The 72,089-nt window shown below is 39.5% G+C and overlaps 1 protein-coding gene across 7 annotated transcripts; it reads left to right on the top strand.

Annotated features, from left to right (window-relative positions):
* Positions 1-21,136: 21,136 nt before the first annotated feature.
* TMEM200C (transmembrane protein 200C) lies at positions 21,137-42,996 on the top strand. 7 transcript variants are annotated; one of them, XR_014175273.1, is made up of 3 exons: positions 21,342-22,115; positions 27,319-30,530; positions 42,223-42,996. XR_014175273.1 is itself a non-coding variant. In XM_081951923.1 (2 exons), exon 2 carries the CDS (start codon positions 27,361-27,363, stop codon positions 29,038-29,040), a length of 1,680 nt encoding a protein of 559 aa, XP_081808049.1. In that variant the 5' UTR covers positions 21,137-21,234; positions 27,319-27,360; the 3' UTR covers positions 29,041-30,576. The 7 variants fall into 7 exon arrangements, 3 of the variants coding, with proteins under 3 accessions (XP_081808049.1, XP_081808048.1, XP_081808050.1); XR_014175274.1 differs by having other exon boundaries at positions 27,319-30,519; XR_014175275.1 differs by lacking the exon at positions 42,223-42,996 and having other exon boundaries at positions 27,319-29,213; positions 30,377-30,576.
* The last annotated feature ends 29,093 nt before the right edge of the window (positions 42,997-72,089 follow it).

Here is a 72,089-nt window from a genome sequence, read left to right on the forward strand (position 1 = left end):
CCAAATACACAATATATTTGTTATCCTACTTCTTATTTTATTATTTTAGTTTGAAAAATATGCAGATCACTATAATTTGTATTACAAACATTATACAGCTGAAAATGCCACCTTAAGGATATTGAGATAAATTCAAAGCTAAAAGATAGCTTTGGCTACAGTTCTCTCACCACATGTTTTTTACACATGCTAATGATTATTGTTGCAATATATGGATGAAATATTAGGTGTGAAGTATGTGCATATTAATTATTCTGTTTTGCAAAATTTGTAGAAAGAGAGTGACTAAGAAATTCTGACATAGATTGGAAGAGAAAGAAGAGGCAAGCAAAGCACTCAATTACAAAAATGATACCACTTTAACTCCAAGGTTCCATCTATTTAAGTTCAGCAGCTCAAAACATAGTTCATGCACAATAAATGTGGGTGGGTGAGGATATTTAAAATTGCAATTAAAAATCCATTCAATCTGCATAGCAGGAAAAATATTGAACGTGTTACAGGAAGACCAAGTAATTTAAAGCAGACAAATCTTATTATCTATAATGTGTGTATTTGTCAAGAGAGAAAATGAAAGTGGACAAGAAAGAATTGCACACTATCATGATTAAGTTAACTGGCAGATAGTAAAGAAGTTTCCTAGGAGATTGGTTATAAAGAAAAGGACATAATTCTTGGATGTGATAAAATGTTCTAGTGTAATAAAAGATCACTAAAAAATAACTTTAAAGTTCAAGGGAACATTTAAAAATGGAAACTTTTGAAAGCTACATACTATACACTATAAAAGCTCTCATTGTCATGACCATTCACGGGAAAAACAGTGCATTTTAGGCCAACAATTTTTGAATCGGAGTACCTAAAATGCGCTAACCTGCAGAATTTGTCCAAAATCCAGGCCATGTGACTCTGAAAGGCAGGGCAGGAATGGGATGGAATGGAAGGGAGACTTGTTTTTGATGCTCTTGCCAGGTTGTCACAAGGAAAAGGCAACCAGAAGTCACTCCCGTTGCTTTTTTGTCTATCCATGCTCATTTTGTTTAGATAACGAAACAGCTCTAAAACAATGATCCAATGCAGCATGGCTTGTCTAGTGTGGACCAAATTGAGAAATCCAATGCTTCCCAATATATTCAATAGTAATAAATGAAACACTTTAAACCACTACTAGAGCTAGATTATAAGAGAAGAAAACAGGCAAGTAAAAAGATTTTGAAGTTTGCCTTTTCCTTTGGTTCAAAGTATAGGTATACATGTACATATTTTTGTGCGTCTGTGTGTGTGCGTGCATGCATGTGCATGTGTGTGAACTTATTTCCTTGATGCTGTAGACTGATTTTTGCTGTATAGACATCTTGAGTCTATTATATCACATATTTCTCAAAGATTTGTGAAAATTGCCATTATTAATTTGTGTTATTTATTTAGCAACTTGGATTTTAACATTTGCATGATCGATTGGATTTTTTAACATTTGCATGATTGATTCCATTTAAATATTCATTCCATGTATGCTTTTAGTAAAAAAATGTATTTTATTGTGCTCATTTTTCACATAAGCAAGATGCCACTGGATCTACCAAAGGATGGGTGCCTTGGAAGGATGGAAATAGGACAATAGTTATCTACAATCATTGAGTCAAAAATGGCCTCCCTCATTCAACAACTGACACCATAGCACTGACCCAAAAACAGGTCACCTCCTTGGCCTGTTTTAAAATGAAGATTGGGCCTGAGTTCAATAAACAGGTGACCAAGCTGACAGCACAGATAAACTTGTTCACTTCTTCAGGAATCAGCAGTTGAAACTCATCACAGATCACATCACAACAAAGGGCTCAAGGCACCTTTTAAACATCTTACCTTATTCCTCTCATCAACACCATCTGACCAAAACGTCTTTGTTTTCCCATACTTCTTGACCCATTCAATGTAGACACAGTTTTATAAGCAGAATTAATGGTTTTTGGGGTAATGGATACTAATAAAAGAATCAGTAATATATTCTGAGAGTAAGAAGGGAATAAAAATGCATACATTTATCTTCCCAACTGACAATCTCTAATATGACCCAAATATCTCCTACATATTTATCTATAAATGTAAATTAGGTAAACATGGAAATATCATAAATTCTTATCATGTTCAATCCTGAATCATTCACTAAACATTTCATCTTACTCGTGTTTTTAAATTTCATTGTTTTTAATAAATAAGGGGAAAATACACACAAAATTCAAATAATAATAAATTATAATACATATAAAATAAAATAGTCATCTATAAACACAACACCAAACATGGAATAATATTCATGAGTGTTATCACCGCATCAATGAAGTGCCAGTTCTTTTAGCAGAAAACACACATAATCATCCACTACATTAACAAATTCATACATTAATAACTTCCATATAATAATAAAGGTATAGATGTTAAACAAAAACTAGACAAAAATAGCACATGCCCATCATCCATACTTATAAATGTCCTTCTATCATTTCATACTTTCAAAAACACGAAACAATGTCTATGTTTTCAGAAGAAAGAATTGATAGCCAATATTTTCTATGTGTTCTGAGATGTTCAGTAAGCATGAAAAAAATGTAATGAGTACGGATTTTCATGGCTGTTCTTATTGGTGTCAGTCCTCCCAGGTAAATCACACAGAAAAACCACGCAGAAAACATGCCTAAATGAACTAATTCTCTATTGTAAAACAACATTAACTGAGTCTTGCAAGTGTAAAAGTACATACTTCAAGAGCTCCTACTCTCTTGTCTGATTGTTTCTTAGGCAGCATCTCTTCCCTTCATTCTCCAAGGTCATTCACACATTCTATTGCATCTGGGGAAGTGACCTTCAGATAAAGATATGACAGTGAGATAACATGTCCAATATCAAATTAAACACAAAAGCTTGATGACATGTTTGATGAGTTCCGCAAGACATCTTGATAGGTGAAGAAATAATTCCATCTGTAACCATGGCTGGAGATCATAAATGTCATATTTTAAACCATTAATTACAAGGGAAAGACAAGGATTTTCATATTTGGGGAAATTTTGATCCAAAAGTTTTCACTGCACAATATCAAAGGGTTTTTTCCAGGGTTTGAATACTTCCTACATTGTTTTTCCTAAAGTACACATCCTTCTAAAACATTAATCAATTAATTCTCTGGATGATTAATCTGTTTTAATTATTTTTTCCATGCAATACTGTTATTTCTCCTTCTACAGTCATTCTATTGGATTCTTATTTCTCTCACTCCTTTATTATTCCTTTCATGTCTATTTTCCCCAAGGTCTATTGCTGACATAATCAAATAATAGTCTGTCCCAGATTCAGAAACTCTTTTTATATCCATCACACTCTTAATATTAAATAATAAGTTGTCAAATCAATTGTGTGTTCAAATGTATATTATTTCTTTTGCCATGGATAGATGAGTTTATACTGATAGCAGGTATTCAAAACTAATAGACCTTTTTCTAAGCTGATACTCCCCAGAGTCACTATTCTCATTCATTTCTCCAAATGGTTACTTATTCACACCCATTCATTCAGAATAATTTTTCTCCTGGGTTGCATTTATTTGTTTTTTCTTCAAAACTCATCCTAGTTTTTCTACTGTCACAATTTACTGGAGGATAATATCAGTCTATATATTCTAGCTTTCATACATGGCTACCAGTCCCATTGACCCTCATTGACACGTTTCATTCATATTTTTTTTACTTCCCAGATCTACTATTCCCTCTCCTTTCTATTTCATGGACACAGTATCTGTCTGTTGTCTCTCTGTCTGTCTGACTCTGGCTCCTACCTCTTTCTTCTATCTATCTATCATCTATCTATCTATCTATCTATCTATCTATCTATCTATCTATCTATCTATCTATCTATCTATCTATCATCTATCTATCTATCTATCATCTATCTATCTATCTATCTATCATCTATCTATCTATCTATCTATCATCTATCTATCTATCTATCATCTATCTATCTATCTATCATCTATCTATCATCTATCTATCTACCTATCTATCTATCTATCTATCTATCTATCTATCTATCATCATCTATCTAATCTATCATCTATCTAATCACATTCCTATTTCATTCTTAAGCTGTCCACCCCCTTCACAGAGGGTCTGAGCAGTGTAAATAAAAAGTTAATTTTTGTCTTGCTTTTCTTTCAGTAACTCATGTTATTTACCCTGAATCCAAAAACATCTATGAAATATTACAGAATATTATTTCTGCCTGTGTATCACCCTCTGGAATAACCTGCCCCCCAAAATTTAAACAACTTACTATACTTAAATTATCCAGATTCATCGCCATTATAATACAGAATCTCCAAGCCCTAGAGGACAATTTTTTAAAGAGTTGCCTAAATGTGTCAGCTCTAGTCGATGCTTAAAGCTCTTTTTGAAGATATCTGGTGTCATATTTGGATAATGACTCTTATTTTGTGTTGTTTCAACTGGACAAAGAAAAAAAATTCAGTACGATGTTTTAAAACTGATGCTTTGGGCCCTTTAAAAAGTATTATTGCTTTTGCAATTGAAAACGGTTTTTGAAGTAGAACCACTTAATTTTTTAATGGTAAGTATCTGATATGTTTACTTGCAAGTTTTGGGATGAGCCAGATGTCTCAGGGATGCATAGAAAATGGCTGCAAATGTGAATTTAGTATTCATTGTTACACTTCAGTTGTACATTCTAAAGATGAGTTCTATATATTTGTTTAACTTCAACAGGATATGAATTGTCTAGCATCTGGCACTCGTGCATGACTGTCATCTTCTCTCATTACAAAAAGATAAATTTATGAGTTGTTCAAACATCCACTTTAGCATAATGTTCCAAGTTCCTGATAAAGTATTGCGCAAGTCAGTGAAAAGTCAGAACTTAGAACCATAGTTAATTTTTATGAGATCTCAAATAAACCAAACAACCATTGCAAATTATAATTTTTAAAAAATAATTCAGTAAATAAAGTAGCAGAACAACATTAGTTTGGTTGTCAGTGGTTCTATTTTATTTTCCTAAAAAACTGTGTTAATGAAGAGCATTCGAATTGTAACCCTGCATGTACAATGTACATTGGGAATTTAAACAGCACTGTGACCTCTGCTGACAGGAGAAATTGGATGTTTTTTGCAAGACAAATGTTAGCTTCAAGCTAATCTTGCATTCATCCCTCTATAAAAATAAAGTCTGACAAAGTCCTCTTCTGAAAGTGACATATAAATAATGGCACTTACATTTTTATAAAGAACTATGTCATGATAGTCTTTATAGTTTAAAGTCTGCATTAATGAAATGTGTTTGTTAAAATATAAGATTTAATTGCATTTGTCTTTCAAACCACATGTAGTATAGGAGAAAATGTACACAAAGATCTTATAGATTAGGAATTATATAGCTACAAATTTGTGTACAATTCAAAAATAATCCATAGAGAAAATTGTGAGACCAGAATACTGTTGTTGTAATAATATGGAGAGAGAAAAAATAATTCCTAACGTTTACTTTTACTATAGATACATTTATCCATATAAACAAAAATAAGCCCTTTCAATGGGAAAAATCAAAATATTTGTAAATTATCATTGGGATGGAAATAAAAGTCTCCTGCTTTATGTATTATAAGCCTTGGTTCATCTCCATGGGGTACAAAGTATTCTGTAAATCACAGGAAAATACATTGCCAAGTCCTCTAGAGAGGCCTTGCAGAATATACAGGTACAGTCTTGTCCACACTATTTACTCAGATTCATTTTCACCATTTTGACTTTCAGCTGCTCTTCTCAGACTGAATGAGTAAATGTGGCTAGGACAAAAATGAAATGTGATTTAACATTAATTAAAAACTGAATCAAACTGAATTCAATTTTCAGTTAAATTAATGTTAATATAATTACTTCCTGGATAATTAATCATTTCCCCTTTTTGTTCCCATTAAGAATACAGCTTGGGGAACAAATTTTGGCTAAGCTCTTGGGGCTGGCAGTTGCGACTTTCAGGAGATGTACATAAGGTGTATTTTGTAATTTATGGTTTGTCGCTTTTATCAACTTGCTCAAAACCGCACAAAAGTGGAATATAAATGCTGTTCAGTGTATTATTTATACAGAAATGACTGAAGATACCTTGAAATGATCAAATGTAGTAATGTGACTTGGGGAAACGACTATTGTTTTTGTGTTTGTAATTCAGAATGTTAGAGAGCAGACCAGCTAATTCATGACTATGTAAATAAATGTCCACCCAGTAGTTTGAAAGCATGCAAACGCGAGTAGATTAGTAGGTACCACTTCGGTGGAAAGGTAACAGCATTACCAAAATAATACGCCTCTGACATATTAGGGATGCTGGCCACATGACCATGGAAAATGACGATGCTGACTCCCTCAGCCAAGAAACAGAGATAAGTCCTAGAGTTGAACATGACTGGACAAGGAAACGTTTATCTTAAATAACACATTTACAGAATACCAGAATTAGAAGGGACCTTGGAGTCTTTTAGTCCAATCCCCTGTGCCAGCAGAAGAGCCTAGACCAGTGATAGTTAACCTTTTCCGCACCGAGTGCTAAAACTGGAGCGTGCATGCCATATGATCTTTCAGGTTCTGTCACATGCATGCACACTGTCAAGCTGTCCACCGCGCATGCGCACCAGCCAGCTGCTCTTTTCTGGTTCTGGCATGTGCATGCGCGCCGGCCAGATGGTCTTCATGCATGCACATGCTGGAATCCGGAAGTGCAACTGGCGATGGCATGTGTGCCCACAGAGGGGGCCCACGCGTGCCATAGGTTTGCCATCACAGCCCTAGACCATTCCAGGAAAATGGCTGTCCAATCTCTTTTTTAAAACCTGCAGTGATGGACCACCCACAAGCTGTTCCATTGATTTAGAGTACTGAACGCCCACCTCCTTGCACAAACCACTTTTGTGAGAAGCTCCGCTCACCTCTCTGTTCCCTGCTGTGATTTATTTCTGAATTATTATTTTTTCATTGTGCTCCCTGCATAGTTGTTCTTGAGTGTTAGTCAGAGAAAGTAAGGGCTGCGTCTAGTCATGTCTGAACATTTTATTTACAAAAACATTCCTAGCATTTAATGAAATAGAACCTGTTTTGAAGCATCAAAAATAAAAAGCACTGTTTTTCCACAAAGTGTCATTATATAACATGACGTAAAATCGCCACAATGTTTTCTTTTCTTTAGGATGTGCAGCAAACCAAAATGAAGCAGTTGTTTTCTTCTACACTTGACTCCTGGCCAGATGATTACCTTTATATATCCTTCAGACTGTAAATTAAAGCCAAAAGAAACAGTTAACTTCCAGTGTATTTGATGTGGTCCACATTCATTTTCTAGCACTGAAAACAACAGGATGCTGTCAAAATGCTGCTAAGGATTACCAGAGGACAAGACTTCTTGCTCAAAGTCTGGAAAGAAGGCAGGCGTATATTTTGCTTCTAGCAATGCTCACAAGTATAAATCAATGCAAATACAGAGGTGACCAAGGCAATCGGGGAGCTAGTTCCTTTAATGAAAAAGAAATCTCATTCCCCCCAAACTATTCACTACCTGATAATGCCATTTTAGGATATTTTTCATGTTTGTATCACGGTAATACAAATTTGTATTTGTAATTTAGCCTCCCCAAACAAACATGCCATTTTGCCCCAGGAATCCATTAAAAATTTACACAAACCCATTAAAAATCTAGAGTCTCTTTATCTGAAATCTAGTATTGCTTGGTCATCTGAGTTGCTAAAATAATGAAAGGGCTCTTCAGGGTTCCTCAAACAACTTCAAGTTCAGTGAAATAATTATATTCACTATCTGAACATATTGGCATCATGTGCATCTGAAAAAGTTATGATAAGGGGTCAAAGTTTGATATAGATCACTGACATTAATAATTGGAGAAAAGGTTTACTTTATTTATATGTTTATTAGGGACTTGTATTCCACTCCAATCTAGCAGTTCTGTTTTATGTACCATCTTGCAAATGCACAGCTTAAAATTAAAAAAACCCAAAGAAATAAAATGGGGGGAAAAACTATAACTGCCCTCCAGGGTAGAGTCTATTCTGACCTCTGATGGTAAGACATTTTAAAGAAGTGGGCCTGCTACAAAGAAGACTCCACTCTTGGGCCTTGGAGATGATAATTCCTAAGTGAAGGATCACCCTTCTTGATCCAAATGGATGAAGAGAAGTGATTCAGTGCAGATGAGCTTGTAGATAACTGTTACCAACCAGGTTAGAAAATCAAAGATATAAATAAAGGAAAATATTTGTAGCTCATGGCTGAAATGAGGGGTCCTTGGTGCTCTCTGAGCTTGTTTTTCCTGCAGACATTTCATTACCCTATTTAGGTAACTTCATCAGTTCTAGTGAATAGAATAGAATAGAATAGAATAGAATAGAATAGAATAGAATAGAATAGAACAGAACAGAACAAAATTATTTATAGGCCAAGTGTGATGGGACACACAAGGAATTTGTCTTTGGTGCATATGCTCTCAGTGAACATAAAAAGATAATATACATTAGTCAAGAATCATAAGGTACAACACTTAATGATAGTCATAGAGTACAAATAAGCAGTCAGGAAACAATATCAATATAAATTGTAAGATACAGGCAACAAAGTTAGAGTCATGCAGGCATAAGTGGGAGGAGATGGGTGATAGGAACATTGAGAAGACTAATAGTAATAGTAATGCAGCCTTAGTGAATAGTTTGACAGTGGTGAGGGAATTATTTGTTTAGCAGAGTGATGGCGTTCTGAAAAAACTGTTATTGTGTCTAGTTGTCTTGGTGTGCAGTGCTCATTTTGAGGGTAGGAGTTGAAACAATTTATGTCCAGGACGCACTGATGATGTTACCTAGTTAGGATAATAAAACATCTGTAAGAAAACAAGCAAGCTCAGAGAGCACCAAGGACCCCTCAAAAGAAATAAAGCTCAACAATTCCCAAATGGCTTAAATAAATTCCTAATTGAAATCTAATCAATTAATATACTTAGTCACAGTGATGGAGTAGATTCAAAGAGTCAAAAGTTGGGTTCAACAGAAAGTCTACTAATTGAGAAGTAACCAGTATCTCGTAATATTGGTCCAATCATTAAAAGAGTTGGGGAAACAAAATGTGAACCCAAAATATGACAATTGCTTAAGTAATCAGGAGATTGTGACTTCAGTCTTTTTAAATCCCACCCAAAGTGGCCAAAGAATTATCTTATCAAAGCAGTTACCACTAAATAGGTTAATATCTACCAGGCATTCACATTAATTTTGGATCGATATTGCTGGAGACATAAGATATGTACATTTTCCTATGGGGTATTTAAATGTTATTATAGATCGTGCATACTGACCCTATTCATAGAATCTGCACTAGTGGTATTTCTATTTATAATCAGGTCTTTGGATATTCTCCAAATGTGTGGAATTCCCCAACCAGCATGGCCCTTGTTGAGGAGGCTATACTATTGAAGGACACCTAAGATGGTGAAGGATGAATAGAGTTTGTAGTGACACAGAGTTCCAATTGGTTTTACACAAACATAGGTATAAATAGGCCATTTGTGGACTCTTTTTCCATGCAGTGTGGTTGGATGGGTAGGGCGGGGCGTGCAGGATGTACATTTATAGCGCCTTTTCTCTGGTGCAGATTCAACTTTTGAAATAAGCCTGTTTGGCCTTTAAAATAAATAGTGAATTCCAAAAACAGTTTAGAATCATTAAATCATATCTTTAGAAAGTCTGAATGATATCTCGGAGAGGAAATACTTGTTTTTCTTACATTAGGTTACTATCATGTATTGAGGTACGCTAGCAGAGATTCATCAGTGTCCATAAGGACAGCTACAGACTGGCCAGGGCTTACATCATAATACAATGCTTCTCATTTTTTTAGTCTCTCCCTGTGGATGTCACTACCCAGATTATTTTCAATCATTAAATGCTTTTCAATGACTGCATTAAGTTCATGAATATGATCTCTTGAGCAATGGGAAAACTTTGAGATAAGTCTACTAATAAGTAATTCCCATTAAATTACTGTATTTTGGACAATAAGACGAACTCTCGTGCCCCCCCCCAAAAAAAAAGTTGGTGGAAATATCTGTGCATCTTATAGAGCGAATGTTACCAAAGCCGCGCCCACCCACTGACCCCTGCCCTTCAGCCTCTGCCTCCCAACAATTTGCCTCCTTGCAGCAAACAATCTGGTCAGCTTCAGCATAACCTCCCCATTTTCGGCTTCCACATGTCCCATTTTTATCCCATTCCAAGCAGTGGGAATTGGTGCTGCTGCCACATATCGCCACCGAATGGCGGTGGCGATTCCCACCACCTGGAATAGGCTGAAAACAGAACGAGGCGGCCAAAAATGGGGCACACGGAGACCGAAAATGGGGCGCACGAAGGTGATGATAGGCGGCAACAGCGATCCCCGCAGCCTGGAACAACTGATAGGTGGTATTCTGGGAATCCAATCCAACTGCCAATCAGCTGCTCGTGCTAAATCAGTTTGTGCTGAAGCTGACCAGACTGTTTGCTGCAAGGAGGCAAATTGCTGGGAGGCAGAGGCAGATTCTTTTTGTTTTCCTCCCCAAAAGCTAGGTTTTATAAACTGGAGCATTTTGTAATCCAAAAAATACGGGGGCTGCTCCCAAGTGAGTGAGTAGAAGGTTGCAGACTTACTACAGTTAAACACAATTTTATATTGGTAGTTTGTTAGGCTTAAGAAACAAGAATGACGCATGGAGTTATTTATCAACAGTTTCTTATTGTTAACCTACAGACAGAATCTTACCAGACTAAAGCAATTATCTGTATAACTATAGGTACACTGTACTGATAGGGAGGCTCATCTGAAAAAGATTTACAGCAGAACTTGCACCGTGACTTTGTGACATCCATATTTTGTTACCTGCTCCCAAACTCCCATGGTTATAATAGTAGACTTTGGAATTGTTAGATCAATTGCAGTAAGTTTTGACAGTTACATTATCTGATTTTTTTTTGGTAAGGAATGAAAAGAAGTGAATGTATTAAGTCTACAAGTTTGCCAAATACTGACAATTTAACCCTCAAAATGAAAAAAAAAACCCCAAACCCTGATACAAATATCAGTCCCACCTTTTCTGTAGACATCATACAACATTGATCTACATAGGAGAAAGCAAAGAGGATAAGTTGTGGGGAAAAAACATTCCCTGGCCTGAAGAAAACCATTTTCATGATTTTATCTATGACATTTCTAGGATAGTATACTTAGTTTTAAGGGATGTGGTGGCTCCGTGGCCAAGACGCAGAGCTTGTCGATCAGAAAGGTCAGCAGTTCAGCGGTTCAAATCCTGAGCACCGCCTAGCAAAGTGAGCTCCCATTACTTGTCCCAGCTTCTGCCAACCTAGCAGTTCGAAACCATGTAAAAATGCAAGTAGAAAAATAGAGACCACCTTTGATGGGAAGGTAACAGCGTTCCGTGCGCCTTTGGCCACATGACCATGGAGATATCTTCGGAAAGTGCTGGCTCTTCGGCTTTGAAAACGGAGATGAGCACCACCCCCTAGAGTCTGGAACGACTAGCACATATGTGCAAGGAGAACCTTTACCTTTAGCTATACTTATTTTTAGGTGATTATTGGGTGTACATCTAATCAAGCTGTAATATTTATAGGAAAACTAAGGAAAGTAGAAAAATACCAATAAAAAGAACATGATTTATTAATGTATGTAAGATAAATCAGAATTAATAAAGTTTTTAAAATTTAGGATGATTTTAGGTACCTTTTAAGGAACCAGGAAAATTAATCATGTGTTATATTTCAGACTTTTTAAACTTTCATATCGTATCTGCAATAGATTGTATATAAGAGCAATAAATGCTCTTCACACTGAGGTTAAAAGTAAGCAGTACTGGATTTAAACTGCTTTATTCATGCTCTCATATATGATGAAGTACAGGTAGTCCAGGTAGTCCTTGACTTACCACCTAGTACAGGTAGTCCTTGACTTACCACCATTCATTTAGTGACCAAAGTTTCAACAGCATTGAAAAAAGTGATTTCATCAACAGCATTGAAAAAAGTGATTTCTGGAGAAAATCTGGCGATGGACATGCTGTCCGCCGCTCGTCTCCTCGGTTGGCTCCGTAAGGAGCACAGGGGGCCTTGGAGGGGTCTTCTGCTGAAGTGCAGCTCGCTGAAACCCCCCGGAAGCGGCAGCAGCCTGTGGGGGTGTTTTCAGCCTCGCCCAGGAGCCGGGGAGCAGAGGGGACTTTGGGACAGCTTCGGGCTGTCCACCCTTTCGCCGAATGGACTCCGGGAGGAAGGAGTTTATCCAAGGAAGAGCGGCTGGATGCTGGTGGTGGGGGAGCCATCCTGATATCCTTAATCGTCATTAAAGGATAAGCAGCAGACTACTGTAAGTTCATGTTCAACTTAAGATTAGAGGGGGGTGAAGATTAGAGGGGGGTGTTTCTTTTCTTTACCTCCCCCCCTCGGATTAAGTGGCATTTGAACTATCTCTCTCTATATTGGAATGAAGAGAGAACAAAGGCTGACTCGTCACTTGAACTAACTATGTGAGAAAGATCGCTATCACAATTGCAAGAGATGATTGCTGAGCTGTCTTTCTTTAAAAAAAACTATGGAGATCTCCGTTCTTCTCCCTGTAAAAGGAGGAGCCAAGATGGCTCCCTTCCGTCTTTGTTTTTGCACTTACAAATGAAGTCTGCCTTTTGAAACTACCTTCGAAAAAAACCCCTCTGGTATTGTTTTATTACCCTCTCAGAGGGAGACCGGGACCCCCCCCCCCCCCGTTATGTGGTCTCTCTGGACTTTGATTGACTTTCCCCTTTCTGGTGTGCCTCGGTGCCTTGGAACTGTGAAGGAGAATTAACTCTTCGCTTTCAGATTTGCCTGCCTCCTTGGACCGGCACAGCTGCGCAATCCGCTGACGCCATTTTCTTTGTAAAAGACTTATATACATCTCTGAACTTAGACAAATGGAGCCTAAGAAACCACCCACGGGCAAGTCATTTTCGGCTCCTGTGTCTGCCACCTCCAGTCCAAGCATGCAGCAATGAAAATTACTTCATTGTTACAACAAGAAGGGTCTGGAGAGACCCCAAAAGAGCTATCTGTTACCCAAATGTTTCAAGAAATTATGAGGGGTCAAAATGAGTTGAAAAGAGGTGACAGATCTCAAAGATGAACTCAGAGATGTTAAACACCATATTTCAGAAAACAAACAGAGAATTGTGGTGTTGGAGGAGGGAGCAGCTGGGTTGGGGGAGGAGGTTAAGGTAATCCGGAAGGGAAATGTAGACCTGGAGAACTTTATGGCAAAAATAGAATTTGAAAGAATGTCCTTTTTCTCAGATTCCAGAACCTACCAGAGACAGAAAATGAAGATCTTAAGGATATTATGAGTACAATTTTAGCAGAATACATTAAGAGAGACAAAGAACAGCTGTGGTGGGATATGGATCTGGTTTACAGGATTAATTCAGCATATGCTAGAAGTCATAATGTTCCAAGGGAGGTACATGTTAAATTTCTCAGGAGGACCACAAGGGATGAGGTGCTTGAAGCCCAAAGGGAGGGACCACTAAAATATAAAGATGAAGAAATCACCATTCTTAAGCAAATTCCGAAAAAGATAAGAGAAAGGAGGAAATATTCCTCCTTATCAAAGAAATTATACAATAAAGGAGTTTGGTTTAGATGGTTATTGCCAGAGGGAATGTTGATCTTTTGGGAGGGAAATAGAATTAGAATTAATACAGTGCAGGAGGCTGAAGCCTTCATTAAAAAACATTTCTCTCTCCTAGAAGATGAACACAGGGAAAGTAGTGAAAAGGGTAGCAAGGTACAAGATATGAAGGAGTGGGGGCTGTGGCTTCACCTGGAGACAGGGAGGAAGGAGCAATATCGAAAAGGCTCAGGTCACAAAAATAAAAGTATTTGAAATATTTGTAATTGTTGATATTCTAGAAAGTGACAAAGGAAAAATGATTGAACACATGGTTGATACAATGTAGAATAAGTTTCTGTTTTTTGCTTATCTTTTATACGTTGTTTTTAATATTGTAAAAATTGTGAGATTTGGAGGGATTTCTACCACTAGCGTGTGAGCTGCCAAAATTTTCTATGTACCCCTTTACCTTTTCCCATAAATGTTTAAAAACCAATAAAATTCTTCTTAAAAGAAAAAAGTGATTTCTTTTATACTAATGACCATTGATCATTGCCTGGTCACATGAGCAAAATTTGGATGTTTGGCAACTGACATGTATTTATGACAGGTCCTTGGTTTATGTGATGACATTTGCAACCTTTTGACAAGCAAAGTCAAAGGACAAGCCAGATTGACTTAACAACCGTATTACTAGGTGCAGCGATTGACTTATCAACTGTGGCAAGAAAGATTGTAAAATGGGCAAAACTCATTTGACTGTCTTGCTTAACAACGAAAATTTTGGACTCAATTGTGGATGTAAGTCGAGGACTATCTGTAATTCCAACTTTCTTAAGTTAAGACATTGTCTTATATATGGAATCGTTGTATTTGTAAATCTGACACATAAATATACAGTATATAATTTTTTTTTTATATACTGTATATTTGTGTCAGATTTACAAATACGATTCCATATATAAGACAATGCCTTAACTTAAGAAAGTTGGAATTACAGATAGTCCTCGACTTACATCCACAATTGAGTCCAAAATTTTCGTTGTTAAGCAAGACAGTCAAATGAGTTTTGCCCATTTTACAATCTTTCTTGCCACAGTTGATAAGTCAATCGCTGCACCTAGTAATACGGTTGTTAAGTATATGTGTGTGTGTGTGTGTGTTGTATTTGTGCTGATAAATAAATAAAGGGAGACTAGTATAGATCTATTTCAAGCTATTTAGCTCTCATCAGCTAGCCATACCCTTACTGGGATTTGAACCTGGGCTGTGTTACATATTAGGCAGATTTGTTAGGCACTAAGCCACAGGCTCTCCTCCTTATCAGCCATCCTTATAGTATGGCTAGCTGATGAGAGCTAAATAGCTTGAAATAGATCTATACTATTCTCCCTTTATTTATTTATCAGCACAAATACAACACAAATATAAAAAGGCAACATTAAAAATAAAAATATGGTTTTCTGCCTGGATGGTCCTCTGTAATGAGCCAAAGGACAGAAAGGGGGAGTAGTGAGCTCCCTCCCATATTTGGGCATACCAGGGGTTGTAACACAAATACATACATACATACATACATACATGTATGTATGTATGTATGTATGAACTTATCCCAGCTTCTGCCAACTTGGTAGTTTGGAAGCACGTAAAAAATGCAAGTAGAAAAATTTCCACTTTGGTGGAAAGGCAACAGTGCTCCATGCGCCTTTGGCATTTAGTCATGCCAGCCACATGACCATTGAGATGTCTTCGGACAGCGCTGGCTCTTTGGCTTTGAAACGGAGATGAGCACCGCCCCCCATACATCAACCATGTATCACGCATATTTTGCTGCTTCGGGAAACCATGACAAATCAGGATATCAACGAGCAAATGTATCTTCAAAAGATAAAGCAAGTTTTACAAAAAGATACCACAGCATGAAGCTATACATTAACAATTTCAAAAACTTGCTATGAAAAATCAGATATGTAATTGCACCGTTTATGTCTTTATGAGTACAATCACAGCCTGCTGTGCTTATATTTCAAACATCTTACTTGTTGATGACATTTTCATTTTTACCACCACCTGGATTAAAATCATCCTAGATTTCATGTGATCGTGGCTATTTCCATATCAGTAAAATCAATATGTTATTATAGTTCTGAAAAAGAAAAACAGAAGCTGAATACCAAGATGTCTAAAAATCTGATTGAGAAACCTCAAGCTTAGCAGCCATTCAGATGTTTGTAATGCAGATATAATATGCCTAATAATTGAACCCTTTTTATTCTATATGTTGGATGGCTAAGTAAGTGCAGGTAGTCCTCGGCTTACCACCACAATTGAACTCAACATTTTGGTTAAATGAGACATTTGTTAAATGAGTCTTGTCCCATTTTATGACCTTTCTTGCCATAGTTGTTAAGTGAATCACTGCAATTGTTAAGTTAGTAACATTGTTATTAAGTGAATCTGGCTTCTCCATTGATTTTGCTTGTAAAATAATTGCAAAAAGTGATCACATGACTTTGGGACACAGCAACGGTCATAAGTATGAACCATTTGCCAAGCATCTGAATTTTGATCACTTGATCATGGGGACAAAGGTCGCAAGTGTGAAAAATGGTCATAAGTCACTTTTTTTCAGTGCCGCTGAATGATTATTGAATGAACTATTGTAAATCGAGGACTATCGGTAGTCCACAACATCTTTCTCCAAACTTAACACTCAATCTCAAATAAGGTACTTGATATCTTATTTGATAGTTGTCAAAACTGTAAATGCTCTCATTGGCAGCGGGGGGAGGCCTACAAGGCCAGCTTTTTCTGCCATAGTTCCCACCCTCAGAATATCCTCCTCCAGAGATCGGGTTGGCCCCAATCCTTCTGCTCTTTTGCAAAGTCCTAAAGATCCGCCCAGCCCTTGGGCCCTGAGTTTATGAAGAGCCAACACACCGGGTTGTGTTAGAGACCGCTGTATTTTTCTTAGCTGCTCTATATTTTAGTTCTTGCAGTTGTAATAACTTTAATTTTAAATATTGTTCATCACCCAGTCACCTGTTCAAGATGGACAAGAAGATGAATTGACTAAATAAATAAATCTCCAGTTATCTTTATAAAATATAAAACCACAGGTTTTAAAAGACAGAATGTTGGTTTTATTGACAATGAGTTGGTGGTAAAATTTAGGAAAAATACTCAGCTTAGCTAAAATCACTCATGACCTGCTGCTTGGGAAATGATGTCTAAAATTTTCCACAGCACTCTATAGTACTCTCAAATGATTGTGTTGTTCTTGAAATAGACCACTTATGTCCTTTTGTTGCTTATGATGATCTTCTTCTTTAACATTCTATATTTTAAGAATACTGGACAAAACTCTTCAAACTATGCTAGCAACCATCAGAAATGGACGAAGAGTATACCCACAAGTACCAGTAGATTCAACCAAAATAATCCAATTTACTTAGTTTGGCTGCAAATCAGGCTAAAGATTTGAGTATAACAATATGGTATTTCAGCTTTGTTTCTTTTTCACTCACTGTTGAATTTCACTGTTCAAGCACTGCCTTATCTATAGGCACCTGAAATTGAATGGTTGGTAAATCTGGAAAGAAACTTCACCAAGCGCCTAGTAGAGGTAGAAAAGAAATGCAGATTGGCTCAAGGTCAGAATTTTGTTCAGCTTTAATGGAGGCCACAGCTGCTTTTTAAAGTCAGATGCAGCCAGCCCTTGTTTTTTTTAAAAAAAACAAGATTAGGAATAACAGTATCGTTGTTATGTAGATAAGAAGGCAAAGGTTTGACCATTTGATTTAGGTCCTTAATCACTGATTTTTTTTAAGATGATATGATCCATCCTATGCAAAAGACCCAACCCCAATCTACCCTGGTTTGCAACAAAGTAATTCTAGGGCAGTGTTGGCGAACCTTTTGGGCACTGAGTGCCAAAACGAGAGCACATGCATGCAAGCGGGGAAGAGCCAGAAACTGGAAGAGCAGCTCGCTGGTGTGCATGCATGCGCCGGGAAGCTGAGCTTCCGGTTTCCACCGTGTGCATGCATGCTGGTCACCTGGTCTTCCAGTTTCCAGTGCTCCTGTGCGCATGAAGATCTACCGGAACCCGGAAGACCAACAACCGATAGCTGGCGTGCCCAGAGATATGGTTCTGTGTACCACTTCCAGCACATGTGAAATAGATTTGCCATCACGGTTCTAGGATGTTTGGGGTGAAGGCGGGGGTAAGGTTGAAGAACTAAATGCATTTTATTTCATATTTGCCTTAGAATGCTCAAAAGGAATTTTTTTTAAAAAGGCTGCTGTATTCTTTCTCAGGACAACCTACAGCATTGCATAAATAATTAAATCTGTCTACATATTACTGATTACTATATTATTCAATAGGCTTGTAGCTAATTGGTAATAATTAATAAGGATGGAGGAAAGAGAGTACTCTACTTCCATAAAAATAAGGCAGTTCCATTGGATTTCTTAGCCTAACATTCTCCCAGGTATCTATTTCGCCAATGTAAATACATTATAATTACAATAATTATAATAGCTACAATAAATATAAATTACATAATTGAAATCGAATGACTTATGTAAATCAGATGAGCCTGTATCTTCAATGGCAAGCCACAATCCTAAATGTAGTTCAAGACAGCATGTAGTTTATTCCCTGAATGTTTACAAATTTCAAATAAAACAGCTCTGGACTAAAGAATTGGATGGATGGATGGATGGATGAGAAGATCTTCTGATAGACATTTGCAGACCAAAGACAACTCTGATCTTGGCATTTGTATGTCTTCTGCCAAACACCATAGTTTTGGGCCTCATAGCCAAGATTTTACAAATCCTTTCAGCAGCTGGGTTTTTTTTTTCATTCTACCCCCTGGATTTTCATTAGCTACTGGGCACTATTTTAAAAAAAACAGACATCCCTGTATCCAACATTCAACGGAATCTCTCCTTTGCAAAAACACACACATTCCTCCTCTCTCTGCTTTGCATCTTATAATACAGTAACAGCAGCACAAGCCCTTACACCAACGTTCTCTGTAGCAGGTGCAGCTCAAAAGCCCTTTGCCTCTCTTCTGAGTAGCTTGCTATGTGTGATAATGACTGCTTACAGGCCAAGAAACTGAGAGTGCTCTTTGAAAAGCTCTGAAAAGCTGGAAAAAGGCAGGATTTATTTGCATCAGGTTACTGTGTACTGTAATTCTCAATCTGTAACACATTACTCATCTGTCCATCAGAACTGAAGAGGGTAAAAACAGAACCTATCGTGAGGCTAATCTGGTCATTTAGTCTTAGAGGGTTACATTTACAGGCTGAAATGTTAGGAAAGGTTAAGGAAATTCAGAAACTTCACAAAATTTTGATTGATTTCAAAAAGCCCAAAGAAACATCTTAGAAACTAAAAGAGCCTTCTTTAGTTGTGCATAAACTATTATGTTGAGGAGAAAGAAAGAAAATAGTACTTTATGTCAGATTTATCTGATGTAAAGAGATTTATGTCAGATAAAACTCTTTTTCTAGAATAGGTAGGTCGTAAACTAAGACCTATGCAGCACTGGTTGAAATATCAAAACGTATTCAGAACTGCAGCCTAAATTAAGAGGGATAGCCAGGAAAGTCTCCGAGATTTGGTATAGTTTAAGAGTCCACTTCATTTCATACACCTTATCATTAAATTTACATGCTGTCTGATTTCCGATGGGTAGTTTACAAATGAAGTAAAACATGAAACATGAAAATAAAAGCAGTATGAAATTTGAAAGAAGGTAGAGATGGCAAAATAATGAACAGCATGGAAACAGAAGAAAACAAACCTGTTTAAAGAGGCTTCAGTCACCTCCACAAAAGGCCAAGAAAAGAAGGAGGTCTTTGAAACACCAGCAAGATGTGAAGTCTTGAGACCTGGGGAAATCTACATCATTCTGATGGTTTGGATTACTCCACAAAATTGTCATAATAACTGTATTAGTCTTATGTAGCATAGAATTATAAACTTTGGAAGATGTGCAGATTTTCACTTAAAACTGTACCATATGTACAGTACAAACTAAAGCATAGCAGGAAATAATGTTTTGGAAGAAAATAAAAACCAATGGTTTCTTCAGAAAAGTCTGTTCACGTACAATAAAACCATCCATGTATTCAATTATTTAGGAGTTCTACTAAATCACCCACAGGATTCAGAGAATTAATTTTCACAATTATTTACTCAAGCCAGTTGAAAGCAAGGGCAATCTAATCAATTGCAATTGGAATGTTAAGTGCCAAACTGGGACGCAGGACAATACACAGATCAAGTTAAGAATTATTGGGTGTGTTTTTTTTTAAAAGAACCCGACTAATCAGTTTTGAAAAGGAATCCCTCAAGCAGGCGGAGTGCAAAATCCAAACGAAGAGTGAAAAGAAAGGAAAAAAAATATGCAGATCACAGCATACTCACTTTGGAGCTGAGCCACTTGCCTTCAATGAAAACTAGTGCAGAGCGTGCGTTAAGTTTGCCTGAATTTTGCAGGCTAAGCAGCTGCGGGGGAGGTAGCACAAAGCAAAGGGAAGCGAAGGAATATGTCAAGAAAGCGGTAGCCCCCCGTCCCCCGGCCCGCATTGACAATTTGGCTTCCTCCCAGCCCATCCACCGACGCCAGAGCAATCTCTAAAAATAACGGGGGGGGGGGGGAGGTTCTCGTTTGTTCAAAGGACCGGCCGTCGGACTGTATGGAAGCGAGCGTGCCAAAGGGCTTTGCTCGCTGCAAGAGTTTGTTCCCGCGGCTTGCTTGCTCCGGAGAAGGACGAGCCCGCCACTTCGCTCGCAGGTGGCCTGGGAGAAGGGGAGGTGGTAGCAACAGCGGGGAGAGGTGGGAGCGAGGCTCTGGTCCCTCCTAAAGGAGGCGGGGGGGGGGAGACACGAGAGTTTGGAAGGTATAATGATTGCCATCCTGCAGCAATTTCCCTGTGTCATGGCTCCGGTATCCTAGCAACTGCAACGAGTCGGCCCGGCAGCAGCAACAGCAGCCGCTTTCACACGGAGCCATTCAGGAGCAAGAATCGCAACAGCCTGGAAGCAGCAGCAGCAGCAGCTTCGCGGGGCAGGAGACGCCGTCCGCGTCGAGCGGCGGCCGCCGCAACCGCAACCCCTCACAAAAGCCTCCGCGGAGGGGGAGGGGAGGAGCGCAGCTTGGAGCGGAGGGGCGACCCCGAAATCCGGAGCGCCAGGCAGGATGCGGGCTGAAGCGGCGGGCGACGCACTTTGCAGAAACTCCTGCTCGCCGCGCCCGGCGGCCGCGGATACGGCGAGGCTGAGGCGAGCGAGAGCCTCGCTGCTCTGACGGGGATGGCTCCGAGTCGACGGGGGGCGGGCTGGAGGGGCCGCGGGGTCTTCGGCGCCCACCTGCCCGGCTGCAAAGTTTCTCCCGGATTTCTCTCTGGGCTCCGAGGAACTTGCCTGCAGTTCTGACCTCACCCCCCACCACCCCCCGATTTTCCCCGGTAAGAGACCAGACGGAGCTTCTGCGTCTGCTAAATGCTGCCATTTTGAACCAGAAACTCACCCGGGGATTCTGCAGCTTCCCCCCCACCCACTCCCCACCCCTCGCCTCCCGGTCCGTCACACAAGCGGGGCTTGGGAGTCCATCCCGCCTGGGCCACCATGGCGGCTTCTCTCTCCTTTGGGGGCACCAAAAGGGGGAAATGGCACCGTAGAGAAATCGTCTCCGGGAGCTTCTAAATTGAGGGACTGACGAGTTGAGACGATCTCCGGTTAATGGGCGCCTGGCAGATGGAAAAGTGCCTGTAAATGGATGTCTCTCTTCGGCGGGAAGTTTTGTTCTGGGAACTCGGGACGAGACGCCGGTATCCCTTTTAACGACCCCACGGCGAAAGCGGAAACCGGTCTTCCGCACGGCCACCTTTTAGCTCCCCCAGGCTGTCCGTCATGCCGGGAATCCTCTTAGCTCCATCTTTCGCGGATTGCCCTCCAGAGGCACAGACCACTTGGCTAATTACATTATGTAGGACAGCGGAGCAGCAGGTATGACAGCCATAATGTTTTATTAGGCTCTGTCCCTGCAGGCACGTTTCGACTTGCATCAGCCAGGAAACTCTATCCCAAGTACAAGCTGCTCTTTTGGGAAGGCTGCATTAAATTATATCCAGACGGACTTGGAAGGTGGCTTCGCACCCCCCCACCCCCCTCCGACCCCCCCCCCCGGGTTTAGTTTTGTTTTCATCCATTGGGAAAGGCAAAAGTAGCCAGGAGTGGGCTTCTAGCATGCATGTACTCTGGTAGACCTTTTAGACTTGAAACGCTGCTGAAATCCTAGAAAAAGGCAAGAAACAACCATCTGGAATTGCTGTGGTTATGTAGCAGGGTAATGGTATACCGATTCGTTGATGTAGCTTACTTTGATATATCTCTGTGCATGTTCCCCAAGACCCGGGTCCATCTAGAATCAAGAGTATTTCGTCACATGATATTAATGAATCCTTTGAGGAATTCTATCTCTGACTCTTTTACTTTCCATATTAGTTAACACTGATCCTGTCAATATGTATCCTAGAGTGGTGCCCCCATATTAAAAGCTGAATCTTTGGCTTCTGTGTGTGTGAAATCAAATCTTATTTTAAAATGCAATAAAAGAGGAAGCAAGAGATCATATTGATTGAATTACTTGAGGTATATTGTCAGAATCAATATTTTTTGTGGGGGGGGCGTAGCATTTAATTTAACATTGTTGAATCTGGGGGTTTTCAGGAAATGTGGCGATTTAGCTGATGAAGGAAATAAGCTTACCTAGGATGCAGATTTCTTTTTTGTTTTCAAGGCAAAAGATTTAACTTTATGCGACATGTTGAAATGTTCATTCTTCTAATGTATTTCATTCACTGGGAAAAGCAAGGATATGACCCTTAATTAATATTTTCAGGCAACTCTGAACAGTTTCTGAAGAACTGCAGAATTCAGTTGTCTGAATAACTGATTATAAAACATCATGCAGTGATATAAAAAAAATCTTGCATATTATTTCAAACTGCTTTTCAACAGAGAGCTTTTTGTTCCCCGGGTTATTCAAAATAGTGTCTTTTCTTTAAAAAAAACAAGGTTTAGCATTGTGCATCTCTATTGCCACTGCATTCTTTCATCGACAGGCTGCAAATTCACTGATGTTACATAACCAGTTACCTTGAACATCGTACGTGATTCCAAATCAGGCATATGTCCAGAGAATATAATCATCCCCTAAACTTAAAAAAAATCTGTTATAAAGAAAATAAAGATTAATATGACTTGCTTAAAACAAACTTTTGATATTAAAATCCCACTATTTCTTTAGTATAATAACAGTAATATAGAAAGCCTAACTTAAATAAAGCCCCTAGTTTGTTCAAGACAGTATATAATATACATAATGCTAATGACCCAATACACACCAGCTTCATTTCCAACGTTTTATAATTTAATTCCTTTTTCTTTGCAAGAGAGATGACCATTATTAAGCTTCTTGTGCAATCTAATCTTTTGGCCTCATTCAAAAACAATAGCCTGAAACCAGGAAACAGCTTATTAGTTGATCTAATCTCCATAAAAAGGTACATATTCATAGCAAAAGAACAGGAAATATTAAATGCAGGCAGGAACACAAGGTGTGGTGAAGGCTTCATCAAGCTTTTTTTATCCTTTTAAGACAATGCCAAATGTTTAAATATTGGTTATTTTGATATAGAAAAAAAGCCAAAACTGCAACATAAAAGAACTTTAAAGGGATGATATAAACTGAAATTGGCAGATATAAAGTTGATTTTGACATATTTTTATAGAGTAGTTGAAATTAATCTTTAATTGGTTGGCCTTCCCACAGATCTTTCATCTTTTACCCTCAGTTGCTAATTCAAAAGTATCATGCTCTTTTCCATCCAACTCACATTTATGCATGAAGGAATGTTAAATTATACTTCATGATTCTCTAATGTGAGCAGTTAATGAAAAGAAGGGTAGAAGAAATCACTATGTTATTCTGTTTTCACTCCTGATGTCCATGCATACAAATATAGCTTGCTGATGAATCAATCAAAAGCCCATCTAAACCAACATTCTGTTCTAACAGGGTGAGTTATCTCTGGAAATTATGCAAGTAAAATATGAACACAAATGCATCTCCAAGTTTGTGTGCTGTGCCAGTTGGTATTTGGGGGCATACTTTTTCTAGTACTGAATATTAGTATGACTTCCATAAATATATTTGATACCCTTTCATTTACACACATTGCTGACAATTTTTTACCTTGTGATAAATAATTCAAATAGACCAGTTACTCCACAGTATTGAGATACTTTAGGTGGTAATAGATTATAGTATTATAAAAAGAGAAAAGGTTTTTTTTTCCCTTATGCACTACTTTTCAACAGACATAATTTTGTCTACCTGGTTTTCCTTAGTTAGTTTATTTTATGAAACTAAAAGCTCCTTGTTTTGTTGTATTTTTATGACTTTCTAGTTTTATCTCTCTTATGATGTGCTGGGATAACAGTTCCACATAATATTGCAGTGGAGATTTGAATACATGCATTGCAACATTGTTTGTGTCTTAATCCTTTCATAGTTATCAGGTCAGGAAATATTTAACTTGGCAGATTTCCTTTAATGTTCAAACAGAGAATGACAATCATTTAAACAAACTAAATATTTTCCCTCCTTTTGCCTACATCAGGCTGGACCACGATTTTTATTCCTCGTGGGATCTTTGGCAGAACAGAAGTAAAATGGTGTCTGTAGCAAAAAATAAAACCAACACAACGCAACCCAATAAAATTTGGGGTCAAAAGATGATATCTCATGATTCTTTGTTCTCAATAAATGCTACCATAGCCTTTTTTTAAAAACGAGAAACCCTAGGAAGTGGAAACATGGTCTCCAGACCAGTTTGTAACATACATCCAGTTGTGAAGATTTGAGACAGAGTTAAGTACCCATAGTGAACCAGAAAGATTGAGCAGAAGTCAGTCTAGAGATTCTATGAAACAGATAGACATATATTTACAGTAGAGGACCCTTAAGGGATTTGAATGTTCCAGTTTCACTTAGGAAAGATATACAAAGGAAAATTTGTATGCAGCATGGAAAAAATATGAGCTACAGTTTAGAATAAAGCTGTGAAATTAACATACCTCTATAACCATCCATGCTAAATACATCCTTCTGCAATCCACATTATGTTTACCTCCTTTGCATACAAATGCATTGTTTCAGTAGTTTGAATTACTCATATGCTACTCAAATAGTCAAATCTACTACTTATAACCTCCAAGTATAGTCTAATATTGTCTAAACAGGAGTAGCATTCATTCCCCTATATGTATATGTCAACAATACATATACATTATTGCATTCACTGACGTGGAAAATGGCTTTAGTTTTTCAGATTATATGAAATATGATACATCATCTCCACCTGCTTTTATTTAGCCCAAAGCCATAGTAAACATGGTGAAATCTTGAAAAAGTTACCCATCTTTGGAGCTTACAAAGAGAGCATGCTCCTTCCTGTACTTATGCAACTTAAGACCTGGCATTCAGATAGAGACATCATTACTAAGAGCATCTATAACTAGATATTTTTTGCTACTGACTTTCTCATAATAAAAAATTCCGGAGGTCTGATGAAACTTTGGATTTGTGAAAGCATTTAGTCACTAATAATTTCCACAACAGAATCCCTTTGAACTTTATCTAATCAGAACCAAGTATGAACAAGAATATTGTCACTTAGTGCTTTCACATCATTTTCCCAAGTGTGTTTTTTAAGAAGAAATGTTCCTTAAGATGCAGTTCCATTTCAAGTTAAAGAGATAGTGCATATAATTAAAATGAAGTTTCATTAAAAGTTGAGGTGTGAATATACAGTACTTTTTCATAATTAGTATACCTAAATAGCATAATAGGAAATATTAAGGTAGAATTGTTACACGGTGACCAGAAGGAAAGAGAAGCAGATGGGATTATCAATGATCAATGCTGAGAAATTAACATACTTTGAGGTTTGAGGATGTACACATGACAGATGTAAAATTGGGTGTCATGCATGAATTTCTGGAAGGAAAAAATCCTGATCCTAGGAAAATGTATTTACCAATGTAATTCATGTTAGTTGTATGCTGTCTATGTGACTACGGTAGCATTTAATTCATTAAGCCCTCAAAAATGAGTCAAATGAGCCAAATAATAATACTATAGACTATAAAACTGGTACCAAAACATAATTATAGAACAATAAAATAAACTCCATCTATAAACAATGTTCTTGACTAAGGTAGTTGTCAAGTTTCATGAGGAAAAGATTACCAATAAAAGGTCTACCAATAAAAGAGTTACCAATAAAACAGTCTTTATCGGATCCCTATAAATCAAGCAGTCAGTAGAGGTAGACCTCACAGAAAGACCACTGGAGATGATTTAAGGGTTTGATGTAGCAATATGAAAGAGGCAACCCTTCAGTCTTCAAAAATCAATAGCAGCATTTTAATTGAGCTGAGAAATTAAGTTGATATGGATGATTGTTTTCCACTCACTAAGCCACAACAGTTTGTTGGCTTCAGCACTTTCTACATAGTTGCTGTCTTGTGAACAATCTTTAAAGGCAGTCCTATCTGAGGAATACAGTGATTACATTAGAGGATTGGATTATAAAATGGACAGAGCTTGCAGAAATTGCAAAGTTGGTCTGTTTGGGGGAGGGGGAGGAGACAGACAATAAAGAATTTTTTAAAAGACTGGAAGTCTTTACTGAAAGAAGAAAAGGCTTGGCCAATGATTTATGGATTTGGGGCATTAGAAAGGGCTAAAGAAGGAGAGGAAAAGAGTAAGATGGTGGTTATTCAATCAAGGGAAGAGCAGAATTGAAAATTCTATGTTCTATTTTTATCGTTTTTTCTATTTCCCCCTTTTTCTTCATTTCTATTGTACTATTTTTTTAAAGTGAAAGAATACAGAGGTATTAAAAGCTACAGAAGCATAGCTATTTTGATAGAAAAGTTCTTTAGAGCTAATACAATCTATAGATAGAAAGAACATAATCAGGTTCCGGAGTGCTAGCAGTGTGCGAAGTTGTTCTTATGCAGTAGTAAAGCACGTATGGACCTCTATGCAAAACAGTAAAAACCCAAAACTATCAAAATCTGCATCTTCTTTTGCGTATATTTCAGCTTGCTCCCTCCAGAACAAATTGATTTACTGGAATGCATATCCACAGAAGAAAATGTTCATCTGATGTTAAGTTATTGTAAACAAAAAGAAATGGAAGCTTCTAGTTGTTCTCGGTTGACCTACTGTATCAGTAAATGATCACAATGATGATCGTGATCCACAGGCAACATAGTTAAGACCATGCGGTCAGCTTGGTGATAATAAAACTGATAAGTTATTGTAAAGGATTATCTTCCTCTTGTCTATTAGTATCTCATGTTGCATCATAGGGCTTACATGAGGCTGACTAGTCAGTAGTGACTGAGCAGATTTAAGAAAGATTGTTTTAAAAGAGATCATTGCTCTTATGTTCTTTTACTCTATTTTGTCACAGGAGCCGATGCTGCTGTAGGAACCTTTTCGTGGATAGCCAGCCATGATCGCCACTGGAGGCCTCTTGAGGATCTCAGCCAGAAAACAGGATCCCTTACGGCCTCAGGGCCAAGTCTCCAAACACAAGCGCAAAGCAAAAAAAAAACTCAAGAATGATGTAGTGGTGGTGAAGGGCAAGCTCAAAATCTGCTCCCTCTCTGGCCTCATTGCTGTCTGTGGCATTCTAGTGCTGCTTGTGGGGATTGCCTTGGCTGTGGTTGGCTACTGGCCCAAACCCCTTTATAGGACAGGGGGCCTTAGCCGCAGCCCATTATTGCAATCTTATGGGAATGCCCCTGAAAGCCACCCCAAGAACCACACACAAGAAACCAGAGAATCTTACATAGAAGGCACCAATTCTTCTTTCTCTGGCAACCAGAAAGCACTTTCTCCTCTGCCTGTCCCCTCATCACCCTCCAGTTCAAAAAATTTGCTTTTCCATCTTTTCTCTAGATATTTGCATTCAGACAAGCTCAAAGTGCTTGGGCCCCTCATCATGGGTATTGGCATCTTCCTCTTCATTTGTGCCAATGCAGTGCTACATGAGAATCGTGACAAGAAGACTAAGGTTATCAATCTGAGGGACCTGTACTCCACTGTCATAGATGCACACAGCCTTCGGCCAAAGGATGGGGCTCCCTCCGCTGTGGCCTCGGTCCCAATAAATGGCTTTGTTAACTGTGTGCAATCTCGTGGGCTCGATTTGAAACCTGGCAGCAGCTCGGGAGGAGAAACCTTAGGAGCCACTGCCACACTTACCAAGAATACCTGGCACCCATCTGTGAGTGCACCCCTCTCCCCTCCTGACTTGGCTTCCTCACCTCGCTGCTTCCCCACTTCTAGACAACAGCAAATACCCAGCTTGGCTGATGCCGTTTATAGCATCTATAAAGAAAGAGCTGCATTGGCCCAAAGCACCCGTAACCCACTTTGTACCCCCACAGATAGTTGGGACCAACACAGCACTGCCAGTTCCATCGTGGGCTCCTCACTGAGCACCTTCACATTGCTACCACTGGCTCGGGGGGAAATGGCTGATAGAGACTTTGGTGACTGGCAGAGGCTGCTGGGTGAACGGGATGGCCGAGAAATTCCTCGGGGAGAATTTGAACTTAGTCTAAAAGATCTCAGGAGCAGCTACCTAGACACAGCACAGGAACTGACAGTGTTGCCCAGGATGAACAAGCGTAAAGTAGTGCTTCGACGCCAGAGCACAAGCTGCCTCCCTGATTCCAGGAGATCCCTGTTCCCTGAGCCCTCTCAGACACTGGGTAGTAGCACTGACCTTGATTCCAGTCTTTTAGCTAAAGCTTCATCTTCCAGCTACTCCAGATCCCTCGATTTGGGGGATTCTCATCTGCCTAAACCATCTGTGGATCAGAAAGGTTCCCAGAGCACTCAGTGTGATCAGCACCGAAGCAATAAGGGCTACACTCCATTGGAGGAGTCGGGCACCTCCTTGGAGTCGGTTGCCAATACCCTTGCCCATAAAGCACCTGAAGACTGTGAAGTTAGCTCCAGTGAGGAAATTGGCTCCTCACAGAGCACCAGCAAGGAACAAACAGAGCAGCAGCCTTTGAAAATTCAGAGACAGTATACAAATAAAGAGAAACTTTTCATGATCTCAAGATCAGATGCCATTGTTGGCCTGGAAGATGCAGATCTGGAAAACATTGGCATTTAAAGGTTCAAATAAGTTGGAGACAAACATCTAAACAACTTGTACTCCTTCTGCCCCTTGTGGATCTGGGAAACGGGCCAACATCCAAAGAGCTGAAGTAGGTTATCCTTGAATTGCATTGGTCAATTCTTATAAAAGTCTTCAGGAGAAGCACCTACCAGGTGTTTGTTTGCATTGTAAGCCTCTTTTCTTTTCAAGCCAAATTGTAGTCCACAATGACTGTTCAGTAAATTCAATGGAATAACAGGAATAGAATATTTGACGATAATTGTGCACTTTACTGATTTTTTAAAACACTATTTGCCCATTTTCTTTCTATCTGTTTTTGCTATGGCATACCTGCACACCCTTTCCCCATCTTTAGATAAAGGTGGTTTTCAAGCCAGCAAAATGCATCTCTCTCTTAATGTTTTGTTAGTACGGAACACTGTTTTCAAAGGATTAGCAGCTGAATACTAGGAAAAAGGTGGCAGGTAAAAATCTGCACTGTTTTTATTTCTGTAATAGGAATAAGGGGTAGCACTGTAGCCAGTTTCCTAAATTCAAATAATGAGTACGAGTATTATTGCACATGTATCAATTAACAGCATTAATAATCATTTTTAAATGAAATAAAATATGTTTACAATGACAAAACATACTTAGGTAGCATTTAATTTTTCTGCTAAATGCTTCCAAAAGAAACCAAATTTTGTTTTCAGTGTAAGAGTTAGGGATTTTCTTAATCTTCATGGTGGAACAGAATATATCCTTAAGTATTTACTAAGTCATAGAAGCAAAGTAAAATCTTTTTAATATAAGTGGGAAATCCTATTTTATGCATTACGGATCCTATAACTGAACTTTTAAAAATCTAAATGGACCAGTAGACAGCATTAAATAAAATGTTCTGCAACTGCCACCTTCAATCTATTGAAAGTGTTCTGTTGAACCTGTTCTGATTTTTATAGCCCAATCATATTTTAAGTATTTTTCGTGTTTCACTATTGAAGAATCTGAAAATTAAGGTAAATGTTTCTTAAAACTATGGAAAATACTCATTTCTTTATGGACTGGCTCAATATATTGTAAAATTGAGTATAAAATACCTTAATCTAATTATGGGAAGGATTTGTTTGCCAGCTCAACCACCCCTGAGAATAAAAGCAAATACATTGCTTTTGTATACCATAATTGCCCAACAGTTTAAAATATTTATATCTTCCACATAGTAATAACCAAATATTGATCCATAATAAGATGGTTTTTGGATATAATATTGTTTAATGCCGATAGATTGCTTTTACAATAGCTTTCGCCAGTTAAGATTGATTCGTTAATCCTAAAATGCTTATTTCAGCATCACCATGAAACCTGCTATCCAAATGACTGTCAGTCATATTTAATAGCTTAATTTGATCGACCATTGCCAACAGATAAATGTACTGCGCTGTGAGTCAACCAATATCAATCAGCAGAACACGATGATTCAGTGCCATTATAGTAAGTATAAGGTATGATACAATGTGGTCATTAAAGCTCTATAAACTTTAAATTTGATTTTAGAGTGCGTATTTCTGAGTGTGTTAAGTACAAAAGCAGAAGCTCTATGCATAGCATAACCCTGTCTGCAATTTAAAGCAGTTGCCTCTTTTTGGGGGGATCCTATTCTTCCTGGTATCTGTTGCCCCATGATCCTAGGAAAAGAGGCAGTTGCTTTAAAGAGATGCAACACAATAGCTTTGTTTTTCCATATGTTCCAAATCACCATTTTGGAATCAAATCTGAACCACTGCAGAGCTTTAATAATGTATTGCACAGGACAATATGATGCCCATCGATATCAGTACAAGCATTTCATTTAAATAGTCAAAATAGTATCACAAATACCAATCTTAGTTGTAGCTTTTGTCTGGATCTAGGTATTTCCAACTGCAATTTGCAGTGCATTATGTTCCATTTAATCTAACCACAATTTCCTCACCCCATCATCAGTTTTTTAGGAGGAGACTCTTTAAACACTTTCTATATTTTTTTCACTCTGGTCTTGAATGATAGTGGAGTAGAACAAATGGTACAATTTAAAAAAAAACACTAAAGTGGGATGATGTGAGTTATATATGTGCCTGCCTGAATTCTGACATGATGATAGCTTTAGATTTTCAAATGGAAATTTCCCAGCATGTATTGAAAGATTGTTATTGACATATAAACAGCATGCATTCTCTATATATCATTATTCTGGTTGCTGACAACAATCTTAACATGTTAGAAAATTTCCAGTAGAAAAAAAAACTCTGTTTTTATAGATCTCCATTCAAAAAACCTGATATTCAGCAGATTCAATTTAACTTAGGCATTACCCCACATAATAAAGTTGGACAAAGCCTAATTTTCCAGTGGAAGAGGGGGAGTGGTCATGTGTGGGTATTCTCAAAGCCTGATTGGTCCAAAGACTGAGAGTAAACTTCTTAAATACTCCTGCCTTCCTTTCCTGCCCAGTTTCTTCTCAGTCTTTTGGTCCAAGCACTGTTGAGAATTGTGTCTAGGTAGGAATTAATTTGGAGTTTTTTTTATTCAATCTGGTATTTAGATTTGGCTAATTGGGCATTTAAAAGCAGACTAAATTCTAAATTTTGCAGCTGGAGCCTAAGGGACAGTCCTTCTGCCTCGGGGCGGTGGGGGAGGGCCCTGTGGGGGCGACCATCCTTCCCTCCGTGGGCCTTAGCCCGATCCCCGGGATCATGGGGGTGCCAGCTCCAGGCCTTGCAGGTTTTTTTCCTTTCCTCAAGGCTGGGAGAAGCGGCGTCGGCGCCTCGAGGTACGCACGAGCCACGGGGAAAGCCGCGGCTTGTTTGGGCGGCTACTGCTCGCTCCAGCGGGAGGAATTATCAGAGAGTGAAGAGGGGAGTGCGCGCAGGTTGCCGCGAGACCCCCATCGCCACATGGGCCTTCCTTTTTGCCGCAGAAGGCCGGGAGAGCCGGGACACACATTTTTGGCCCTCCTTGGGCCTCGCGCTAGTCCCGGGTGGCCATTTTGGATCGACCACGTGCGTGCGGCCTTGGTCGGCCTGCAGGACCATTTGGGAAGGCCCAGGCCGAGGCTTTAGGCCTAGTCGAACAGCATCCAGTGTCACCCCAAGGCCCAGGCTCTGGTGGGGCCTGCAGTGGCCTGACTTCTTTTTGCAATCCACACGTCAGACACGTGAGTGGGGCTATGGAAGAGGGCTCGGAGATTCCCCAGGGCCAGGCAGAAGGCAGGGTTAGGGGGGCAGAGGACTTGGGGCATGGGCTTCGACCCGGGAATCCCTCAGTCAGGCCTGTTGCGGCGCAACACCTCTCTAGGACCTCCACCAGGGAAGAGGCCAGGAGGCATAAGGCCCTGGAAAAGACCTTTCCCAAAGCTGAGAGGCAGGCCAGGTCTGCGAGGCCTACTTCTGCCAGCAGATCAAGATCCCCTATCAGGCCTCCTTCAGAGCAATCCTCTCCTCGGGGATTCAGCCCTTCCTCCCCTTCAGTATCCCCTGCCAGGTCCCGCAGCCACTCCAGGCGATATAGGGCGTCCTCCCCGTCCATGGTTAGCGAAACCTCGGCCATGGGTGAGAAGAATCTCCAGGATATGGGATTTTTGGAGGATGAAGAGGCGCCCCCCCCCCCCCCGTTCCACCTTCTTCCTCGGGCCTTTTTTCTCCGGCCATGTTCAAAGTTCTCCTGAACAAGGTGAGGAAGACCACCAAGGTGGGGATAGGGGATCCCACGGTACCTCCACCTAGAGACCCAGACATGGCCATGTTTTCCAACACGGCCACAAACAAGGAGGAGATTCCAGCCCCTCCCCTATTCATGGAGGTCTTGACCAACCAGTGGGCCCGCCCCTCTAATTTTTCAAACCCGGGGAGTAACGACCGTCATTTTTACAATGTTGAGCAGGCCTTTGCCCAGGCCATCCAATTGCCCTCTATTGACACCCTGGTTGCTACTCTGGTCTCCTCTTCCCCGGTGGTGTCTGGAGACGCGGCAGATAAGTTGAAACCTGAGGATAAGCGCGCAGAGCTTACCTTATGGAAAAATTTCAGTGCCACTGCCTGGGCCATAAAGTCCGTAGCCGCGGCATCATATTTCAACTGGGCTATGGTCATGTGGCTTCGCCAACTCCAGGATCGTATCCCGATCCAGGACGACCGGTTACACCAGGACCTGACTAAGATTATCGCTGCATCCCAATTTTCCGCTGATGCAACTCGACACGGTTAAGTTTGCGTCCAGTGCCTTAGCCACATCTGTTACTTCCCGTCGCCTCCTATGGCTGCGTAATTGGCAGATGGATAACAAGGCCAAGTGGAACTTGGCGGCTGCTCCATTCAAGGGCCCAACCTCTTTGGAGAGGCGCTCGACCCCATTCTAGTCGAGAATAAAGATAAAAAGAAGGTGCTTCCTACTAACGCCAAGAAGCCCGAGTCTCGGGCCCATCCTTACTATAGGCAATCTTATAGAGCTCCTGAGTCTGATAATCAACAACGTTTCTCTTCTTTCATGTCTGACAGGCAGTTTTCTCGGCCGGCCTATCGGGACCGGAATAGGTTCCACCATCAGTCCCGGCGGCCCTTTCGAGGGGGTGGCGGTTGGCCATACCGCAGAGGGAAGTGACTCGAACCCGAGTCGTCCCTATCCCTCTATGCGGATCAATGTGACGAGATCACGTCAGACGCTTGGGTCAGGTTCACAGTTCGTCAGGGTCTCAGATTAGAGTTTCTCTCCATCCCCCCAAATCTTTTCAGGTCGTTCCCTCCGTCTCGGACCTAGAGTGCCGCCGCCTGATGGATCAGGCGATCAAACACCTCCTCAACATTCAGGCGGTGGAGATAGTTCCCCGGCTGGAATGGGGCCTGGGCCACTACTCCAACCTGTTTGTGGTCCCGAAAAGTTCAGGGGTCTGGAGAGCGATTCTGGACCTCAAGCGCTTGAACCGCCATTATCAGTACAGGGCTCTTCCATTCGGGCTGGCTTCAGCCCCCCGCGCGTTCATGAAAGTGCTGGCAGCACTGGTGGCCCATCTCCGCTCTGTCCCGGTGAGGCTCCAATGCTACCTGGACGATGTGTTAGTTCAGGCGGGATCCCTTCCTCAGGCGGTCATGGACCTTCGCCTCACCATTCAGAGTCTTCAGGCCCTAGGGTTCTCAGTAAACTTTCCCAAGAGCCAGCTTTCTCCCACCACACACATTCTTCACTCCGTGGCAGGGGTGGTCCGTCTGTCCTGGGACCGGCGGGCCAACCTACAACAGCTGGCGGGAAAGGTCCACAGAGATCGGTTCATTTCTGTCCTCACGTTGTCACAGTTATTGGGCAAGATGGTGTCTTGCATAGGGATTGTTCTGTGGGCCAGGCTTCACCTCCGGCCTCTTCAGTGGGAGCTCATTCCGTTCCAGAGGGGATGGATGAGCAACTCTTTCCGAACCCTACGCCTCCCGGCGGGGGTCCAAACTTCCCTCAAGTGATGGACCTCACCGGCCATTCAGCAGGGCTGCTCCTTCTGGGAGCTGGCCAGGGTGACCGTCACCATGGACGCAAACTTGTTCGGTTAGGGGGCCCTGGTGGGCTCTCACTTGGCACAGGGCAGATGGACGACTCGGATCTCCGGCACAATATAAATTGGCTGGAGCTGAAGGCTGCCCGCCTCGCCCTCCAGCACTTCCGGACCTTGGTGGAGGGCCGGCACGTGCTTCTCCTGATGGACAATGTGGCCACCAAGGCCCACACCAGTCGTCAGTGGGGGACTCACTCTCAAGCCCTCTGGCTAGAGGCTCTGAGACTGGGTGCCTGGGCGGAGAGGCACCTGTTGTCCTTGGTGTCGGAACAAATCTCCGGCCTCTCCAACCACCAGGCGGACTGTTTGAGTCGGGCGACTCTGGACAATGGCGAATGGCAGCTCCATCCGACCATTTTCCGGAGGATCTGTCAGAGGTTTGGCACCCCCCTGGTAGACCTCTTCGCTTCTCCAGCAAATACACAACTGCCCCGATTCTTCACACGGGCGGTGGAGGGCACAGATGCCCTCAGGAGCGAGTGGCCGGCAGGCCTCCTCTACATCTTTCCTACCATTCCCCTCATCCCGGGGACACTCAGGAAGGTGGTAGTGGAGAAGGCACTAGTCATTGTAGTGGCCCCTTTTTGGCCCAGGAGGCCTTGGTTCGCGGATCTTGTTCAGCTGTCGGTAGCCCCCCCGTGCAGGATTCCGCGGGAGGAAGTGGTCTTGCACCAGGGGGTCCTGGTTCACCTGGAACCTCAGTGGCTCCATCTGACCGCCTGGCTCTTGAACGGAGACTACTGAGGGTGGCCAACCTATCCTCTGGAGTCATCCGTACCATCAAGGCTTCCAGGCGGCCGTCAACGACCCGGGTTTACAACTCGACCTGGGCGGCGTTTGTGAGGTGGTGCGCCCCCCCCCCCCGTCGGGTTTCCCCAGCTAGGGCTACTATTCCCAACGTCTTGGACTTCTTGCAGAATGGTCTAGATGATGGACTGTCACACAACACCTTGCGTCGTCAGGTGGCGGCTCTGTCTTCGGTACTGGGGGGCGTAGGCTCTTCCTCCCTTTCTTTTTTTAAAAGTTTTATTGGTTTTTGCAAGTATTTTGGGGGAAAGGGTACATAAGTGTGGAGAAAAATTTTGACAGCTACATCATACGGAAGGTGGTGCTTCCCCGGGATCTTACATCTCTCTCTTATTTTATATATATCAAAATATCATTATTACATACCTATTAGCAGTTTAAGTTTACTTCAAATTCTTTAACATCTTCAATCATACTTTATATCACTTCTAACCATTTCATTATATTAACAATTGCAATATATTTTTAATTCATTTCTGTGACCTAAGTCTCATTGTTGCCTCCTCTCCCCTGTCTGTTGGCTGAGCCATGGCTCCTCCCCCCTTCATATCTTGTGCACTGTCTCTTGTTTCATCTAGAAGGTTCTTGTGTTTTTCCATGAAGGCTTCTGCCTCCACCACTGTATTAATTCTCACTCTACCACCCTCCCAGAAAATCAGCAAGCCTTCTGAAACAACCCATCTGAAACATATTTTTTTCATACAATTTTTTAGTTAGAAAGAACTTCTTCCTCTTATCTCTTATTCTTTTTGGTATCTGTTTCAAAATGGTTATTTCTTTGTCCTTATATCTTAAAGGTTCCCCTCTTTGAGCCCCTAGAATCTCATCTCTTGTAGTCTTTCTAAAAAAATTAGCATGACTTCCCTTGGAACATTGTGTGTTCTAGCATATGCTGAGTTGATTCTATATGTCAGATCAATATCCCACCCTAACTGTTGTTTATCTCTTTTAATATAATCTGCTAGCATTGTTATCATAGTCTCCCTTAAGTCGTCACCCTCTATTTCAGGTATATTTTGAAATCTAAGAAAGAAAGACATCCTTTCAAATTCCATTTTTTCCATGAAGTTCTCAAACCCAAGATTTTTTTTTTTGTAAAGCCTTCACCTCTTCTCCCACCCCCACAGCACCCTCCTCCAGGGCATTTATTTTCTGACTATTTTGTAAAGTCTGTTGTTGATTTTCTCTGAGTTGTTCCTTTAATTCCGCCAACTGCTTTTTTATTTCGTCCTGTCCCTTTAAGAGTGTCTGGAATATTTGATGAAACATTTCTTGAGACTGCTGTTCCCCCTCGGAGGCTTTAGGTTGTAAGAAGGAAGATAGTTGTGTTTGTTGGGGAACAGGACTTGAGACAGAAGAAGATGGAGCTGAGGCTGGTTTAGGAAGGGGGGCCTTTTTCGCAGGCATTGCAGAAGTCAGAGAAAAGTTATAAGTCTAGACAGAAAAAAATGGCGTCTGCAGAAATGCGCCGTCAGGGGGGATCCACAGGCAGGCAAATTCCAATGTGGGATATTAGTCTTTCAATACAGCTCCCCTCCAGTTGCAGTCAATTTTTCCCAATCCAAGGAAAATTGTACAAAGAGATTCCTCTAGGGTTCACTGGGGTTTTGTAATTCCAACCCAGAAGATTTTTCAAAGACGACAGTTCATTTGTAACGACAGTAAAAACAGGGGAAGAAACGCCATTTTGGCTCAGCCCTCTCAAGGGATCGGAGAGCAACCATTCAAAGTTTCCATTCATAGTTTATTAGGTCAGCTCACTTTCTTTCTTTCACAATTGTTCAAAGAAGTCATTATCCCATTGCTTGAAAGAAGTGAATATCAAAAGGGTTTTTCCCCAGTTCTCTCTCTCTCCTCCGAGAGTGAGATCGTATAAAGCCACTTTTCCGAGAGGGGGAAAAAACCCCCTCTGCAATCTTAACACTTTACCAAGATCAAAGAGTCTTAGAAAGACTGCTAATCCTTATTTACTTAGTTGTTCAAGAAGCAAGAAAAAGACCCCGGGGGAACTCCCCCCTCACCGCATTTCTGCTGTTGCCTTCACGTAGAGCATTTTCTTCCAATCTCCTCAGGACGAAGGCGCGCGTGGCATGCGCACCCCCCAAATGCCTCCCGGTGCCTAGGGCTAAGCTAGTAGCCCCCCTGCGGCTGCTGCCGCTCCAGGGGGCTCCAGCAAGCCGCCCCCTTGGCAGGACGCCCCTACAAGGCATCCTGTGCTCCCCCCCTGAGTCGGGGAGCCCACCAGGACGGCAAGCGGCGGACAACATGTCCGTCGTCCACAGAAACCGGAAGTGGAATCGGCTCTTCCTCCCTTTCTCAAGTTCCCCTTTTAATCTTTTTTTTTAACTTTTGTGATGTGTGTTTTTAATGTTGTACGCCTCCCTGAGTCCTTTTGGAGAAGGGCGGCATATAAATCCAAATAAACCTAAACCCCTGATCAAGCGTTTTCTTAAGGGGCGGCTAATCTCCAGCCTCCCCCTATCCATAGGTTTCCTACATGGGATCTACCCCTGGTCTTCAGGGCCTTGACGGGGGCCCCATTCGAGCCTCTCCGGTCAGTTCATCTGAGATTCTTGTCCCTTAAGGTGGTTTTTCTAGTGGCAATTACCTCAGCCCGGCATATCTCGGAGCTGGGTGCTCTGTCATCCAAGGATGATCTTTGTCATTTTCACCAGAATAGGGTGGTTCTTCGACTCGACCCTACTTTCCTCCCAAAGGTGAACACTCCTTTTCACAGGGCACAGGAAGTCGTCCTGCCCAATTTTTGTCCGGGGCCATCTAATGATAGGGAGAGGCTCTGGCACCGTTTGGATGTTCGTCGGGTTTTGCGCATTTACCTCCGACGGACTGCGGAGGTTCGTAGGTCGGAGGTCTTGTTTATCTCCTTCTAGCCTAGGACCTTGGGGGCTAGGGTGTCCTCGGCTACCATTGGCCGTTGGCTACGACAGGCCATCGGGGAAGCCTATGGGGCGGCAGGGTGGCCCGTCCCATCAGGAATAACAGCCCACTCTACTAGGAGTGCCGCAACCACGGTGGCATGGACCACTAGGGGTCCTTTTGAAGACATTTGCCGGGCCGCCACTTGGGTGTCTCTGACCCCGTTCATCCGACATTATCGTCTGGATTCGTTTGTTTCGGTGGGTGTTTCCTTTGGTTGGAGGGTCCTACAGAGGGTGGTGGCAGATACTCCCCTTGGGCCATAGTTTGTGGTTGTGTGTTGTTTCCCCCCCTTGGGAGTGTGCTTTGGTATGTCCCACACGTGACCACTCTCTCTCTTCCACTGGAAAAAGAACGTTGGTCTTACCTGAACGTGTCTTTTCTGGGGAAGAGAGGGAGTGGTCATGACCCGCCCTGTTCAGGTTGTTGGAGCCAAGGGGAGGCCGGGTAGTTCCCGGGGTTTGTGTTGTTTTTTTGTTCCAGTTCTGGTGTTAGCCTTCGAGGAAACTGGGCAGGAAAGGAAGGCAGGAGTATTTAAGAAGTTTACTCTCAGTCTTTGGACCAATCAGGCTTTGAGAATACCCACACATGACCACTCCCTCTCTTCCCCAGAAAAGACACGTTCAGGTAAGACCAACGTTCTTTCACACAGTTTCTTTAATTATGTAATTCATATTTTGTAAAATATTCATTCCTGCTAGTCAGTCCATAAATTGCTGTAATGTCAACTTCAGTTTCATAAGATTTATGTTCTATTTTGTGGTGTCAGAAGTAACATCTAAAGGATCTATCTTAGCTCTGCAGCAATCAATACCTGTATCTTTTTAGATCCTATAGCAGCTATTCCAAATGCCAGAATTTGTGACAATACTGTTTTCATTTCCATTCCCACTTCCTTAATGTTGGTTTATTAAAAAAAAAAACAGGGTGAAGATTGATTGTACATGGCATTTCTAAATTAGCTTTTCTATTTATAATGAGTATTAATGCTGTAATTCATGTACAGCTGCATTGGCTGAATATGCATTAAAGCAGTTCAGCTCTTATCTTTGGCAGGGTATAAGAATCTCACTTTGACAGAAAGCCTATTCTGGATTTCTTAATAATTTGTCTGAGAGCAGAGCAGCTGGATCTTGCACCCATTTTCATTTCATAGTAAGCTGTTTTGAAGCGCTAAGAGAAATTAAAGGGTAACTAGATTTCATCATGGTCTGGAAAATCAAAAATCAAAACAATATTTAAAAACATGCTGGTTGATCCAAAGATATTTTGCACAAGTGTCCTTCAAGTCATGAATTAGATTGAGTCCTAGAAGGAAATCTGGATCAAATCAGATCCTGTAGCAGCCATTCCAAGTGTCAGAATGTGTGACAATACAGTTTTAATGTCCATTTCCACTTCCTTAAGTGTTGGTTTATTTTTTTTTAAAAGATATAGGTTGATTGTACAGGGCATTTCTAAATTGGCTTTGCTAATGAGTATTAATTTTGTAATCTATGTACAGTTGCATTGGCTGAACATGCATTATATTAACAGGGTGTAAGAATCTCACTTTGACAGGAACTGCTATTGACTCCTATTCTGGATTTAATAATTTGTCTTAAGAGTAAAGCAACTGGATCTTGCACCCAAGATTCAGTTGCAAGATCTTGCATGAAAATGAAGGGCGAGTTCAAATACCCTGTTTCCCTGAAAATAAGACCACCCCGGATAATAAGCCCAATTGGGCTTTTGAGCACATGCGCTAAAATAAGCCCTCCTCCGAAAATAAGTCCTCCCCCAAAACATTGCAACACAGCAGTGGCCATGAGGTGACCACGCTCGCCGCTTCCTGCAGCTCAAAAATAATAAGACCTCCCCGAAAATAAGGCCAAGCGCTTATTTCGGGGGTCAAAAGAAAATAAGACCCTGCTTATTTTTGCGGAAACACGGTAGATTCCTTTGGTTCTGTTAGAGATATTTCAGTGATGGTTCAACTCTGGAAGGAAAATAATTGAATAATCAAAGCTTATTTGATAGTTTCTTCTTCCACTAAGGCAGGGATGTCAAAGTCAGGGCGTCACGGCATCACGTGACATATCAGGACTTTTTTTCCCCTTCGCTAAAATGGGTGTGGGCATGGCTAAGTGCGCGAGCTAGGAGTTTGAGAACCCTGCACTAAGGCATCATCTATCTGCATGCAGCTAACATGAGTGATTTATTTTTTCTTAATGAACTGGATTTTACAATCCTTTCCTTTTAGTACTAATTACCAAATATTAAATGAGACACAATGGATCAATGCAACAATGTTTACTTATTAGGGTTGCGCAGCATTTCTGAAATGCAAAATAGTGTTCAAATATCCAGGAGTGGACCTCCTTCTGTCTGCTGTTCCTAAAACCAACATGTCTTTTTGGGGGATCTCACAGTCTCTACACGATTCTTTTCTGGAAAAAGGCATAACTGTTTTTTAGGAACTGCATGAATGCTCTTTGTTCATATCCTGCACGCCTCTTTTGGCCTTTGAATCCCAAGCATTGGACAACTGAATAGTCATATCCATAGAAATTTAATGGCAATGAACCAGGTCTTTTGTCACTATAATTAAGTCATACGTCTAAAAATAAAAGCCGTACTGATGGATTGATTTAAAGATGAAAGTTGCCAAGAGAGTCACTGTGTGATACAACAGTTGAGCGCTCATATCCTATTTTCTCCCAAACGACTTTGCTTTTATTGGGAACTAGGGATTTCACCGATGTTGCACCATGATGCAGATTGTTCCAGCTGTCTCAGGGAACAATACTGTGTAATACCAGCATTACATTTTCCCCCCTTTTTCTAAATAATGCTATAAAGAATATCACTTAAGGATCAACGTTATCTGGTTCAACATGGAAGGGTACAATGCAGGTACATTTACGCAGGTCTGAAAATGTGAGGTCTTTCAAAAGTACTTCGTTGAAGTACATGTTTTAGCTTTTCTCACTACTCAGCCTGATGGTGGGAGCAGGTGGATGTTGTTCAGCTGATGGGCCATATGTCTCCCTCCTTGCTCCGATATTTAGACAGAACATACTTAATCTACAAGGTCATAAATGCCACAGCGGTATAGCAAGGCACAAGTATTTCTCTGCCAGAGCAGACATATTTTCATGTCACAACATCATTTATTAGTAGCAATAGAAGTTAGAGTATATGCTGTAAGTGTAAAAGCTGGTGGAATCCTCTGTCAATGACCAAATATGGGTTCATATTGTGGAGGAAATGTATAAATATTTATCTGAATGGCACATTATGTGTTAAGCATTAAGCATAGCATGTGTCTTAAATCAGCTGCTCTTGTCTCCTTTCCTGGGCAATGCTAACGCCCAGCATACCTTACCCAAGGATGCTGATGGAAAAGCCAAAAACTACTGAACAGCAACATCTAGTAAGCCACACACATCCCTCTTCTTGACATACTCTATCAACCATTTCATGCCTGTAATAGCCATCCTGTGAATAGTAGTTAGGGTGTTAAAACATACAGCCCAAGAGTGGGTAACCATGAATCCAAAGTGCAGCTTCTGTTTCTTTAATTCCAAACTTGTAGGACCAAAAACTGCCAAATTTTTCTCACAAGTGGTCTTTTGCAAATGAAACCTCTCCTTTTATGCCTTACTCTCAAGAAACATCAGCATTTAGTTTACAATTTCTATTGCTGACTGCTCAACGAAAGCCCCATTCTTTTCCCAGTGCAATTAAAGTGGTAGGAGAGATCATGCTCAGAGAAGGTGAGGTCCTATGCTGCCTGTTGTCCATTTAGAAATGTTTAACATCAAATAGTTACTTAAGATCCATTCATACGATGTTTCTTGTTTATTTTGTTTCTCTCTTTTCCTTTCTGAAACAAGACCCTATCAGCCTGCAGATTCTTCATAACGTTACTTCTTGTTGGATATGTGAGAAGATCTACAGAACACAAGAAAAAAAATGGCCTCATACATTTATCTTGTCCTAAAAAACAAATGGAGATCCAGTTTGGTATAGTAGTTGAAGCACCAGGCTGGAAACCAAGAGACTTTTGAGTCCTAGTTGTACCTTAACTGGCCAGCTGGATGATCTATGCTCACTCTCAGTCCAAGGAAGCAAGCAATGGCAAGTCACTTCTAAAAATCTTGCCAAGAAAACCGCAAGGACTAGTCTAGTTGTCACCGATGAGACAACTACAGTCAATATTGATTTGAAGGCATCAAACAAACAAAAAAGTATAGGATTTCGTACCACATTACTCTCATTCATTTTCCAAACAACGTAGAGGGTAAAATAAATGATTAACCCTAACTCTTTTAAGTGTTTCCAGAAAAAAAGAGGAAAAATTGAAAATATTTTTAATTACACAATTGCTTATATGTTAATAATGTATTTGATAATTACGCCTTTAAAACCATCAAATGTATGCAAGTAATACCAAATAAATACAAGTCTTAGGCAAAAAAAAAATTGTTCCCAACTTATTTGTGTTTGCTAAAGAATGACAAAAGGCTGAATCTGTCCTTTTGAAACATGACTTCCAGCAAACAATGACTCAGAGCTTCTGCCTGAGGCCTTCAGATAATGCTCAAGCTAAAAATATCTGGGCAAGGTAGGCTGCAATCCTATGCTGAGTCCAGAATAATGCCATTGAATTTAATGGAGTTGACTTGACAAGTATGAAATAAATGATAAATATTTTCATATCTTTTCTGGGCAAGGAGGAATATTTCCAGATAGCATAATTACTTTTTTTGTATATATTTGAAAAATACTAAAGGAACCTTCATCAAATGCATTTATGCCACATCTTTTTGTTTTAGTAACTTAGAATCACTAATTTTTAAGCAGACAAGGAACTGGCTAATCATTTGGATGTTCAGGTGAAAGGTAATGAATCTAAGTCAAAATGCTGGAAAGGGACCTTTCACTTCAAAATCTTTAATGCAGGAATCTCATAAACCTATCCTGCTTCTGTTTGAAGTTATTTATTCAATTATTTGACCTTCCATAATCTACTAGAACTCCTGGCAGTTAATGAATTCACATAACATGAAATATACATGGTAAATATAAATTATATATGAATTAATAAATAAGCCCCCAAACAGCAGCCACTAAATCTACAATCACTCTGGAAGAGTTCCATGTTCAGCATCTTCTGCAAGGAGCACTTTGATGGGGCCAAGATGCTGGCTGGGGTTGTCAGAAATGATGTCAGTTAGCATCGAGAAGACCACAGAATCACTTGGTTAAGTTGGGCTGTCATAGAAATTGAATAATTATTTTTTTAAAAAAATATTTCAATCCTGGAAATGCTTACCTAGTCCATTGGTAAACTGAATATTAGAACTCTTTCTTCTAACCCAATAGGTTTTTTTTTGTTAATGTCCTTTAAAAAGCCTTTAATTTATATATGTAATGGTTCCCCTCACATGTATATGCTAGTAGTTCCTGACTCTAGAGGGCAGTGTTCATCTCCGTTTCAAAGCCGAAGAACCAGCACTGTCTGAAGACATCTCCGTGGTCATGTGGCCGGCATGACTAAACGCCGAAGGTGTATGGAACGCTGTTACCTTCCCACCAAAGGTGGTTCCTATTTTTCTACTTGCATTTTTGCATGCTTTCGAACTGCTAGGTTGGCAGAAGCTGGGACAAGTAACAGGAACTGACTCCATTATGCGGCTCTAGGGATTTGAACCGCCAAACTGCCAACCTTTCTGATCAACAAGCTCAGCATCTGAGCCACCAAAGCATAGAACCTTTTAATAATAGCATGCATACCCTCATGGAAATTGACCTTTGAATTAGCCACAGTGAAAGTATTCAAAATATAACTTCGGTGACCCAACTTTTAATCCTGTAGTAATGAAAGAACGCATGTCTCAGTATACAGCTTCAACTGACTTACCCAGGGCTCTAAGCATTTGAAGAGTCATAAGAGTAATTAAATAGAGCTTAATGACAGTGTTTCTTGATTCATATTTTTCTCGGTGAGAAAAATTCATTTATGAGATGAATAGCCTTTCTTAAAAAGAAAACAATGGTTTCCAACCATTTCGTTAAGACAAAGTAGCTAGATAAAATGACTTCTGACAGATTGTAATATCTGTCAGATATAGGGCAAAAAAAGTGAATAGCAATATCTACAGTGTTATCGTATGCAGTGACCAATTTAATCATTTGTGATTATCAGTTGTTAGAACAGAGATCCAAATCTTTTAGCGAACGGTCCAAACTGGCTAACTACTGACAGCTGACTACTAGATGGAAAAGCATAGGAGGATAAGCTTGAACAGTAGAGGCCTTAGACTAGGTCTGTGAAACTCCCGGCCAACGGGATGCATGCATCACATGCTGGCCACGCCCGATTTAGTGAAGGGGGAAAAGTTCTGCTACGTCACGTGACACCATTGTGATGGCATGGGTTTGACACGCCTGCCTTAGACACACCAAAATATACGGTATAAGCAGGGAGAAGCTATCCATATATTGAAGTTTTGAATAACTTAGAGAAAAGCAATGTTTATTTTTCCTCAACATGCTTGTTTTAGCTTTTCAAAAACGAGCATATTTTACTCTATCAAGATACTCATTCATACCCCTTTTTTCAATTAAAAAAAATCATTATTTCAAGATTTGTTAGAACTTTAACCCATATTTTTCCAAGGTGGTTTATGCAGCGTCTCCCTCAACAGCAACTATTAGTTAGTTGAGCATTGCTGAGGAATTTCCCCAGTTAAGGTTGGACTCAAATTTGGGTTTTCTGATTCTACTTCAACAATAGTCACCAATGCACCATGCCTTCAGCAATTGCATCCTAAGGCGCTCTATCAAACCTGCTATTTTTGAAGGGGATGAATAATAAAATGAGTATTTTATTACTCATTTTGTTTTGGTATTGTTACTAAAAATATTAATTTTTCTTCACAATGTACAATTCCAGGAATATGTTGAATGTGTTCCAGAGTATGCATTTTCAAATGACTTCATAAGATGATCCATCTGATATTGCAAGCATTGGTATAGAATAATAAATAATCAAAATCTGAAAGTGCATTAAATAGTCATTCAATCTGTGCTAAAATAAAATGAAACAAAAACAGTGCAAAATATTGTTGCAGAATCTTCTACACCATCCAAAGACTCAATCGGGGCACTGAGTCACAGGACAAATTATTGTAAAAGGGCCCCTTGAATTAGAATGTCTCAAAAATCAATAATGTTCTTTGTTTGTTAATATATACTATTATCAATAGTATAGGAATAATAATAGCCAGTAAATTTGTTTATAGGAATTTTAAAATATAGTTGCTTTTAGACTACCAAGTTTAAAATAAAAGCAGTCAATTTTTCTAATAAATTTCACCAGCTTTTTCATTTATGCCCTCTGCTGGACAAAATGTGCTACTAATACCTTTTTTTTAAAAAAGACATCTTTTATTGCAATTCCCCCCCCCCCCCCATCTTACATACTTCGTGGACAAAGTATGGTCCAGGTCACATGTTATGCATCATATTTATAATCATAGTTTCAATATATTCTAATCTTCCCACTTTTATCAATATTCATCTCTTTTGTATAATCCTTTATCTTTTTCTATTAATTTATTTAAACTTATATATCATTATTAAGCACCTTTTCTTTTTGTCTTCAACTAATTACTATTAATTCATCTTTACAAATTATCTCACTAATTCCCCTTCTCCAATCATTAACATTTTACATGCCCAACATTGTTTAAATTACATTCAACATTAATAGTATTTATTTAATTATCTACTTTCACATTTCCATCTACTGAGCTAGTTCATTATATATACGTACTAATATTTACCCTATAATTATACCTCTCTTCTGTTAATCTTTTCCTCCTTATCCATTATCTCTTGCTTTTTTAGGGATCTCATTTTTCCCCTTCATTTATACTTTCCGGACAAAGCGTGGACCAGGTCACATCTTATACATCGTATTTATAATCATAATTCAATATATTCAAATCTTCCCACTTTTATTAATATTCGTCTCTTTTATCTTTTTCCATCAATTCATTTAAGCTTACACATCATTACTAAACAGCCTTTTCTTTTTTTCTTCAACTAATTATTATTAATTCATCTTTACAAATTAATCATTTTTAACCATAGCTTCGCTATTCCAATTTCCCCAATATTACTCTCTTTACATAGTTCTTTATCATTTCTTATTCAATTTTTACACATAGTTAACATCACTGTACACCCTGTATTTCACTTTTTTATAGTTTTCCAGTTATTTACCCTTTTTTCTTCCCAGAAAATATCTCAAATTCCTCTTCCCCAATATATAGGATTGGGGAATTATACCCTATAATTATACCTCTCTTCTTTTAACCTTTTCCTCCTTATCCCTCATCTCTTGCTCTTTTAAGCATTCCATTTTTAATGATTTTTTATCTGTCTTTTATCCCGCTTTCTTGAAGTCTTATTTCTCTTTTTTAAAATTTTTATATGTGTTGCATTTTCTCTTTTGTATCCCTTCTATCTTTTTATGTTGTGTTTTTTGCACACATCCTCATCAAAACTTTCACTTGCCTCTGCAGAATATGTCCCTTTTTGTTTTTTAACTGCTTCTTTTTGGGGGAGGGCTTTCCCCATTTCCTCGCTACTCTTTCTACCTTTCCATAAATTTCTGTAGTGTTGTCTAATTGATTCTTATTTTTTACTTCTTCCTCTTCTAAGCTTTTAACTTCTTCCATTTCATTTAAATTCCCCCTTTCAGATTCTTCTATTTTATATTCTGTGTGATTAAACAAGCTTTCTGTTTTTTATTACCTATCAAAGATTCACATACTTCTTTTAACATCAAAAATATTTCTCCATATATCTTAAGCTCCATTTTATAACAATTCAAAAAACTTTTAAAACTTCCCCAATTATCTCTCTTCACAGTTAATCCAAATTTAAAGTCTATTTAATTTCCTGGTTTTTTTTCTTCAGTTATTTCTCTTCTTTTCAAAAGTAGGGTGCTCTACTGAATTAATATAATCCAATGATAATCCAATTCCAGGAATAGAAAATCTAGTTATCAATTAGCTTTCTTCAAAGAGAACAAACAAAAAGGAGAAGAAGAAAAAAAACACAAGCACTCCTTAAATTTTCTCACAATGTCTAAATTATCTTCTTCTGTATAGCCAAAGTCAGATCTTCCAACTGCTACTTCTCTTATTTTGTCTATTTTAATTGTTCGCCAAGCTTGTTGAACTTTGTAGTGCTTTTTTCCCCTCCAGTAAATGGCATTTTTAGAATGGTTTGGCTTTCCCCAGCTTCCCAAATACACGAATTCTTCTTAGGCTTTTTATTTTATAATCCTAAATTCTTTCTTTTCTTTTTTCTCCCAAGTGCCTAATAGCCACTGTTCCAAGCTCCGGAATAACTTTAAAAACACCAATTACCAATTTCCAAAAATTTTATTTAAGTGAGAGTTGGTAGTTCTCTCACCCAGTTCCAGTACTCTGTCCAAACACTGCTGAAGCTCAATCTTCAGTTTAGTTGCCCCAGCTTCGAGATGATCATTGGAAAATGGCCGCTGCCCCTGATGTCGATCGGGAGAGCTGCTTCTGTCCTGGTTAGGAAATTGCCAATTCCTTGCCATCCACAAAATGCCTCTCCTTACTTCAACATCTCTTCAAGACAGCTATGGCTTGAAGGCCTCCCAGCAGCGGGTACCGGCTGAATTTCATGGGACTTATTAGAGCTCCGCTATTTTCCAGTCCATTTCCGCCGCAATGTCAACCTGATGTCCATTACTGATACCTGACAGAAGTGTAATGTTATAGCATAATTTAATACATGCAGTACTAGATAAAAGAGATAAAGACCATGTAATAATTTTATATTTTATTTTTGATAAATGAGTGGAATACTCTGATTTGGCTTACATATGTATTACCAGTTTTAACTCATGTATATATATTCAAGCACCCTTTTGTCTCTAATAAACAAATACATCATTATATTTGTACTGCATTCTTTATTGCTCAAAGAACATGAAATTTGGGGGATTCAATGTTAATTATTGCTGTAGTTTTCACTCTTATAAGAAATATTTTCCTTTATAGCTAAGTATTGCATTCAAGTTTTATTTCTTTAATTCCCAAGTAAATTCATTTTACATGGAAGCCGTTTTATTATTAAGTACTGTATACATTTCAGATAAGCAGTTCCACTAATTTAGTACTGAAAACGTAATCCTGCAGGATAATAACGCTTTAATAAAATACTTCAGTTAAAGATAGCAAAATGTAAACCCAAGCAGGCAATCATATATTCATATTATGTCCTTATTCCCCTTACATAATGTTCATTGTTTTCTGCTTCCTTCATCAATGTACTAATGTGCTAAACGTTATTGCTCAAGCAATTATGTTTTCTCTCAAATCAGAACTGAAAAATATCTTAACAATCATTGGTTGATTGATGTTTCCTGTGGGAATTTTATTTATATCATTTGAGAAACACTTTATATTTTCACCCACTTATTTTAACACTTCATATTTTTAGAACTTTGCCGTTTACTACAATTTTGTCCAAATTGCTATCTGTCCTTTTTCTTTTCTTTTTTCTTGATCGCCACTTCCTCACAATTATTGAATCCCTAGCATGTTTTCTAGCTTCATTACAATTTCTTTGAACAGCAAGATCATTGTCGCCATACACTGTTTCCATTTCTTTATATGCACCATAATTTCAAGGAACACTTGCTTCACTTTTCTGTCTGGGCATCAGCCTGCTGTTCTACATTTCTGTTATCTTCAGAATTTACGGGGCATATATTAAGTGAACAGTCACAGTAATAGTACCCAGACTCTTGTGTTTTTTTTTTTTAATGCATGGGACAGAGATCCATTCGACTTAGGAGCTCTGTGCCAAAAGGAATATCTTTATATTCCACATACAAGCTTTCACAAATTTTTCAGAAGCCTAAAGAATAAAAGAGAGACATTATGTGTTAAATAGAAACCTCAAAGAATGAATCAGATATAACTCCAGCATTAATGGGTGGCATGAGTACAATTATGCAACATTGCTGTTTAACTTTTATTAGAAAGCAAACGTTGCTGTACCAGAGTTCCCAGCGCCCAACAGTAGCCTTTGGTGATGCTGGGGAAGTTGTAGTCCAGCAGAATCTGGAAATCTACCATCTCCCTAGTCCTGTTAATGAGGTCATAACTCTCCATGGCAACCACAAAGCAAACTCCTAGTGATATTCTAAATCCACAGTTAGATAAAAAATGGTACAGATAATCCATTCTTCCATTCAAACCTGTCCTGCTTCCACTAGTCAAACAACCTCAAAATAGTTTATCTTTCACACACACAAAAAACAAGCAAACACCAACAATATTCCATACTTTAAAAAAGGACGCAATCTAAAATTGACGCCTATTGCCTCAAGAGTATCATTGGGCATATTATTAAGTTCATGAGTATTTGGATTACTTTATCCTTCAGACAACCCTGACTTTACTTACCTACTTACCAATGGTGGGATTCAAAATTTTTTACTACCGGTTCTCTGGGCGTGGCTTGGTGGGCATGGCAGGGGAAGGTTACTGTAAAATCTCCATTCCCTCCCGATCAGCTGGGACTCGGGAGGCAGAGAATAGATGGGGGTGGGGCCAGTCAGAGGTAGTATTTACCCGTTCTACAAACTACTCAAAGTTTCCACTACCAGTTCTCCAGAACTGGTCAGAACCTGCTGGATACCACCTCTGCTACTTACACACTTATTTTGCTTATTCTGAGATTTTCTGTAACTTTATGAAACAATTAACTTCTGGGAGAGGAACTATGGTATAATCAACATATTTCTATTGGTCCGAAGCTGTATACACCTGAAATCACCTGAGAATATATCTAGCTATAGAAATGTACTACCAGCTAGTTCCTAGTCCTGAGGTGGCATGCAGAGAAACAGAATGATTGAGCAACAAACTGAAGGGTGAAGTTATCCACGCCCAGGATGCCAAGAGAAAAGGAGGTAAAGAAAAGCCAAATGTAATATAAGGCTTTGAGTTTTGGGTTCCCAAATACGCCTTAAGGATAAATCCATTAAGCAACAGTGTCTACATATATTTCAGTAAAAACCAGCTGTGACTGGCCCTGCCCCCATCTATTCTCTGCCTCCCGAGTCCCAGCTGATCAGGAGGGAATGGGGATTTTACAGTATCCTTCCCCTGGAGTGGGGTGGAAATGGAGATTTTTACAGTATACGTCATCTGCCATGCCCACCAAGCCACGCCCACCAAGCCACACCCACAGAACCAGTAGTAAAAAAAATTGAATTCCACCACTGGCTCACAGTCTCCTGGTTTCTACACCAGCATCTTAACCACTACATCAAACTAGTTCTCTTTTTAATGATAAGAGTAAATTTGGGAGAACAATTTTCCTGCTGTGATAACATGCAAAGCGAAGTGACAAAGTAAAGCCACCTTTTAATAAATAAGCTCTGTTCCAAAGCGTATCAATGCGCGATGCACTGTCATTGAGTCATCGCAGTCTAGACGTTATGTTCAGTGATCTTTGTCATTTTAGAACAAATTAACATACTGTAATAACATCTTTTCATGCTTCTGTATCACAGAGCTGTAGTGCCGTTTTCAGCCCTTCATAAGGGATTGAAGCCTTTATAAATTTGATGATGAAGCCTATAGAATTTCACAACACAGAAATACAGAAATGGTGCTTTAAAGTTGTAAATACTTCAATTATCATGTTCTTCACAACCCACGCGTACGTCAACAATCCTAAGAGGATGTAAGGTTATGGATTACTTTATTGAAGCATAAAATTATTACGATGTAAGAAATTTTCTATAAAGCTATTTCAGCTCTAATTGAGGAAGTAGTACATTTTTAAAGCTCTGTGAAGTGATATATAAGTCTAAGTGCTATTGCTCTCTGTTCACAATTTTAGATTGGGACCAGGTCAACAAATTTATAAATGAATAATGTATAGACATAAAAGAGTGGTTATTTAACCCATTTGTCTATTTTTTCTAAAATTTCCAATGCTTTTCAAAGCTCCTAGCTAGCTCATATCTTTACACACCTTCCCAATCCAATTATTATTGGTCTTTACAAAGGCATATAATAACACTTTTTTCTCTATGTTATGACATATATTCCACACAGTTTACAATTTGTTCCCATGTGGGATAGGGGAAGATGAAACAATCACTCATATTCTATCTAACGTAGATTTTATTTAGATTCGTGACACTTTTTTCTTTGCTATGAGCCACTCCAGACACGACAGATGGTATTTACCGGTATGTAGCTTTTCTTTTAGCAATCAGCAGGCTTAGCTAGGCAACATTCTACAATCCATCCAATTTTAAAGTTCTGTGATGTAAAGTTATTTATCTACTTTATTTATTTACATTTATTTAGTTATTATTGGTCATCCATCTTACAACAGGGTAATTCTGGGTGGCTTACAATTAAAGGGATGATAGATAGATAGATAGATAGATAGATAGATAGATGGATGGATGGATGGATGGATGGATGGATGGACAAATAGACAGACAGACAGACAGAAATATATACACATACACACACATGCATGCACATACACACACAATATATATGTATGTGAATATATACATATATACATATATCATCATCATCATCATTTTAGCCATTGTCTATGCACTGCAGGATGAAGGTCTCTTCTGCATGTTCCCAACTACGGTCTAAAGCTGTCTTTTGCCAATTGGGGTCTGCAATACTTGCTGATGTTGTCTATCCATCTTGTTTTAGGTCTCTTTCATGGACAGTTTTTATCAAGTGGGATCCATTTTATGATTGCCTTGGTCCACCTGCCATCAGTTCTTCTTGCAATGTGACCAGCCCATTTCCATTTCAAATCTTTTACTCTCTTGATGATATTGTATGCTTTTGTTTCTTCTCTAATCCACGTGCAGGTCTTTCTATCTTGTCTTGTAGTATCTTTAATAGAGCATATATCGACGACTTCCTGAAGTCTAGGGGGAGCACAGAGTGCCTTGGAGGGGCGCCCTGCCATAGGGGAGGCTTGCTGGGACCCCCTGGAATGGTGGCGGCTGCGGGGGGTCTCCAGCCTTGCCCCAGGAGCTGGGGAGCGTAGGGAGCGTGCGGAATGCCACCACACGCTTCTCCGAGCACAGCCTGGAAGGAAATAATTAATTGGCATGAAACAGCTGAAGAGCGGTGAGCTGAGAGGTCTCCCCAGGTCTTTTACTATTTTTACACTTTTGACTGTTTTGCCGTTTTTCTTTTGGGACTTTGTTTCAACTTCTGAAGGAGCTTAGATTGGAGGGGGGGAAAATTCCACCCCCCTTGGAAAAGCGGCACTTGAAAAATCTCTCCCTTTTATGGGGGAAAGAGAAAGTTTGAAAACTACTTTCACTTCCCTTAAATAATGGGGGGGGGTTTGGCTACAACTGCAAGAGAAAGGATGGCTGAACTGATTCTTCTCTAAACTATCTATGGGAACTTTGACTTTGTTGTTTCCTGACCACCTGTACTGACTGAGCCAATATGGCAACTTCCTCCTTCTTCTTTGTCTTTGTGAATGAGACTCCTCCCTTGGAAAACTTTATGGCTTTCAACTAATTTCCACCCCAGAGACTTCCAGGAGCCTCTTCAAATACGTTATTCCCCTGGATTTGGAATATTTTGACCCACCTATTTGCTCTAGTTCTCTACTAGAGGACTTATTCTCCTTTGGACTTGTTTGTTTGGTGATCCCTACTGGCTGTGCTCTCCCACAGATGCCATCTCTTTGTACAGAACAACAACTATTTCTGAGCCTCATGATGGGTCCAAAGAAATTACCGCCTGGTAAAGCCTCATCGGCCCCAACATCTTCCACGTCCAGCCCCGCTCACCAACCACAACTGGGATCTTTTCTACAACCTAAAGCCTCTGAAGAGAGTGCAAAGGACTTGTCTACTCAACAGATGCTTCAAATCCTCTTAAAGGGACAGGACGAAATTAAAAAAACAACTGCAGGACTTAAATGAACAGCTCAGAGAGACGAATCAGCAAACCACACAGAATGAACAGAGGATAGGTGTGCTGGAGGAGGGGGCGGTTGGGATGAGAGACGAGATGAAGACAATCCAAAGGGGGAATGCAGAATTTGGAAATCAGATGTTAAAAATGGAATTTGAAAGGATGTCTTTTTTTCTTAGGTTCCAAAACTTGCCAGAAGTTGAGAACGAAGATCTTAAGGAGATTATGACCACAATACTAGCAAAATATATTAATAGAGATAAACAACAGCTTTGGTGGGACATTGATCTGATTTATAGGGTTAACTCAGCCTATGCAAGAACACACCATGTTCCAAGGGAAGTTCATGTCAAATTTCTTAGAAAAACTACAAGAGATGAGGTTCTAGGAGCTCAAAGGGGAGGACCATTAAAATATAAAGATAAAGAAATAACCATTCTTAAACAGATCCCAAAGAAAGTAAGAGATAACAGAAGGAAATATTCCTTCTTGGCAAAAAAATATATAATAATGGGGTTTGGTTCAGGTGGTTGTTTCCAGAAGGCATGTTGATTTTTTGGGAGGGCAGCAGAATTAGAATCAACACAGTAGCGGAAGCAGAGGCTTTCACTAAAAAACATAGTGCTCTCTTAGGTGAAATGGGGGATGTTACACAAGAAACAAAGGAGGGAGGGGCTGAGGCTCAGCCAGTGGACAGGAGGGAGGACGCAACAACTACAAGACTCAGATCACAAAAGTGATTTGGAACACTATTGCAATTGTTGCTACAATGTACTTTCATGGAAGTGATACAAAACAAATGATTGAAACATACTGATGATTTTGTGTTAAACTTAAAACTGCTAATACTTATGTAAATGTTGATATTTTTCTATCTTCGTTTGTAAAAGTTGCAAGACCTGGGGGGGGCTTCTCCCCCACACACGATGTAGCTGTCAATATGTTTTATAACCCTATAACCCCTTTTCCTTGTAAAATTTTTAAAACTAATAAAAACTTGAACAATAAAAAAATAGAGCATGTATCTTTCCATGACTTTTTGTGCCACTCTTAGTTTTTGTACCCATGTTAGTACCCATGTTTCACTGGCATATGTTATAGTAGGTAGCACACACTGATCAAAAACTTTTCTCTTCAGGCATGGGGGATGTTGTTCTTGAAAATTATGCTTAGCTTGCCAAATGCCTGCCAATCATATTTAACACACTGTTCAATTTCCTTTATTGTAATGCTTTCCATTGAAATCAGTTAGCCAAGTATATGTAGTGGGCTACTACATATAGTTCTATAGTTCTATAGTTCTATATATATATATCTGGAGTTTTAAGCCCACAGCTTGAAGATGGCAGGTGTGATCCTGCCGAAACGTTGCAAAGACAATCTCAACCTTACACGGGAAAAGACCCAAATACAACAAAACCAGCATATATATATATATATATATATATATATATATATATATATATATATATATATATATATATATATATATATATATATATATATATATATATATATATATATATATATATATATATATATATATATATATATATATATATATATATATATATATATATATATATATATATATATATATATATATATATATTCTTTCTTTGATGAATTTATTAAACATAACCAGGCTGTTTTTCAAATCACTTTACTCTGTTTCAAGAGCTGGAAGAGATGAACATTATGGATTAAAATGAACCAATAGTAAGAAAAAACCCCATCATTGAATCTGCTACAGCTATAGCACTGCCAGAAAACAATCTGTACAGTCAAAAATCTCTGATGAAACTATTGATTTAATGGCAAAACGATGGACATTGATGTATACTGGAAGTCTCACTAATAAATTAGAGTACATTGAACTTTGCAAGACCATAAGAAAATGTATCCAAGGAGAAATCATACCACCTAACCAAGCAGAGGAAGTAAATAAACTTTTTGCTAGACAGCTAACTAAGGTATGTAGGAAGCACACCACAATAGTAGTGGGGGATTTTAACTACCCTGACATCAACTGGGAAACAAACTCTGCAACAAGTGGAAGATCCAACAGGTTCCTAACAAACCTAGCAGACAGCTTTGTTTCTCAAAAAGTAGAGAAGGGACCAAGGGGATCAGCCATATTGGACTTAATTCTCACTAACAGAGAGGAAATGATAGAAGGTGTTGAAGCCACAGGAACCCTGTGGGCAAGTGACCATGCAATATTGGAATTCAACATTATGCAAACACAAGTAGTAGAACAAAGTCAAACTAGAATCTTGGACTTTAAGAGAGCTAATTTCAATAAACTTAGAGAGAGCTTGGGAAAAATCCCATGGATGAGAATCCTCAAAGGGAAAACAACTCAAGAAGCTTGGGAAATTTTGAAAAATGAGATTACAAAAGCCCAGTCTAGCACAATACCAATGAAGAAGAAAAATAGCTCCCAAAAGAAACCAGCATGGCTGCATAAAGAACTCTCTGACAAATTGAAAGACAAAAAAGATGAGTATAAAAAGTGGAAAGGGTGGGGGGACATAACTAAGGCAGAATATCAGCAAATAGCCTAAGCGTGTAAAGATGAAGTGAGGAAAGCTAAGGCTCACAATGAAGAAAGGCTTGCCACAAAAGTAAAAAATAGCAAAAACAGTCTCTTCCAACATGTTTTTTTTAAAAAAAGTTAAGGAAACAATTGGTCCATTGCTGGGAGAAAGTGGCAAGAAGGTGACAAGCAACAGGGAGAAAGCAGAACTATTTAACTCATGTTTTGCATCTGTCTTTACACAAAGGGATAAAACAGTCCAACTTATCAAAAACAGCACCACAAAAATCAGAGTAGGAACACAAGTTGAAATAGGGAAGAAAATGGTAAGTGAGCACCTGTCTACCCTAGATGAGTTCAAATCACCAGGACCGGATGGATTGCACCCCAGGGTTCTGAAGGAACTGGCAGACGAGATCTCAGAACCACTGAACTATATATTTCAGAGATCCTGGAACACCAGGGAACTACCAGAGGACTGGAAAAGAGCTGATGTGGTTCCTATCTTCAAAAAAGGGAAAAAACAGATCCAGGAAACTACAGACCTGGATCAGCCTGATCTCAATACCAGGAAAGATTCTGGAAAAGATTATCAAGCAACGAATTAGTGAACATCTAGAAGCAAACAAAGTAATAGCCAAAAGCCAACATGGGTTTGTCTAAAACAGATCATGCCAGACTAATCTTATTGCATTCTTTGATAATGTGACAAAATTAGTGGACCAGAGGAATGCCATCGATATAGTTTACTTGGATTTCAGTAAGGCATTTGATAAGGTAGACAATAACCTACTACTAGATAAAGTAGAAGAATGTGGGTTGGACAGCATCACCACCAGATGGATTCGAAACTGGCTGACCAACTGCACTCAACGTGTAGTCCTCAATGGAACTGCATCTTCATGGAGGGAGGTATGCAGTGGAGTACCCCAAGGCTCTGTTTTGGGCCCAGTACTCTTCAACATCTTCATCAATGATTTGGATGAGGGAATAAATGGGGAACTTATCAAATTTGCAGATGACACCAAGCTGGCAGGAATAGCCAACACTCCAGAATATAGGCTAAAGATACAGAAGGATCTTGACAAACTTGAACATTGGGCACTATCTAACAAAATGAAATTCAATGGTGAAAAGAGTAAGGTTCTACATTTAGGCAACAAAACGAAATGCACAGGTACAGTATAGGTGGTGCCTTGCTCAATAGTAGTAACTGTGAAAGGGATCTTTGAGTCCTAATGAACAACCATTTAAATATGAGCTAGCAGTGTGCAGCAGCTGCCAAAAAAGCCAACACAGTTCTAGGCTGCATCAACAGAGGGATAAAATCAAGATCACGTGAAGTGTTAATACCAGTTTATAATGCCTTGGTAAGGCCACACTTGGAATACTGCAATCAGTTTTGGTTACCATGATGTAGAAAAGATGTGGAGACTCTAGAAAGAGAGCAGAGAAGAGCAACAAAGATGATTAGGGGACTGGAGACTAAAACATATGAAGAACAGTTGCAGGAACTGGGTATGTCTAGTTTAATAGAAAGAATGACTAGGGGAGACATGATAGCAGTGTTCCAATATCTCAGGGGTTGCCACAAAGAACAGGGAGTCAAACTATTCTCCAAGGCACCTGAGGGTAGAACAAGAAGCAATGGGTGGAAACTAATCAAGGAGAGAAGCAACTTAGAACTGAGGAGAAATTTCCTGACAGAACAATTAATCAATGGAACAGCTGCCTTCAGAAGTTGTGAATGCCCCAACACTGGAAGTCTTTAAGAAGATGTTGGATAGCCATTTCTCTGAAATGGTATAGGGTTTTCTGCCTAGGCAGGGGGTTGGACTAGAAGACTTCCAAGATCTCTTCCAACTCTGCTATTGCATTGTATTGTAAATGTGTCAATTTAACATGAAGCTTGTGAAAAAAGCAATTGAAGAAAAGAAAGGGATTAATAGAGCAAAAGGCAAGCTTATAAATACGAGAAGGTTTTTGCATTAAAACATGAAGATGGCTCTGTGTGTAGAACAAGACAGGAAATGTTAGAAATAATTGGAGAATTATATTCAGAGCTATACAAAAATCAAGATCACTCAAAAGTAACAACACCCACGAAAGAGGAAATGCCAGATATTCTAGTAGGGGAAGTATCAAGTGCCATAAAATCAATGAACAATGGCAAAGCTTCAGGAAATGACTGTGTTACAGTTGAAATGCTGAAAGTTGGTGGTCATAGATTACATAAGAGACTAGCAAAACTATACTCGAGATGCCTTAGAGAAAAAAAATATGTATGTATATATATGAAACACAATAATGCAATTACAGATGGGGAAGGCAGGGGTAGGGGTGAGGTGCGATCTGTTTTTAATCGATCAAACATCTTCATTGTAGTAGTACTCCCAAGCTAACTGGCAGAGTCAGGTCTTCAGGCTCTTAACAAAAGGTCAGGAGAGTTGGGGCTGACTTCACATTGGGGGGGGGGGATGGGACAAGATATTCTAGAGGGCAAGTGCAACAGCAGGGAACTTCCTTGCCTGTACCCCACCAGCTGGAATAAACAGGCTGATGGGACTCACAGCATGCTTTCTTTACCAGAATGGATGGGACAGGCCAACCCAGTGGGATATCTCTAGCCTGGACCAATGCCATGAAGAGCTTTAAAAGTGATTACCAACACCTTCAATTACACCTGAAAGCAGACCAGCAACCAATGCAGCTTTTGTAGCAGTGATGTCTCATGGGCCATTCTTGGGGCCTCAAAAACTGCCTGAACCACTGCATTCTGCACCTATTGTAGCTTCCTACAACAGAGGTGGTATTCAGCAGGTTCTGACCAGTTCTGGAGAATCGGTAGCGGAAATTTTGAGTAGTTCAGAGAATCACATAAATACCACCTCTGACTGGCCCCGCCCCCAACTATTCTTTGCCTTCGGAGTCCCAGCTGATTGGGAGGGAATGGAGATTTTATTCTTCCTCTGCCACACCTACTAAGCCATGCCCACCAAGCTATGCCATGCCACACCCACCAAGCCATGCTCACAGAACCGGTAGTAACAAATTTGAATTCCACCACTGTTCCTAATGCCCTTTAGTGGTAGCCCATTTACTTTATGTATTTTATTTTTCTTACTTATTTTTAGGTGCACCTAACTAATGATAGAGAAGTAGTACTTAAAATATACACATTTTATAGATAAGAGATTTTATACAGTAGGTTAAGTTAGACAGCACAGTTCATCAGCTTTTATATTTATATCTATATTTTATGCCATTTTTTCCCATTTTTCTAATGAATTCACTTATCTATAAGTTGATGTAATATTTTGCTTTATTTTTCTCTCTCTCTTTTGCCCTAATTGGCACATTTAATGAAATAAATAAATAAGTAAATAGTATAATAGTTCTTATTAGCTACAAGAATAAGAACAAGCTTTATTATACTCAAGTTGGTTCATGTTCTTTTAGCCAATAAGTACTATGTTTACATTTAATGTTGACAACTTTTTCTACTTAGCTTTTAGGAGGTAGCAGATAATGACTTCTGAAGAACATAAACATTAAGATCATCACTAATGTTCTCATTTCAATTAGTATATAAATTAGTATTTTGATACAATATATACATTTATAGATACTCTGATGTTTAGCTTGACTATTGTTCTAAGCACACAAGCATCAGGTCATAATAAAATTTGAACTGATTTTAATTTGCACCATTTCTTAGGAAAACATGTTATTTATAGAGGAAAAGAACAAAACTGTGTATATGAAATCCATAAGAAGACTCCAGTTGTTTTACTACACTGTAGCATTGTGTTTGCACATTAGCCAGTAGGATGGCTCTAAGAAGCCGGACATAAGGAAACAATCCTCCTGTTCTTGACTCCTGGCCAAAATGATTGCAGTCATTAAAATTTTTGCCTTCCATGGATCTGCAGCAGGAGTTGGTTCCGGATTCTTTTACTGCCGGTTCGCTCAGGGATGTGCTTCGGGCGCATGTGCCCTTAATGCCTGCTATGCTTCTGCGTATGCACAGAAGCAAAAAAACAAGGTGGCTAAGCCTATGGCACTGCCAATAGAACCAGTTTGGGGGCATGGGAGGCCGAGTTACTACCTACTCGACCGAACCGGTCCAAACTGATAGGAACCCACCTCTGATCTGCATCAATGACCTATGTACACGTGTTTGTTTCACACACAGAGTATAATTTTGTAGCTCATTTTCCTATTCAACAGTTCACACTGAGTTGCTAATCTCCTTCTAGGAATCTTTGCAATTGATTTAGTGAGAAGCCACAATGTAATAAGCGCCTTCATATTTTTCTATTTCAGTATTAGAAATAATTTAGCCTGTACGAGACAGAACAGCTACAGTATACTTTCCAGAACATCCATCTTGTACACATCTATTAAAAAGTGCAAAATCCACTAATTATTGATTGGTTATCAGTACAAATCAAGTGGTGTCTAATACTGTGCACAAAGCATCCATTAATGGACTGTGCCAACGCTCGCAATATTAAAATCTCTTATAACATGTAGAGTTTTCGATTGACAAGACAGAATCCATCATACTGCAGAATTGTATGAGTATTTTGTGATGCAAAAACGGCTGCTTCAGCTAATCTTTCAAGTATCTATTGATCAATTGTCTTGCATTACCCTTAAGGAAGTTAACTAGGCAGGTTATTACACTATGAGGATCATTTTATATAATTGTGCTATTTATGAAAAATGCTTTTATATAACTGTAGGAAATCTGAATGAATACTTGGCACCCCAATTTGACTTCTACATATGATTTGATTATGCAATACAAACTATTCTATTAGTATATTTTGTATTAATAAAAGTAATAGAAACTTATAAACAACACAGGTGTTTTGTCACATTGTCAATAAGTTGGTTTGTGCTCATGATTAGTTATTGGAACTCAACTAACTTCCAAAGGTACCTTTAGTCATCAGTCTTAAAATATATATAGTCAACTCACACAACTATCCTTCTTTAACTTTTAATTGTATGGCTTAGTATTGTAAATAATGCAAAAATAATTAATTATAAAATAACATAAAACTATTGAAGGTGGCAATTGAGTCCTTGATTGTTCTTTGCGCTAAGTGACATCTGATTCTTAGAATTTTTTATTTCTTACCTGCTGCTATACTACTCTGTATTTTATAAACACGTTTCTAATACTAAATACTAAATCCATATATATTTAAGTTTAAAATTGTAATACAGAAACAATATTCTATATAGTGATTCTAGTTTTTAAAGGCATGAAAAAAATTACAACCAGTAGATGGCACCAGAATACCTCTTATAATTATACAGTAGCTGTTAAATCAGTTATATATCTCTTTTCCCCCCCTAACAGGTTCAATTTTTTATTTTATTTTTTGCAAAGCAGGAATGTTTCTTATTTAATAGCCTTAATATCTGAAAATTGCATTTCAGGCAATTGGCTTGCAATTGGTTTACTTCATCCTTTGCTCATGTGATATGCAATATTTTTTGCCATTTTCCAGCAGAAAAATGGCAAAAATACCCCCCTTGGATATACTGGGTTCCCTTAACAATGTACAGTAGTTTGCTTAACCGTGACAATGGCTTAATGACTGCAATAACTCACTTTACGACTTATGAGTTCAACAATCTATGATCAAAATTCCGTGTTCCATTGTGGTCATAAGTTAAGAACTATTTGGGGGTCTTGCTGGTAGCATATTCATGGCACTGCATAAAGGATTTACTCACAGTTCCTTTAAATTACGAACAGCTAATTCCACAGGTATCTTCTGGAAATGAGATCCAATGTGATCTATAATTATTAAAGAGTATTTCTATATTTAAAGTTATTGCTTTGATAACTATATCTATCTCTCCATATTAACAAAAACGTTAAAAAGTATAGAATATTTTTTTCTCTGAATTTATACAAGCTGCAGTAAGAGTTCTTAAATTCAAATTATTTAATGATCCAACATATCCAAAAATATAGATTTGATCAATAAGTGAGCACCAATATGACTAGGAATTTTGACACTTGAATCTCAAACATGCAGGTGAGTAGATTTATATGCAAAATAGATTAAATAAGTTTTTCCCCTAATGTATACTATTTTATATAGAAGGAATCTGTAACTCATAAAATGGTTTTAGGATGCATAAGCAGAATAGACAACCCTTTAGTACCTGAAGAATACACAGAGACTCCTGGGAAAGTGAGGTATTTTATTCAAGTTAATAAGATCAAAAGTGCTTTTTCAGGAGGCAAGTGGACTTTCTGGTTTTTCTCTGAAGATGTTTCGCTTCTTCCAAGAAGCTTCTCTGAGCTGAAGAAGCTGCTTGGATGCGAAGCGAAACGTCTTTTTAAAAAAACCACTTGCCTCTTGAAAAAGAACTTTTGGAACAACCAGGACCTGGATGACTGAAAATCTCCATAAACATAAATAGGTAAAATTAAAGGTTCCCTTTGCACATATGTGCTTGTCGTTCCTGACTATAGGAGGCATTGCTCATCTCCGTTTCAAAGCCGAAGAGCCAGAGCTGTCCGAAGACATCTCCGTGGTCCTGCGGCTGGCATGACTAAATGCCAAAGGTGCACAGAATGCTGTTACCTTCCCACCAAAAGTGGTCCTTATTTTTCTACTTGCATTTTTTACATGCTTTCGAACTGCTAGGTTGGCAGAAGCTGGGACTAGGAATGGGAGCTCACTCCATTACATGGCGCTAGGGATTCAAACCACTTAACTGCCAAAAATGTCAAGTACATTGGTCATTTCTAATGCAGTTGCAAGAATTATTTCAATATCTCAGTTCTCTGCCGATCCTTCTTTAATGAGCCACTGACTTCCATGGTAAAATGAAGGGATAGACCTGCAGTAAAAGAAAAAAAGCAAGGGAACACAAATGAATGTCTGTCTCACACTCTCTCTATACCTATAGAGGTGGAGACCTTTAAATGGGAAGGGGACCAGTGATACATGAGTGGGCATTTCAAGAAATTGCACTTGAAGAGATTTGGAAAATCATATATGAAAATGAAATGTTTTATTCATTTCAAACTGGCAAAATGACTACTAGAAATAGTTTAAATGGGTTTCGGGACATAGCTAGAGCAGCAGATAAAAATGCTAATTTAGGAGTATGGATGTGGGATGAAGTCTATGAGGACTTTTGCTATATGCATTGATTTCTAGCATTCTGGGAGCAAAACCTACAGAAATACATAGGGAAATGGGAATTATTTCATGAAAATGCTTACTGTTGCCTTGTACTGATCCTAGGGTTTTTTCCTGTATCCACATCTATTATTTATATGCAGGGATAGGTTAAACTAATTTTAGGACCTCTAAAAAATGATGCCCCAATTCTGTAGGAAATTATTTTATGTACAGCCAAATTTTTGCTGATTCATTCTCTATAATAAAGAAATAGCCATTATCTTTCCATTAAACTTGCCACTGCAAACATTTCAGCTCACTACACGAGACACGGAATAATCCGTTATTTTTGTAAACCACTGATATTTTCTAGACTTGGTAGTACTAACATGCCAAAAAGACGACACTGATATCTAAAGAAATACCTAATACAACAAACAACCAGGACTTTGAGGTCAAAAAAACAGACTTCTTCCATGAAAGCAGTCCATTAACCTTCTAATGGTTTATCATCATTTTCCCCCCTCTGGTGTATTAACATTGACCTCATAAAAATACACATGCAAAAAACCCAGACAGATATTGTTCTTAGCAGGAAGACTGTAATCTAATCAGAACAATATTTTATTTTAATTGTAAAGTGATAAAACTTGGGTCCTTTATCCGTTTAGCAGTTAACGATTACACCAACATATCATATTTATATTGCAAAGTCCTAAAGGCCCTGAACAGCACCTGATATAAATCATGCAATCAACTAAATGAGATTTGAAGCCCTTCTGTTCAAAGAGTAAAAATTGTTCTGTGTTGCATTTTGATTTTTATTTATTTAATTTATTTAATTTCTCAAATATGTACGAGATAACAAGTATAAGCATGGACATGAACACAGAAAATGGGTACGAATAAATGGAGACAATAAAACAGGGATGGTAGGAACATTGGTGTGCCTATGCTTCCCTGAAGCCTCCGGAGCGCAAAAAAATGGCCCTATGGGCAAACTGGAAGTTAAGGAACAGACTTCCAGTTTGCTCGAAGGACCGGTTTAAGCCCTCCGGAGCCTTCAGGGACCTTCAGGAGGCTTCCCTGAAGGCTCCGGAGGACAAAAAACGACCCAATGAGCAAACCGGAAGTCACTTCTGGTTTGCTTGTAGGGCTGTTTTTATTCCTCCGGAGCCTTCAGGAACCTTCAGGAAGCTTCCCTGAAGGCTCCAGAGGACGAAAAACGGCCCTACAAGCAAACCGCTTTGTAGGTTGGGTCATTTTTCGTATTCCAGAGCCTTTAGGGAAGCCTCCTGAAGGTCTCTGAAGGCTCTGGAGGGCTTAAACCGGTCCTACAATCAAACGGAAGCCTGTTCCCAAACTTCCGGTTTGCCCATAGGGCTGGTTTTTTTTCACTCCGGAGGCTTTAGGGAAGCTCCTGAAGCCTTCGGAGGGCCTCCAGGGGAGGGGAAGGCTATTTCGCCCTCCTCGGGCTCCTAAAAAGCCTCTGGAGCCTGGGGAGGCGAAAAATGGCTTTAAAAAGGCTGAACGCAGCTGGCCAGTGTGTGTATGCACACTGGCCAGTTGGCAGGGCAGCGCCTCACGTGCCCTGACAAATGGCTCTGCGTGCCACCTGTGGCAAACATGCCATAGGTTTGCCATCCCGGCCCTGTGAGATTCTACTCTTTCAGAGGTCTTCTGGAAATAATGTTGCTTCAGAACACATGTGCACAGATGTTTTGAGTGCTTCTTCTCTCTGATGGCGGGGGTGGATGGGTTGGAATGCAGTATTGATCCTGCCTGGCTCAAGGTTGACTCGTCCTTCCAAGGTGGGTCAAATGAGGGCCCAGATTGTTGGGGGCAATATGCTGACTCTATAAACCGCTTAGAGAGGTCTGTAAAGCACTGTGAAGTGGTATATAAGTCTAAGAGCTATTGCTATTCCAACTGAAAGGGGCAACCAAACAGCAATAATTGGACTTTGTCTGATCCTGACTGTGCCAGATTTGTTTTTTTTAAAAAATGTGGTCTGAGGGTAAAGCACATAAAATCCAGTTTTTGAGAAATTGGATGGAAAGGAACAGCATTATAATAGCAAGGAAATGGGCTACTTAATTTCATCATCTTTTAAAAACAAAACAAAAAACCCATAGCTTCATCACCCGCTGTGATGTTCCAAAGCAGTCAACAAGAGTACTTTCATTTCAGCATGTCTCCATTGCCATCCTTCTAGTCAAGGCCATTTTTAGAAGCATGGTTATTTATTTAGAGGCTGAATGCAGTGATGCTGCTCTGCTCATAGAATGATTTTTAAAATATCTTCTCTATGTAAGAGGAACTGGCATCACAACGTATTCCAGAAAATGGACACTTTCCAGGACAATATTCAAAGTAGCACAGGGAAGGGGCAGCCGGAAACCCAAATAATCACAACTCCTTCCACTCTGTCAGTTGAAATAACCATTAGATTAAAAGAAAATATTCCTACAGCCTGATGGCACTGAATCCAATAAAAACATTTTTTCCCTAATTTGATCTAATCTCTCTCACACTCCAGTTAAATTTAAAAGAGTTACATTTTCATGTCACTTTCACATGTACTGTCTTGTTTCCATTCAGAGCATTACGTTATGGTATATAACCGTGATGGCGAACCTATGGCACGCGTGTCGGAAGTGGTACACAGAGCCATCTCTCCAGGCATGCCAGCCGTCGCACCTTGCTCTCCCGGGTTCCGGCATGCAAATGTGCATTGGCCAGCTGATGTTTATGTGCGGGGGAGTGTCAGAAGCCAGAAGAGCATCTCTGCATGTGCATGCGTGCTGGCCAGCTGGTCTTTGCCCATGCATGTGCACCAGAAACCGGAAGACCAGGTGACTGGTGTGAGGGAAACGGTTCTTTTGGCTTCCAGTGCTCCTGCAAGTGCGCTGGGGAGCAGCTCTTCTGGTTTCCAGCACTCCCATGCGCACATGCACCCACTCCAGGGGTGGTATTCATCCAGTTCTGACAGGTTCTGGAGAACTGGTAGTGGAAAATTTGAGAGTGGGGAGGGAATAGGGATTTTGCAGTATCCTTCCCTTGCCATGCCCACAAAGCCACGCCCACAGAACCGGTAGTAAAAATGTTTGAATCCCACTCCCGTTTCGGCACTCAGTGCCGAATAGGTTCACCAACACTGGTATATAAAAAGTGATATATCGCAATGAGGATGTAGTCAGTTACAGCTCTGTGTTTAATTTACAGAAAAAACACAAGGCTTAACTAGCTCCCAGTTTAGAACATCATCTGTTCAGTACTTTTACATGGAAAAATTATTGAATGAGATAGAAGAGAGAGGGAGGGGACTCAATATAATCTGCAACAAGGTGCATTGTTTAAGGTCAACACGATTACTTCTTTTATCAAAATTAAGACCATGAGTCACCCCTTCATTTTATTAGGTTGCATCAGACTTTTCCCAGGCAAACTGAGAATCTCAGCTTACCGAACTCCAACCACTTATTCTGGAACCAAACTAGTTCTTTGGCAAGACTCGTGACTCTGCAAGATTAGATCCTTTAGTGCAGAAAAAATGGAGGTGGGAGGATGGGAGGAAAGGAGGGAGAGGGGGAGAAAGAGAGCGCGCGGGAGAGATCTGCCTATACCAAATTAGAAGCCTAATATAAATAGTATATGCCTATACTCCAGGATTCAAATTTTAGGTTTTCTTTTTTGACTAATAGGAAAGTTGTCTATTCATGGTCAGGAGACAGGGCTGAAAATTAGTGGTTCCTAACTCATCAATTTTAATCCTTCCACTGTTTTAGAAATAACAATGAAGTGAATAAAATTAGCAGTTTCTTTTCAATGTGGCAATTCATAATAAGTTGGAAATATTTTCATGATGAAAAAAAGCTAATCATAATAAAGCACAAACATGCAGCTTTAAATCTACTTATTTACCTTCCGTCTCAGTGCAGAAGCTTTGGAGAGCTTTAGAAATGTCAGGTGTGGTTTAAATTCTCTGCTGCTTGAGACATCAATATTCATTTCCATAAAAGTGTTCAGTACAATTCCTGCAAAAAGGGAGTGAAAATGAAGCCATTTGTTGACAGCACATACAGATGCTGAATGAATTGGAAGTACCATCAACTAAAATGGGGACTTACTTCAAGCTTCACATATGGAAACTTTTGAGAGTACAGTTTGGAGAATTAAAGATAAAAGTAAAGATTCCACTTCAGTAAACTTGCGATGGTTGTGGCTTTCTTGGTCAGAGTATGGGAAAAGCTGCCATTGTCTTTATTTCTTTCACTAATCAGTGTAACCTGAGATTTTGTGGTGGTCTAATCTTTCTTAGCTTTTTCCAAAATAAACCAAAGTTATCTTGAGTGTATTTACTTAGTTTAGCTAAAGGAATAAAAAGTTGTTTGAACATTAAGGGATTTAGAGGCTACAAAGAGGAGTCCATAACTCCTTGTAGTACAAGAGTTTCAGGCAGCCTAAGGCTTACAAAGATAATGAATCCATCAAAGATCCATAATTGGATCCTCTCTTGTTCAAAAAAGATTGATTTAAGGCATAGGAAATGGGAGGAAAAGACTAAGGTCATGAAAAATCAAACATTCCATCCATTAGTTTTCATAAAAATAATAATTTCCAAGTCTTTATTTTTCAAGGATCAAAATATACAGTAAGCAATAGGACTGACTTGGCTATCAAGTAGTCACTTCAAGCTGCAGATTGTAAGAATCATGAAAGATCAGCAAATGTTAGTTATATAAATCTGTCGTTACTCTATCTTTACTGCCAAGGATGGAAAGAGGCAGTTCTAAAATAACTTGGCAAGCTTTGGATACTATTACTTTTGTCTTGCTCAATACTTTTAGGGCAAAGGTCTTCAAGTGTGTCAAGCCTTAGATTTTACAGTCCAAGCAGTTCAATCTGTACAAATGTCCTGATGTTTTGTCTGTTCAGGTCTTTAGGATGAGCTTTAATCTTCATTGTCTGATGATGCAGACAAGGTGTTTTGCCCACTTTGGCTAACATAGGTTTGCTTGCCTCTTGCTCTTCATGGCTTATTATATTTACTAGGAAGATATCCAGAAAGGTTTGAATCCCTCCATTCAAAGAGTGGTACTATTATAATATATTATAATGTAAAGGTAAAGGTTTCCCCTGAACATATGTGCTAGTTGTTCCCAACTCTAGCGGGCGGTGCTCATCTCCGTTTCAAAGCCAAAGAGCCAGCGCTGTCTGAAGACATCTCTGTGGTCATGTAGCCGGCATGACTAAATGCCAAAGGTGCGAGGAATGCTGTTACCTTCCCACCAAAGGTGTTTCCTATTTTTCTATTTGCATTTTTACATGCTTTCAAACTGCTAGGTTTGCAGAAGCTGAGACAAGTAACAGGAGCTCATTCCGTTATGCAGCACTAGGGATTCGAACCACTGAACTGCCAACCTTTCTGGTTGACAAGCTCAGCATCTTAGCCACTGAGCCACCAAATTCCCTTTATAATATATTATAGTAGATTATTATATGGCCATTTACGGAATAAAAGAAACTTAATTGGACCTTGAAGATCTAAATTATTATAGATTAATAGCCATTATCTTTTTTCAGGATAAGATGCTCAAGTGGTGGTGACCTCAGAAATCCAGATTTCTAAGTGCATTGCAGTCACAAGTTCAATCTAATTCGGCCATTGAAACTGCTTTGGTGATTACTACCTTTACTGAAAGACAGATGGGTGTGTGATCTTAATGGTTTTCCCTTACTTTTCAATAACCTTCAATACCATTGATCTTGATATCCTTCTGGAGCAGTTATCTAAATCAAGTGTGAGTAGAACAGTTCCACTCATACCTGGCTGGCAATATATAAAATATGGTGCTTAGAGTTTTCTGCTTGACCCCACTATGGTTACACTTTGAGTTTAAAAAACAGTTCTATGTTATCTCTCATGTTATTCAATATTTATATTTAACTACTGAATAAGAACATTCAAAAATTTGAAATAAAATGTCATCAACATGCTGGTGATACTTACATTTATCTCTGCTTTTCATCCGTTTTAGGTGAGGCTTAAGGAATTGCTGAATTGCCTGGCTACAATAATGGATTGAATAAGAGCCAGCAAACTGAAGGTCAGTCCAGACAGACAGAAATGCTGATGAGGATGGTGCTATTTATCTGACTAGGTTAACAGAAATCAACCTGCTCTGGACTTCTATCCCCAAAGAATCAAGTTCATTGCTTGGGAGTACTGGATTCAACTCTGTCACTAGAGACACAACTGGCCTTGGTGATGCAAAGCACTTTTCACTAGCCTTGGCTGATTCATTCTGTTGAGAACTTGGTTAGAGACAACCTTAGTACAATAATCCATGCCCTTGTAACTTCTCATTTAAACTACTGCAGTGTGTGTTACATGTTGGGCTCCTTTGAAGACGGTCCAGATGTTTCTGTTAATAGAGAATGCTGAAATAAATATGGAGTTGGGAAGTAAAGAGGATGACCTTGACAGAGAGTTAGATGGAAGACTGATTAGAAAGCAATTAACACAGAAAGATTGCTTAAACCCAGATTTTGGGAGGTGATATGAAGACATCCCTTGAATAGTCATGAAGATACAAGAGATTCAGACTTTCAAGATTTTGTGATTTTATCCAGTACTAATAAAGTAATTTTAGGCACACATGGGATCTCTTTCTTCTGCTTTTCCTTAACTACTAAGACTTCAGAGCACTAAACAAAATCATCAGTGGTGGGTTTCAATTTATTTTACTACCGGTTCGCTCATGCGCGCGCTTTAATGCTGGCGTGATGCTTCTGCGCTTGTGGGTGGGCGGAGCCTCCCCTGCCGCCACTAGCAGTTTGCCCGAACCGGCAGAAACCTTCCTCTGAAAATCATTATGAAGGCATCACACCATTATTATGTGATGTTTATGGGCTTTTTATTTCCTTTGTATAAGGATTGTTTTATTGTAATTACCTCTATGTTGGTAAATATGGAATTATGCACGCTTTAAACAAGTGGGAAAAATATTTATTATCTTTTGTACTGGAAGGCAAATTTCATTCACCACTTACCTCAGTCACCAGATATTCCAGCCAAGCATATCTGCAACCAAAACGTCTGTATGCTTCTGTATATATCTCATTTTCATATTTATAAAGACTATTACAGATACAGCATTCTTGCTCATAAATCAAATAGACTTAACTGGGATACTAATGTTTTGCGTTTGAAAAAGAGGCTCCAGGGATAAAGGAAAGGATGAGAGAATGAATGCCAAAGGAAGCATAAATAAAGTTATATATAGCAATTGTTCAGGAGAAAATGATCATAATATACAAATTCAATGTATTAATAATTTTAGCTAGCTTTAGCTAGCTAACATCTACTTCGTCTTATCCAAATAGTGAATATTTGAATACTAACATGCCATTTTGCTTAACGTGTGCTGTTCATCTGCTGGCATTTTAACATAAATCACTTGGTTGTTGAACTGGCCGATCCCACAAAATGTCATGCAGAAGAGTTGCCTCTGCAATAGAGCTTGCACTTCAGCCTTGCTGTGCTCTAGAGCAGAAATAGCCCTTCAAATGAATGAGACACACTCATCAGCGGGAAAAACACTCGTAAAAAAGCAGTAACAGAATTAACGTTAAGATTGGAGCAGATTTTAGAAGGTCAACCTAAGGAAATGAAAGACGTCATTTATAATTTAGCGCAGTTGCCCTACGCTTAGAAAACTAAAGAAAAGGAATCCATCCTCAAGCATTGTAACTTAACTGCGTCATTTTTTTGTGCTCCTTTAGCTTCTTCCTAAACATATATTTATTTTGGACAGGAATGGGAAGTGAATCTAAGTTCACTTTCTCTCCGATAAGCATGCTTAGGTTGAGCAGAGACAATTTGATGCTTGAGCTGAAGGCCCAAATCTCTCTCTCTCTCTCTCCCTCTCTCTCTCTCTCTCTCTCTCTCCCTCCCTCCCTCCCTCCCTCCCTCCCTCCCTCCCTCCCTCTCTCTCTCTCTCTCTCTCTCTCTCTCTCTCCTGTTCAGAAACCGGGTAGCTAAAATAGGAGCATTACACAGGGAACAGATTCTCCAGCTCACCTGATAGGAGCAGCTTAGCTTTGAGGATGGAGGGCAGGTCACGTGACTCATGGCTGTGTTTCTCTCAGCATCTGCTGCCTTAGATTGTTGCCCTCGTGGCTTGGAACAGAGCCAGCTCCAGCTTCAAATCACACAGTGTGACATAATACTACATCTATCATGTCAGAGGCAGGAAAAGACGGTATTTACCTAGAGCTTTCCTGAAAGCTTTACCTTTAGAAAAAGAAGGTCACCTTGCATTTCCTGGGAATATGGTAATTGATATGGATGAGTTTTTCTCTGCCTAATTTTCATTTTGTGGAGAGGGTGATCCTTATAAATCAGTCCTCTTCCTTCTTTCAGGCAAATACCGAATAATATTTGCTACATTAAATCTTGTTCTCATAGTGAGAAGATCAGGTATTTTTTCAGGATGATCCCTACCCCCCGGGGATTATAATCTTGATGGGCTACTAACCCTGACAAAGATGTTAGCAGTAATAGAACTCCAGGTGACAGTAACTTTTTTGGGTTAAAAAGAAAGAAGCTACTGATGGGGCTCTGCAAGCACATAGCAAGCTTATTCATCAAGCGTCAGCCCCTGGAGATAGTCCAGACAGAAAACGAAATCCATGAGTACAGACCAGGGGTGGATTGCTGTCAGTTTTACTACCAGTTTGCAACCCACCCGCACACCAGACGCATGCTGTGTGTGCATGCACTGTTCAACGTAAATTGTTCTTCGCTCATGCCAGAACAATTTACAGTGAATTGCACATGCGCAATCACTAAAAATCAAAATGGTGGCGGCCCAGCAGCGGCGAGGGAACTGGTTTGGGTGTGTGTGTGGCAGGCTTGGGTTGCTGCTGGTTCTGCGACCCAGGCCTGAATTCCACTACTGGTTCGATCAAACTGGGCCAAACCAGGAGCAACCCAC

This window comes from Natrix helvetica, assembly GCF_964273705.1.
Source record: "Natrix helvetica genome assembly, chromosome: 4".
Lineage (NCBI taxonomy): Eukaryota > Metazoa > Chordata > Lepidosauria > Squamata > Natricidae > Natrix > Natrix helvetica.

Bases quoted from the DNA above. Each gene is read 5' to 3' on its own strand.
- TMEM200C (XM_081951923.1), top strand. From the start codon at position 27,361: ATGATCGCCACTGGAGGCCTCTTGAGGATCTCAGCCAGAAAACAGGAT.